Source organism: Mus musculus, chromosome 11 (genome assembly GCF_000001635.26).
Source record: "Mus musculus strain C57BL/6J chromosome 11, GRCm38.p6 C57BL/6J".
In the NCBI taxonomy this organism is placed as follows: domain Eukaryota; kingdom Metazoa; phylum Chordata; class Mammalia; order Rodentia; family Muridae; genus Mus; species Mus musculus.
This window is the reverse complement of record NC_000077.6, coordinates 98,623,268-98,682,146: the sequence shown is the minus strand read 5'-3', so window position 1 is coordinate 98,682,146 and position 58,879 is coordinate 98,623,268. Positions and strand designations below refer to the sequence as shown.

Genomic DNA, 58,879 nt, shown 5'->3' with positions numbered 1-58,879 from the left:
CAACGCCCGCCAGATGCTTCCAGCACCAGAAAGAAAAGGAGCTTGTGGACGTGTAGCTAGGCTGTTTGGCTTTCGATAAACTGAGCTCAACCCCCAGGGCATCCGAACTTCCTTGTCAAATTTTTGTATAATGCTGAGTATAAGGCATACCTTCTCTGCAGCCTGGGAATGTGGGGGTCGTGTGTATTTGTGTAGAATTAGTCAAATTTAATAATAGGAGTCCACGTTGTATACTGCTCAGGGCCAGTATATATAAGATTGTTGAAAAACCCAACATGCCCAGCGTGGTGGTGCATGCCTTTTATCCCAGCACTCAGGAAGCAGAGACGGGTGGGTTTCTGTGAGTTCGAGGCTCAGCATGGTTTACAGAGTGAGTTCCGGGACCACCAGGGCTACACGGAGAAACCCTTTCCCGAAAAAGTAAACAAACAAACAAACACCAGCTCAAGAATGTAATGTAGGGCTAGGTGTGGTACATAATTTTAATCTCAGTGGTACACAACTTTAATCTCAGCACTAGGGAGATCTTTGAGTTCAAGGCCAGCCTGGTCTACATAGCAAGCTCCAGGACAGCGGGAACTACACAAAAAGACCCTGTCTCCAAAAAAAGAAAAAAAAAAGAAAGTAATGTTGAGGGGGTGGTGAGATGGCTCAAGTGAGTAAAGGTGCTTGCCAAGTATGAAGACACGAGTTTGATCCCTGGGTCCCATGGTAGAAGGAGAGAACTGAGTCTCACGCTTTTCTCTGACCTCCATAAGCATGCTGAGGCTCGAGTTCCCCTCCCCCATAAATAAATGCTTTTTTTTTTTTTTTAAAGGTTTTTCTGTATTGCCCTGGATGTCTGGGAACTCACTCTGCTTCCCAAATGCTGGAATTACAAGCATTTGCCACCACTACTAAGCATAAATGCTTTTTTTTTTAATTAGATATTTTCTTCACTTACATTTCAAATGCTATCTCCAAAGCCCCCTATATCCTTCCCCCTTCCTGCTCCCCAACCCACCCACCACAGCTTCCTGGCCCTGGCATTCCTCTGTACTGGGGCATATGATCTTTGCAATATCAAGGGGCCTCTCCTCCTATTGATGGCCAAGTAGGCCATCCTCTGCTACATATTCAACTAGAGACACAAGCTGGGGGGTGGGGGTACTGGTTAGTTCATATCGTTGTTCCACCTATAGGGTTGCAGACCCCTTTCGCTCCTTGGGTACTTTCTCTAGCTCCTTCATTAGGGGCCCTGTGTTCCATCCAATAGCTGACTGTGAGCATCCACTTCTGTTTTTGCCAGGCATTGGGCTTTTTTTTTTTTTTAAAGAATGTAAATTTGGTGGTTTGACCTTGCTTGACCCATAAGGAGTGGCACTATTAGGTGTGGCCTTGTTGGAGAAAGAGCTTCACAGTGGGGGGGGGGGGGGCGGGGGCAGGGTTTGAAGTCTCCTAGTGCTCAAGCTCTGCTCAGAGTGGAAGAGAGTCTCCTCCTGGCTTGGCTGCCTTCTGATCAAGATGTCTTGGTGTCTTCGGCCCTTCATCTGCCTGTAAGATGCCATGCTTCCCACCATGATGATAATGGACTGAACCTCTGAAATGGAAAGCCAGCCCCAATAAATGTTTGCCTTTATAAGAGTTGCCTTGGTCATGGTGTCTCTTCACAGAAAAATAAAACCCCAACTAAGACAGTAATATACCCCATCAGGCACCATGCTGCACTCCAGTAATCCCAGCACTTAGGCCGAGGTCAGCCTAGGCTACTGTGTGAGAACTTGCTGCCCTCTCCAAAGCTCAAAACAACTGGGCTGGCAAGATGAGTCAGTAGGTAAAGGTGTTGCCACAAGCCTGTGGACACCTGAGTTCCATTCCTGGAAACCTGGTAAAGGTGGAAGGAGAGAACTGAATCCATAAAAGTTGCCTACTGACCTCCACAAGGGGGCAGTGGCATGTGACAACCACTCATTGTCATCATCACCATCACCATCATCACCATCACTGTCATTATCCTCATCACCACTACTACCATCTCAACCACCACCATCATCATCACCACCACCACCATCATCATCACCACCACCACCATCATCATCACCACCATCACCACCACTACCATCATCACCACCATCATCTTTTCTAAGTGGAAACAGCAAGGGATGTGTCACAGAGCCCTTTAGAGAAAGTTGACAGTCTGCACTCTGTTCTCCAGTGCACTGAGGGGATGAAGGGTGAGAGTGGTGGAGCCTCTGCTGCAGAGCAGGGCAGCGACCTGAGGAGACCTTTATATATCCAAACACCTGTGAGTGGGAGCAGGAGGATGCCCTTTGTGGTGGAGACATGAATAGAAGAAAACTAGACTGGGAAGCCTTCCTGTCTTTCCCACAAGCATCAGTTTTGAAGATACAGCGGTCAGTTTCTCAAAGCACAAAACAAATTTCCAGCACGGAAACTTATATAAACAAGATCCCAAGTGAGTCTCAGAGCTGGGACTGGCTCAGCTCCCACTCTAATAAGGACTCAGAAGACAGAGGATGCGTCTTGCCTATACTCTCTTCTGTATTTATAAATACTCAGGACATCTTGCTTCCTTTGTGTGTTTGCTTTAAGACAGGGTCTCACTAGGTGGCCCAGGCTGTCCTGTAACTCAATGAAACTTGCCCTTTGCCTCAGAGTTCTGGGGCGAAAGGGAGTTAGATCTTTATCTGCCTCACTACACCTGGCTATAGCTTCTCTCTCTCTCTCTCTCTCTCTCTCTCTCTCTCTCTCTCTCTCTCTCTCTCTCTGTCTCTCTCTGTCTGTCTCTGTCTCTGTCTCTGTCTCTGTCTCTCTCTCTCTCACATACACACACACACATTTGGTTTTTTGTTTGTTTGTTTGTTTGTTTGTTTAGAAATGAGGTTTTTCTATGTAGCCTTGGTTGTTCTGGAACTTGCTCAGTAGATAAGTCTGGCCTCGAACACAGAACCACCTGCCTCTGCCTTCCCAGCGCGGGGATTTAAAAAGTGGCCTTCCTGTGCCACCACTGCCTGGCTCTTTTTAAAATTATCATTATTTTATGTTATGTGCGTGGGTGTTTTGATTCCATGTATGTCTGTGTGAGAGTGTTGGATCCTTTGGAACTGGAGTTACAGGCAGTCGTCAGCTGCCATGTGAGTGTTGGGAGTTGAACTTGGGTCCTCTGGAAGAACCACTCTCCTCTTAACCACTGAGCCATCTCTCCAGTCCTGCATATCTTTTAAAAATTACGTTTATTTACTTATTTAGTTGAGGTGGGGGGCACTTTTACCACGATGTACGTGTGGAAGGCAGGAATTCTCTCTTTCCACCATGTGGCGTCTGGCAGTTGAAGTCAGGTCACGAGGCTTGGCGGCAGCAAGGGCCTTTACCTGCTGAGCCACCTTGTTGCTGTCCCTACTTGCCTTTTCAATTATTTTTATTCTATTGTGACAAATAACTCTCTGTGTTAAATAGCCACTTGCCAAACAGAAAGGTGTGCTCTAGTTTTGGGGCACACACCTGGACCTGTTCATCTAAGTGGTCCTCTCACCCCACCCCTCAGAGCTGGGGGGACACAAAACAGAGCACAGGGATGAACTTAGTAAAGCACCCACATGGGACATGGGGGACTGTGGTTGTGTGGGAACGGCCAAGGGAGAAAACAGACCAGCTTTGCTTTTCATCCTTCCAATCAAAGAAGTTACCCTTCTGGATGGTTGAGGTGTTAGCTCATCTCTCATTAAGTTTACATCACAAGGAGACAAGTCAGCAGAGAGCAAGCAGCCCAATAGCCCGGAAGGTTTCAGAAGATGCTGAGAATGTTGATGGGGAGGATGGCTAACTATGCAGCCTTTGACAACTGGTCATGAGTTCTTGCTGTGTGGAGGAACTGACCTAGGCGAGAAGGTGGGAAAGAGGGGGAGATTTTGATTCCTGGGGCCTGAAGTCTTGGAGATAGATTCTACTCTCTACTTATAAAAAAATGGCTTAAAACATGGTGTGTATGTGTGTGTGTGTGTGTGTGTGTGTGTGTGTGTGTGTGTGTGTGTGTGTGCTGGAGAGATGACTCAGAGATTAAGAGTACTGGTTGCTCTTCCAGGGTTCCTGGGTTCGAGCCTAGCACCCACATGATGGTTCACAACCATCTATACTCCAGTTCCCTCCAGGATCCAACCCTTTCTTCTTCTCTGAGAGCACGAGGCACACAAGTGGTGCACATATATACACATGCATGTAAGAGGGAAGAGATGATGGAGATGCCTGAGGGATCACGGTGAGAAGGTTCTGCCTGCTGCCATGGCCGATGAATGACTCCGATCCCTGGATCCTAACAGGATGGGAGGAGAAAACCAACTCTCAAAGGTTGTCCCCTGAACTGTGACAGCATACCATGGTGTACATGCTGCCCTCTGCCCCAGTAAATGTGAACAAACAAACAAGACTGGTGACAAAGGTTCAAAGCCAGCGTTGGGCAGAGGGTGATGAGATCCCAGACGTTTAATGAGATTATAATATACAGATGTTTAATGAGATTATAATATACAAGCCAAGCTCATCCACACTCATCCTGAGTTGAGGGTTGAAAACAAAACTGAAGCAGCGGCTCTCAGCCTTCCTAACACTGCGACCCTTTGATCCAGTTCCTCATGCTGTGGTGACCCCCAACCATAGAATTATTTTCATTGTAAATTCATAGCTCCAATTTTGCTCCTGTTAGAAGTCATAATGTAAATATTTGATATGAAGGATATCTGATATGCAACTCCTGTGAGTCATCTGACCTCCCACCGGGGTCGCGACTCACAGGTCAAACCACTGATTTAAAGGTTTAGGTCTTATTCTTGGGTGCCCCCTCCCTCTTCCTCTAATTTATTTATTTATTTATTTATTTATTTTGAGAAAGAACCTCACCTTCATTTTCTACTTAATCAACATGAAATCTATTGTCTTGTTTTCTGCTTGTATCTTAGTCCCCTAGACCTTCCTTTCCTCTCCCAAGCCCTCAGCCAGGGCTGGAGAACATGGGCGCTTTGGTGAGGTCAGGCAGCTTGGATGATCTTTCCAGTGTACAGCAGATGTTCTGGATTCTAACCCTCTGAGCACTGGGAGCATTTTCCAGCAGGCCTGAGGAACAGTGTGGGCAGTAACGTGTATGTATGGATCATGGCTGTTTCTTTACCTGGGACAATTCCCTTAAACAGAAAAACCAGAAGACAGCTTCTTCTAGGATTGACATAGTATTCTCCATTCATTCTTGTAAGACCAGTTTTTTTTTTTTTTTTTTTTTTTTGAGGCACACATGGGAAGGATCAGACTAGGAAATAAATGTGGTTTTGTTGTTTTCAAGACAAGGTTTCTCTGTGTTGCCCTGGCTGTCCTGGAGTTCACTCTGCAGACCAGGCTGGCCTCGAACTTAAGAGATTCACCTGCCTCTGCCTCACACCATAACCACCACCATCACCACCCCAAGCCTCCCCCCAACCCCTCTTAATGAAGTGACTCAAAGTAGTAAGGGTTTGAATGATTCTGTATCTTCAGGATTTAAGCATCAGGAGATGGGCTTAGTGGGTGCTGAGCTGGAGGACAGAAGGAGAGAGATAGATGGTGAGGCAGAAGGAACTTGGAGACTGATTTTTGAGCTGGCATTTCAGTTGTCCTCAGCCTGGAGGCTCTGTAGTGTCTTGCAGTGTTACAGATGGAGCACAGTAAGGCTGGGAAGGCTTTAGGGCAGCAGGCAAAGAAGGTGCATTAGGAATTCTTGCTTAGCAGTTGAAGGAGGGAGAGGCCAGCATAGAGGGCACAAAGGTGGGGGAGCGTGTCCGGATCCCACGTGTACTGGGGGCCTGATCTCTGGACTTCCAGGCCGCTTAGTCCCACCAGTGCTTCTGTTAGGATCAGTTCCTCCTCCCCGAGGGAGGAGAGCAGATCAGGTTGCAGGGGGAAAACACCCTCTTTATCTTGCAGGAAGTTCTTCTCCATGGTGCTTTCAACCTGCAAGGGACCAAAGTGACTGGAAATGGGGAACTGGAAAGCCTTTCTCCCTCCTACCAGAGCAGGCTGAGTACCCTAAGCACCTAGGGAGAGGGGAAGACTTTTCTCAAGGGGAAAGACTGGGGCCTGTGAGCACAGTAGGTCTGCATGTTCCCACAGGTTCTAGCTCTTCCTCTTACACCCCACCCTGCCCTGAACGCCCTCTGGCATCTGTCACTTTTTCTCACCAGCTTCAGTTGCACCGGTAGGATCTTTTTCTCCAAGGATTTTACTAGAAGCTTCTGTTGGGCTTCACTTAGCACTGGAGGGAAAAGCAGAGGAAAAAAAAAAGTGTTGCTGGTAAAGAGGGAACTGCAGACTCCAAATAGTGTTTGCACACTCTGATCAATTAATCCATGCATCCACGCATCTATCTGTCCATCCCACCCTCCATCTGTCCACAGATGAACACCTACTCTATAACATACACCTTTGCTAGCTATTAACTTAAAACAAGTTGTGATTTTTGACTGGGTAAAGTGACACACACCTTTAATCTCAGTATTCTGGAAGGCAGAGCTATATGGACTTTGTGAGTTCGAGGCCAGACTGTTCTACATAGTGAGTTCCAGGCCAACCAGGACTCCATAGTGAGACCTCATCTAAAAAACAACAGCCACCAAAATTCTAATCTTTTGAAGTAGTTTTGGGAGAAGTCATGGGCTTTCTGTTTGTTTTTGAGACAGAATCTCATTCTGTAGCCCAGGGTTAAGTTAGGCACTCTGTACCGAGTGTGGCCTCAGATCTACAGTCATCCTCCTGCCTCAGTTTCCTGAGTGCTGGGACTATAGGCATGAGCTAGCTACCACACTGTGATAGCCATAGCTGAGGGTTTCCTCTGCGCTTGGCATTTGACAGTAAGTCCCGTCACTGACCAACCACTATTTTTCTTTCTGAGACGGGGTCTCACTGTGTAGCTCTGCTCGGCCTGGAACTCACTCTGTAGACCAGGCTGGCCTGAAGTCACAGACATCCTCCTGCCTCTGTCCCTGCAGTGCTGGGATTAAAGGTGTGCCTCGGTCTGCCTAGCTTTCCCCCACTTGTATGTGTGTATATGTTGCGTGTACACTTGAACGTATGCACTTATGTGTTCAAGCACACACAGGTGCATGCCATGGAGGAAGCAGACAACTTTCAGGAGTCGGTCTTCCCACTGTGGGTCTGGGAATTGAATTCCCACTGTCAGGCTTGACAGCAAGCACCTTACTCAGTGAGCCATCTTTTTTTTTTTTTTTTTTGCCTTTTTTGGCTTTTTCGAGACAGGGTTTCTCTGTAAAGCTCTGGCTGTCCTGGAACAAACTTACTTTGTAGACCAGGCCGGCCTTGAACTCAGAAATCCGCCTGCCTCTGCTTCCCAAGTGCTGGGATTAAAGGCGTGGGCCACCACCGCCCAGCTCACTGAGTCATCTTATGACCCTTAAAAAAAGTAGCAAACATCACAGCTTATGTCCAAAGGACTCAGAGGTTTTGTCCTTGAGTGGGAAAATGTGTCGTGCAGAGGTCAGGAGAAAATACAGGCACAAGATCAGAAGAGTAGTGACTGTGAATTAAAGCTAACAGACAGGCAGCAATGTGGAAGTGATGGACTTAGCACCATGCAGAAGGATCGAAAGATGTAGCAAAAAATAAAAATAAAAATGGAAGCTGGGCATGGTGGTGCACGCCTTTAATCCCAGCACTCTGGAGGCAGAGGCAGGTGGATTTCTGAGTTCGAGGCCAGCCTGGTCTACAAAGTGAGTGCCAGGACAGCCAGGGCTACACAGAGAAACCCTGTCTCAAAAAACCAAAAAAATAAAAAATAAATAAAAAAAGGACCAAATGAAACCAATTTGGTGGTGATTTTTGTCTCTCCCTCTGAAATACCTGGATTGAACTCAGGGCCTTGTATATATATACATACACACACACATAGACATACACCATACACATACATATACACACATATATACATACACACACATATATACACACATTATATACACACACATATATACATACATATACACACATAGATATACATACACACAAATATATACACACATACATATACACACATATACACACATACATATATACACACATACAAATACACACACACATACACATATATACATACACACATATACATACACACATAAATATATAAATATACATATATACATACACATACATATATGTACATACACATACATATATACATACACATACATATGTATACATATATACATACACACACACATATATATATATACATATACACACACATACACACACACACACACACACACACACACACACATATACGTACATACACTATAAGCTACCTGGCATCCACTCATTCATTCATTTGGGAATCATTCACACGATTTACTCTTATAACAGAAAGAAACTCGTCTGACTCACTTCTCACTCACCTGTCAGAGCCCCGAGGAAGTAAAGGATGGCGTCCATAGCGTCCTTTGACAGCAGGACATCTTTGGGGAGTGCTTCCAGGGTCACTTCGTGTCCCTTGTCTAGAGCCCCTTCAAGCTGTGAGGAAAACAGGGTGACTAATACTTGCGGTAAAGGTCTAACCTAGCACTTGGCACACAGTAATCTGTGAGCCGAGGCTGACTCTCTCCCACTCCCTGTTTCTTTTGTGTGTGGTCAGGTCCTAGGAAGTGCTGGACTGGTAGGTAGTAGGCTCCTTGGTCCCTGGGTTTTGAGTTCTGGAAAGTACAAGCTGTTATCCAGCAGGGGGCGCCATAGGCTTATGGTACCCTCTGGCCATCAGAGGGCGCGCACCACTTCCGGGAACCCTGTACTGATGCTCTTCTTTCAGGGATAAAAGGGGGCAGTGGTAGTCCAGCAGCCGAAATGAACTTGGGCAGCCTTGGGAAGGACATCTGCTATTTATTCCGCAGCCTTTGGTCACTGTGCCATTGGCAGTTCCCCTCCCCATCTGCAGTGGCTGCCACCACCCACACTTCCCTCCCTCCATACTCCCTGTGCTCTGGACTCTCACCGTCTGCTCAAGGTCCTGGAGCTCTTTCTTCTTTCCTAGGAGATGGCTGAGGGAAGTGAGTAGTGAGCTTCGCCCCACTGGACTTAACTTCTCCACTTCCTGAGTCTCTCGCTGAACCTCTTCCTTTAATGTCTTGAAGTCTTCGTGCATCTCCCCTAGGGGCACAGTTAATGTGTCTGGCACCCTTTCAGCTGATGCCCTCTCACCCTGAACGTTCTGTAGGCTTCGTGACCCCTTCCTCAGGACCCGGTGCCCTGCTTCCAGCTTTTATCTGACTTTTCCTCTTTCCCAAGGGGTGTGGTTAAGAAGTTATGCTAAAGCCTTGTTAGGCAAGATGGAGCAAAGAGGTGGACTAGACCCCCTGCCTTCAACTAACACGACAGTTAATCTCACTACCGTTACCACCACAATCCTGCATCTCGGGATTCATCCTTTATCTGTGCACACTTGACTTCTGGTTTCAGCTACTCCACCCAGACATTTAGGGGAAGCCTGTTTCCCCTTGTTTTGAGTTAGTAGACAAACAATGGCTTTGACATAATGTCAAATTCGTCATAATTTGACGTAATGAAGTGGACATTGGGACTGTTTCAGAGAGCAGTGGGTCTGTATCCATGGACTGTGGCTGTGAGCAGCCTGTCTGTTTAGCGGCCGGAATCCTAAAAGTACATCTACTCTACGTTGGAGGGAATGGCTTCCTGAAAGTGGCTGTAATCCCAAGACCCAGGGCTCAGCCTGTGCCTTTCCCTTCCACTCTAATGCTTTTCTCCCTACCTGTGTAGCAAAGTCTTGAAAAAATTCACAAGGCTCCTTACCAACATCAGATGCCTGGATCACTGAGAAAATAAGAGGTAAATAGAACAATAAGAACACAATCCTTTAGAATGGCAGCCATCCCTAGGGGGAATGGGAGAGCACCTCCCCTCTGAGATCCCAGATGTCTTCAGAATCCTCTTGCTCCAGCCCCGAGACTGGAGGCAGGAATGAACCAGAAGAACTGACACAACGTGAAAAGGGCACTCAGGCTGAACTGGTATCACCCAGCAGCTGGGTGACTCAGCACCAGCTGCCCCAGTTACTGGCAGCAGATACACGCGGAACAGGTTGCAGCTACTGAGGCAGCTGACAACAAAGGTCTGGGGCAGCAGATCTCCTGTGCATTTTGTCTACAGATCTCTCCATCCTATTGTTTTTATTGGAACTGAACTTCTTATTCTTATCCTAACTTCTTAGTGGAAGTTCTGCTGTCGTTGATGGACAGCTCTTTGCTGAGAACTGTCCCACTGTCTTCCCGGTCAGTCCCATGGAGGAGGGAGGAAGACTAAGGTTTTGAACTTAAGTCAAGAAAGTTGTGAAACAAAAGGAACACTTACATATGAACTTCCCTTCTCCTGGCTTTTCTGAAAACACAAAAAGAACATCTGTCAGGACAAACTCTTTGCTGCCTTTCACTAAAGCCAGTGGCTAAGACAGTCTCATGACAGCACTATGAAAACATGGAGATTCTGTGAGCACACCCACCCATACAACTTTGGAACACACCCCGTCTCCAAATCGCTCTGTTTCTGGCTGTGCTTCAGCCCCTATCTCTTTGTTCCTCTGGGCTGTGTTTTTATCCCATACCTCTATCTGTCTGAGGACCCAGGAAACAGGAGCAGATGCTCTGTTGGTAGATTATAGGAGCTGCTGCTATTTTAGAGTGGGGGACCTTTACCTGATATCATCTGAGCAGGAGATGTGGGGAGCCTGTAAGCCGTGCACCTACCTCCAGGAGGGAAGGTTTGCATGCTGTCATTGCAAATGTGTGGAATGCCTGTAAGGGACAAGACAAGGCATCAGGAGGTCATCACCAGCTTGCCACACCCTTTTTTCTTCAGCCTCAAACCCCAAGCTCCTCAAATGCCCCATCTAATTTTTTACCTGACCTTCACTGTTGGAAGCTGTAAGCTCTTCCCTTCAATAGCACTGCCCCCCACACACCATCACCAAGCCAGTGCTGGTGTTAGGATCTGTCTTCTCCTTGGGCTTCTGGAGGCCAGAGGCTGTGCTCATTTGGCTTTTGGGTCACTCGCCACAGCTTCCCCAGTGCCACCATAGACACCTGGAACTCAGGTCTCCTTCATCTAGAGCAACCTTGGTTCTGTCTCCAGCAATGGGCAATATAAGATGCTGCTCCCCCCACCCCATCCCCTCACACGGCAAGAGAGGACCAGGATGCCACTGCACGGATGCAGCCATCCCTTATCTTGAGGAGAGAACATGTTGGTCTCTGCTCACCCCACTCATCTTTGCCGTTGACCATCAGTTGTCTCACTCGATAGGCCAGAACACAGCCCTTGGGGATGGTTACAGCCTCCTTGTGGTTCACGGATCCCTAGGATTACACAATGAGAGTCTGTGAGTTCTCTGAGATCCATTAGCAAGAGGAGCAGGATGCAGGTACAGGGCTAGGTCTGGCAGTCTTTGAGAACACAAGCAGTTGGAAACCCTTCAGTAGGATCTCCAGTTGACTTTCTCTGTGCTCTGAACTTATGGCCCTTGAAGCTTTCCCATTCATTTCTTTTAAAAAAATATATACATTCATTTATTTATTTTATGTATAAGAGTACACTGTCGTTGTCTTTAGACACACCAGAAGAGGGCATCGGACCCCATTACAGATGGTTGTAAGCCACCATGTGGTTGCTGAGAATTGAACTCAACTTCTGCAAGAGCGGTCAGTGCTCTTAACCACTAAGCCATCTCTCCAGCCCCCTTCCCATTCATTTCTAGTGATCACCCCCTAACAAGCTATGCCTGCTTCTGGATTGGACAGCAGAGGAACTGGACAGACCTGCTCTAGCACCTGCCTGTGGATCATCCTGCCCCACAACCCAGGTTCCTCCTTCCTCCACACCAGCTGCCCCATTCTTATCTCATTCAGGAAGTCTTCCCCTGGCTCCCAATCCCATACCTTTCCTCTTGAACATACTCACTAGATGTATGTATAGATTATAAGAGATGCACTTATTTCTACCGGGCTTTACCTGTGCGACTCATCTATAAGTAAGGACATTCTGAAAGCAGGAAACTGCCCTCTTCCTGGGATCTTACCAGGTAGTCCAGACTGACCTTGAACCCGTGACTCTCCTGCCTCTGCCTTCAGAGTGCTGGGATTACTAGTGTGCACCACCATACCAGGCAGGAGAGCGGGGCAGGGGTGAGGACAAATCCTGTATCACTTAACTTGCTCTGTGTTGTCAGTGGCCTATGGAGACCTGGTCTGCTGGGTACCACTGAGCAAAGGACAGTGCGGTGTGGTCTGTCTCTTTCTCTTTCTATCTATCTGTGTCTGTGTATAGCAAACCTGTAGTCCCAGTGGGGCAAAGAAGGGGAGAGAGAAGCAGCCCTCTGCCTTGCCGGCTCGCTCCAGAGTGACTTCCTGTAGGGTTTCCACCACCTCCATCACCACATAGAGGTTCTCCCCGCGTTCCCGCATCTCCTTCAGGAATGGGTGGTCTGCTGACAGTTTCCTAAGGCAAGAGATACAGTGAGACACCACCTTCAGCATTTCCTCTCCAGGGCCACCACCTGTGCTTTGTACTATTTTATTTTGAGACAGGGTCCCCTCTGTACAGCCATGGCTGTCATGTGTAGACCAGGGCTGCCCTTGAACTCACAGAGATCCACCTGTCTTTGCCTCTCAAGCACTGGGACCAAAGGTGTGCGCCATTATGCCCCTCAGTGTCTGCTTTTTTTATTTTTATTTTATTTTATTTTATTTATTTATTTTAGTGTCTTCTTTTTCAATCTGTCAATCCTAGACAGTATGGTGCCAGGGAAGGCATGAAGGCTCAGATCCGGCCACAATGCAAACTCAGACTTCTGCTTCCTGGTAGGGCAGCAGCTTTGAGTCTGAGTTGCCTCATCTATAAAACAGAGATGACGCCAACTACCTCCCAGGGTGCTGAGATAAACTGTGCAAACAGCTGGAGGCTCATCACCTGGCATCTCCACTTCCTCCTCCCCTTTGCTTCTGTATGAAAACACATCTCTGTCCTTACAGCATCTGCTTTTATTCCTGAGTTCTCCCTCAAGTCACTGCCCTATTTCTCTCCTTCACCTACTGGCAAATGTCTCAAATTGGGGTGAACCATACTCATGGTTTGTGTGTTCATCACCCCATTGGAATCTCACTCTGCTGAAATCACAGTGACCCCCTCCCCCACTCACTAAACTGAGTGATCCCCCTAAATGTGGATCACACTGGATCTTCTGCCCTTCTGTGCCTTCCTGCCTTATCTTGGCTCCCAATTGCACGCTGCTTCTGCTCCTGTCTTTCTGGCTCCTAAACCATGTACATACCACGGACTCCCTTTTCCAGCTGATTTAGAACCTTAATATTTTATGTCCTCTGAGATTTTGGTGTCTGTGTGTGTGTGTGTGAGAGAGAGAGAGACAGAAACAGAGAGACGGAGAGAGAGACAGAGACACAGAGAGAGACAGACAGACAGAGAGAGACAGAGAGAGAGAGACAGAGACAGACAGAGAGACAGAGAGAGAGGGGAGTGTGTGTGATGTATATGTGTGTGCATGAGCGTGTGGGGAGCATGCAGAAGAAAGCATCAGACCCCCTGGAGCTGGAGTTACTGGTGCTGTGAGCTCACTAATGTGTGATGTGAGACCTGGGAACTGAACTCGGGTCCTCTGCAAAAGCAGTAAATGCTCTTAGCCACTAAGCCACCTCTCTGGTCCCTGAGATTCTGTTTTTATGCCTCCTCTCTCTGAGCGTTCTCCAGCTTCCTCATCCCCTCCCCGCACCTGATTCCTAGCATCTTAGTCTGGATCTTGCTGACCCCCACGTGTGCGTCTTTACCCTGAGCTCTCTGAAGTTCCAGCCCCCTTTCCTGCTATCCATTGAACAGTACTCCAGCTCCGTTGTGAAAGGAGCTGACAACCGTCCCCACGTAACTACCTGTCACTAGCCTTCCTGTTTGTCACCTTTAATGTCTTGTAATGACACAACCTAGGTCAAGACTCAGAGTCAGTCATCTTTAACAAATCTGTCACCCTGCAATCAGCTGCTGAGTTTAACCCAGTTCATCATCCTTTGCAATAAGCCTGGTGCCCACTCCTCCCTGCATCCCGGCCACGCCTCCCTGCATCCCGGCCACGCCTCCCTGCATCCCGGCCACGCCTCCCAGCTCTTGTCCTTATTTTAATTCTCTGATGGATAGCGGGACAGTGTGTTTCTGTCCACCTTCCTCTCTCTAATGCACTTCTTCCATCTGGTCAAGTCAGTCACGGACACACATCAGAGCAGCATCAGGGAATCGGGCTCTCCCTGGCGCCTACTTGTTGGGCTCCTTTTCCTGTTTCTGGCTCCCACCTGCTCTGGGTCTACCCTCCATTTGTCCCTCCTTTGCATCTGTGTGCTGGCTAGTTCATGATTCCTATTGGTGTTGAGACATCTCACCTGTATGTCTCTGTAAGGCCCTTCTCCTTTCCCTGCATGACCAACTATACCCATCATTCAAGGCTAAACCCAAGACCACTGCTGCGTGAGATTTGCCTCACACCCCCAGCCAGAAAAAGCCCCCTTGCAAGTCCAGCCAAATGTTTGCCATGCACCCATTGCCTCTCGAATTGGATAGCTACTCTTTTTGTTCTTGGTTTTCAAGACAGGGTTTCTCTGTGTAACCCTGGCTGTCCAGGAGTTCACTTTGTAGACTAGGCTGGTCTCAAACTCAGAGATTCTCCTCCATCTGCCTCCCAAGGGTTGGGATAAAGGCATGGGCCACCACTGCCCAACTGGATAATTACTCTTGGGAATTGAACTCAGGGCCTCAGGAAGAGCAGCCAGTGCTCTTAACCTCTGAGCCATCTCTCCAGCCCCGGATAATTACTCCTACATGGTAGTTTTCACCCTCCTACACCTCAAGGTTCTTGGATGTAGACATTCTAGGTACACTAGCACGTAGTAGGGTGCTTTACACTCAGTGAAAACTGTAAATGTTTACTGGGTGACTTGTCAATTCCTTCCTCTTCCGGCCCCTCAAGTCCTCGCCTGCTTCTTTCAACCACTACTTAATTATTTAAAAGTCAGCCCAGACTCGTGCCAGAGCCTTGTATGAACACCGGTTCTGCCACACCCCTTGTCTGCTGGGGCAGTGTTCCCTAGGTGTATGGATGGAGCCAGTCTGAAGCTTGTTTTGTGGGAACAGAGCGCCGGACACAGTCTCTGTAAGGAACAGTTGCTACAAACTTCTGACTTTTTTCCATTGCATTTCAGTCTTAGGATTGAGAGAATGTTAGGACCTGTCCTCCATTCCCATCACGCTATAGAGAAGACAACTGAGGCTCCTCACCACTGTGCTTTCTGTCCACCCCAGGGAGTATTCTCTTCAGGGATTGGTAACGGCCAGGGTGAGGGGGTCTACCCTTCCACAGGTGACTCAAAGCATCATCCACACACTGCCTAACCTCATCCTGGCAGCCCCTCAGCCTCGTCCTCTCTCACCTCTCCTTGTGCAAGTTCTCCAGAGCCGTGGGAGCCACGCTGAGCGTCTGCACCTCCAGTGTGCTGCTCCGTGACAGACCCGCAGTCCCCTTTACCTTCACTGTCTTTGGCACATCCACATCTCCCTCTACTCGAGCATCCAGCATATTCTTAAAGCTAAAGTTGCCACTGTCTGTCGGATCTGTGGGAGGGAAAAGACAGAAGTAGCTGAGCTGAGAGGTACCCCCACTCATCAGCACCCCCAGAGAGAACTCTGGGCTTGGTGACCCCTAACCATATCAGTGGGGAGAGCTTGAGAATCTTCCCTGTGGTCAGGATGGCTGGCCCTGGCCTCACAGCTCTGGGTGAGAGGCTGACCTGAGGGGGAGCTGCCCGGCTCCAGCACATCCAGGAGAGTGTAGTCGGTGTGCACATAGCGGGCTCCCCAGAACAGTGTGCTCTTCCTCTTCCTCAGCACCAGGCAGAAGGGATGGAAGCGTTTGAAGTCGATGAGGCTGTCTAGGGGTGTCAGATCCCCTCGAGGGTTCAGCTGTCTAGCCAGGGCCCGGGTGACATTCTCAAACATAGTCATTGTCTCTGTGGAGAAAGAGATGGACAATGTCCAGGCAGCCGCTGGGGTCGTCAAGACCTGGTAAGGACTTTGTAAGAGGCTGTCACCAGGCTTCACTCCTAGAGTAGAGGGGAGACAATTAGAGCATCTGGATGTTGGATTTGGAAGGAGCCCACGGAGTCCTTCTTTTGTGATGGACAATCCCGAGCTCTAGAGTTCACATGGCTGACACAAGATGCCGGCTTTTCCCTTTGCCAAGGGCTCTTTTCTCATTCCATGTTCACTTCTTCACAGAACAGAGCCCAGTTAGAGTCTGTCATCAGCAAGGGAAGGGAAGTGTCCTGTCACACTAAGGGACAGTTGAAACTAGGACCTGTGGACACTAGGGAAAGAAGCAACCGCACTGGGCCCAGGAGCCTGGGCAGTCAGAGCTGGGCAGCTTCCCCAGTTGCCCTTTCCTTGGCAAGGCTACACTTGTTTGCACCCTCCATTTCCTTCCCACCCACCTCCTAGCAACACCAGTATAAGTGGGCAAATTTCCTAGTTCCTCTCTCCCAACTACTTCTTTGCCTTTGTTAGTTCTGCTTACGATATATCCCCTTTCCAATAGAAAGAATTCGTATTTGTCCTATAAGACTCAACTGAAGGACTGGAGAGATGGCTCAGCAGTTAAGAGCACAGACTGCTCTTCTGGAGGTCCTGAGTTCAAATCCCAGCAACCACGTGGTGGCTCACAACCATCCATAATGAGATCTGAGCTACAGTGTACTTATAATCAATCAATCAATCAATCAATCAATCAATCAATCTTTGGACTCTGAGCAAGCAGGACTGGAGTAAGAAGGAAAAAAAAAGACTCAACTCATGTCACCTGCTCACCCCTTTACTCCTTTGGGCATTTTGGTGACTCTGCCTGCATTCCCAAGGCATCTTGTATATCCACTTCTGAAACACCTGCTAATTCATCTTGTTACCATCCATCTGTTCACCTGACTGCCTTGCCTACTCAACTGTGACTTTCCTGAGGGCAGGAAATGGGCCTGAGTCACCTCTACAGCATCAGCACCATGTCTGGTAGAAACAAGGATAGAAAGAGTGAGCTTGGTCCTGGGAGACATGCTGGAGGGAGAGGGACCAAGAGGATGTGGGGCCTGCAAGGATCACAAGTTTGACAGTTTAGGACTCTGTCTTTGAAGTCGAGGTATCTCACCTGGGGATCCAGGAGACACACCCAGGTTTTCCTGGTGGGTGGAAGAGATCAGACACATCAGCTAGCCTCCATGGGCCTCACCTTTCTGTAGTACTTGACAGAGGCAGGGAAACAGGAAGGAGCACACAGAGATGTTGGGGCCATCCTGCCATCTACAATATACTTTCCAGCCCTTGTTCCTGGAAGGGTTGGGATGGCCTATGTCCCTCCAGAGACCAACTGAGTGTACCTAGAAGGACCTACCCTTCACCAGAGTGGCACTCAAAGGGCTGCCTCTCTTCTCTCTAAGGCCTACTATGAGTCCTACCCCCAGTAAAATGCAGGGAGATTTATGGCCATGATAAAGGATAAGAAATCCCATGCCCATTTGGCCCCAACCTTCCCCTGGTTCCCCAGAATGTCCCCCTGCCTCCTCAGCCATCATTGATCTTACCAGGGAAGGGTGATGCTGGATCCTGTCTGGCAGCTGGTGTGTGGTGAGGAACCAGAGCTCGTTCTGTCTATAGGGTGAGGGAATGACTGGCTGTCCTTTATCAGGACTGGCTGCTTTATGCCTCCATGGAGGCGGGGATGTAAGCTCCCACAGACCCCGCCTCCCACAATGACCCCACCCCTTTTTGTTCCACTTCCAGGAGAACAGCATCAACCTGTTTGAAGTGCCCCGCCTCAGGTCCTGTGGGGGTGGGTAAAAAGATGCCAGGCAGGTGTCTGTGTTGCTGGGGCTGAGACAGAAAGAAGGGGGACTGAAAGTTTGCTTATAGACTGGGGAGGAAGGGAGGCAGTGGGAATTGGCTGTGTGCGTGTGTGTATGCACTTATGCTTATTTGTGTGTGAGTGTGCATGTGAGTGTGTGTGTGTGTACTCATGCATGCGTGTAATTGTGTGCAGGGGTGATACAGGGTGGATCACTGCCCTGATGTCATCTGGAAGCACCTGCCATTCATCTGAGGCCTTGTGGAAATGATAAGTGATAAGAAATCCTGTATGTTCAGGGACTACAGGCAGCAGAGCAGCTGAAAATCTGCCCTTCAACTTTGTATGCATCAGCCTGCTGATTCTTACCTCTCTCTATGTGTATATGTGCCTTGGCTACACATGCATAACTTGGTACCAGTATGCACAGAAGTCTGAGGAGGCAGGATAGAGTGAGCTCATATGGCCTTCTATAATTTGGAAGCATCTCTAAGTATATGGAATATATGCTCACACACAGGCAGAGGTGGATCTCAGCGGTGAGATGACGGACAGCCCAGGATGTATGCTGTGGGCGTTCAGCTGTCTCCCTGTAGGTCATTCAGGAACTTTCTCTCTCTCTCTCTCTCTCTCTCTCTCTCTCTCTCTCTCTCTCTCTCTCTCTCTCTCTCTCTCTCTCTCATGTTAGTGCACTGCTGCTCTCTTCAGACATACCAGAAGAGGACTACATATTCTATTACTGATGGTTGTGAGCCACCATGTGGTTGCTGGGATTTGAATTCAGGACCTCTGGAGGAGCAGTCAGTGCTCTTAACCTCTGAGCCATCTCTCCAGCCCCCATTATCTTATTAAAGTTGCTCCTTGGAAATCACTTAAAAGAGGATTCTACACACACAGGCAGGTCTCTAAATTACAATTTATGTGATTTACTGCAAGGCCATATGAAGAAGCAGTTTCCTGGAGATTTCCTTAGGGACTGGTAGGAGTGAGGAAAGAGTCTCACACTCTGCAAAAATATCTTTAAAACTTTATTACTTTACTTTCTCAGAATCCTTCCACACTTTGTTCTGCCTCTCTGGTCCCCATCCTTCACCCCTTTTCTTTCCTCCATTCCCTTCCACTTCTCACCTGGCACAGCTATCAGCATCTTAGACAGACAGCTCTAGCTCCTGTTTGCTGTCAGGTGCCCATCCCCCTTAGGAAAGGTGGAGTTGGGTTCTTGGGTGTGTGGGATGGTTTTGTTATATGACAGTACAAGTGCAGAAGTGTGGTATTTGTGTTATACAAATCTGTTTTTCCTTTCCCCCTAGTTTTCTGTCTCTGTTTCTTTAAACCACTACAATGTAGGGCATCTGAAATCTTGTATATATAGTCCAGAGGTTGTGTGAACACCTTAATTAGCTCTGCAAAGGTGGCCCAACCAACCATTACCTCGGTCAGACATTTGGAAGTCTCTTCCTAGAGTGTGCCTTCCTCTGGCGTGTGATGACCAAGGTTTCTTGTCTCATTCGTCTTTGAAAGATCTGTGGAGCAGCAGCTGAGCACAGTCACACGGGAGTCTGTTTTTCCTGAAAGCCCCAAGTCTCCCGATCGGTTCTTTCCTCTGACCTGGCATCAGCTTCTCTTGGCGTCCTTCCTCCATGCAGATCTCTCTCCAGCCTGATGTCATTCTGCTTGTCCTGCCTCCACCTCATTTCTGTCTTATTGCCCCATTTCCCCAACCTGACTAATGGGATTCCAAGGACCGGGCTTAGAGGGCTCAAAGAAGGAAGGAGGAGGAAATGAGACTATGTTTAGGCGTGTCCCTGGGCTGTTGGACTTCACATGCAGATGCCCTGGCCTTTTTACATCCCAGAACTCCTCGAGGGAGTTTACTTATTATCAGAGCTGGTGTGTGTATGTGTGCGCATGCACATGTGAGTGTGTGTGAGTGTGTGTGCTCGAGAGAGTGTGTGTGTTGTGGATAGTTACACGAGTCATGATGCACTTGTGAAAGTCAGGACAACTTTGGAGTCAAGTACCTCCTTCCACCTTTATGTTGGATCCAGAAAGTGAACTCAGGTCATCTGGGCCACTCTTATGTTCAGGGGAATACAGGTAAGAATTTAAATTGTAAGAAAAAAAAATATGGCCGGGCGTGGTGGCACACGCCTTTAATCCCAGCACTTGGGAGGCAGAGGCAGGCGGATTTCTGAGTTCGAGGCCAACCTGGTCTACAAAGTGAGTTCCAGGACAGCCAGGGCTACACAGAGAAACCCTGTCTGGAAAAACAAACAAAAGAAAAAAAAAAAGAAAAAATATAAATTTGGCTAATCTGTGAGAATTCTTTGTGTGTGTGTGTTTTGAATCTATGTAGCCAAGGGTGACCTTGAACATACAATTCTTTTGCCTCTGTGTTTTGAGTTTTGGGGTTGCATTTGAGTTGGCTACAGCTGGCTCTGTAAGAACTTTTTTTAAAAAAAGATTTATTTGTTTATTTTATGTATATGAGTACACTGTAGCTGTCCTCAGACACACCAGAAGATGGCATCAGATCCCATCACTGGTGGTTGTGAGCAACCATGTGGCCACTGGGATCGGAACTCTGGACCATCAGAAGGGCAGCCAGCACTCCTACCCACTGAGCCACCTCGCCAGCCCTGTGTAAGAACTTTTAAATTCTTATTTTTCATTTATCTTCATTTTATGTGTGTGTTTACTTGCATGTATTTAAGTGTGACAAGAAGACAGTGTCAGAGCCCCTGCATCTGTAGTTATAGGTAGTTAGATGCCACCATGTGTATGCTGGGAGCTAAACCTTGGTCCTCTTCAGATTTTTTGTTTGTTTGTTTGTTCATTTATCTATATTTTTGTATATGCGTATACTGTCCCTGTCTTTAGACACACAAGAAGAGGGCATCAGATCCAACTACAGATGGTTGTGAGTCACCATGTAGTTGCTGAGAATTGAACTCAGGACCTCTGGAAGAGCAGCAGTCAGTGCTCTTAACCGCTGAGCTATCTCGCTGGCCGTTATTTATTTTGTTTGTTAGCTTTCCAAGGCAGGGTTTCTCTGAGTAGCCCTGGCTGTGCTGGAACTCACTCTGTAGAGAAGGCTGGCCTTGGCTTTAACTATATATATATATGTCTGCAGGTGTGTGTAGGTGCTTATGTAGGACAGGAGTGTGGAGTCCCCTGGAGCTGGAGTTAGATAGGTAGTAAGCTGCCTAACATGAACTGAGCCATCGTCCTGCTCCTGTAAGAATTCCTGATGTCAGGCTAGAGACCTGAGGGAGGGAGAGGACGATAAAATAAAAACCAAACAAACCCAGAAAACTTTTGAAGTGAATTAAAGTGACTTAACTCTAAACTGAAATATGTTGTGGGAGTGGTGCTGCAGTTGGTTGTAGGTTTTGATCTTTATCTCCCCCTGGTGGTCAGTCTATGTAAGTGCTAGCAGATGCTCATCCCTGATTCTCTGACTCTGTATGCAAATGTGAGTGCGTGTGCGTGTGCGTGTGTGTGTGTGTGTGTATGCGTGCACACATAGAACATGGAAATGAGAAAAGGAGGAAGAACCCAGCTTCATGCTCTTTAGCAATCTTAATGCCTCTTTATGCCACAGAGCTCTCTGAGAACCAAAGCAGACGCCAAGACAAAGCTGTCTTTCCTTAACTTGCTTTTCCTTTTATTGCTGCTGACTTTTCCCTTTGGAAGGGGTCAGGATAAAGAAAGGAAGGTGGACAGAGAGAGTCTGGATGGGAGTCGCTGATCCTGGCAAGAATGGGAACTCTGGTGTCTGGAAGTCAGGGGACAGAGCAGAGTGTGTTGTGGGTTGCTGGGCAGCTGAGGGCAGCTGAGGGCAGCGACTCCTCACACAGACACATTCCCAGACTCTCTTAAGCAAAAGAAGGAAAAGAGGTTGGAGGGAAAGGCTAGGGCAAGAGGAAGCTGCTTTGTAGCTCACACTGGAGGCTCAGGTTCCTGGCTTGCTTCTGCACCTCTCCTCTCCTCCCCTCTTCCTTTTCTCTCCCCTCCCCATGTCTCTCCCCTCTTCTCCTCTCCTCCCCTCTCCCCTAATATATAGTGTTGGCTGGTCTTAAACTCACAACTCCCCTGCCTCAGCCACTTGGGTGCTGGGATTATAGTACCCCACCATACCTGTTTGCTGTTTTCCCTCTTTTCTTTCCTCTCCCTTATCCTCTCCCCTTCCCAACTCTTACCCATCTGACATGCGGATAGAAACACAGAGACTACTGTTAGCCTCAGTACTAACTCCTAGAAGCCTCTTCTGTCAGCTGGCCCCAGGACCTTCTTGAGCACCTGAGGATGTGGTGGTGACAGGTGTCAGAGCTCCTTGTCCACCATGTGGCTGGTGTTAGAGGCACAGCCTCCTCAGCTGGGATGTCTAGACCTGCCTTTTAGGACATAGCTTCCAGATCCTTGCTGAAGAGACTGGGTCCCAGGTAAGGAAAGCTTGGAATCCAAACTCCCCAAGGCCTAGCACCAGGCTGCACTTTCCCTAACCACAGTTGCAACAAGATAAAACATCTGAAGGGTGGTTATGGTTGACCCGTGCACAAAACATAGAGATATACTAGGGACCGCAGACCTATGACAAGGCTCTTGGCTTTGGGTATTGTCTTAGTTAGGGTTTTACTGCTATGAACAGACACCATGACCAAGGCAAGTCTTATTAAAAAAAAAAACATTTAATTGAGGCTGGCTTACAGTTTCAGAGGTTCAGCCCATTATCATCAAGGTGGGAGCATGGCAGCATCCAGGTAGGCATGGCATGTCGCAGGCAGAGCTGAGAGTTCCACGTCTTCATTCAAAGGCTGCTACTGGAAGACTGACTTCCAGGTAACTAGGGTGAGGATCTTATGCCCACACCCACAGTGATACACCCATTCCAACCAGTTCACACCTATTCCAACAAGGTCACACCTCCAGATGGTGCCACTCCCTGGTCCAAGGATTTATAAACCATCACAGGTATAGAGAAGCTTGTCTGTTGTGTGCGTGTGTGCATGTGCTCGCGTGTGTATATGTCTGTGTGTGTGTGTGTGTGTGTGTGTGTGTGTGTATGTGTATGTCTGTGTGTGTGTGTCCTGTTTGGGTTTGTTTGTTTGCTCTTTTTAACTGTTTTTACACAGGGTCTCATGTAGCTTAGTCTGGCCTCTAACTGTCCATGTAGCTGAGGCTAGCCTTGAACTACTGATCCTCCTTCCTCAGCCTCGTGAATTCTGGGATTACAGCCATTTGCCTTCACAACTAGCCGTTTGCATACATGTAAAGGCCAGGAAAAAAATCCTGTCAGGGTTTAGTTACCAACTCCTCATCCAGAGGTCCTTGACCATGCAGAATGCAGATGGAAGGACCTTGCTACTACTTGGAAGAAATTTTGGCCTAGCATGACCTCCATCTGCACAGGAGAGAAAGCAAAACAAAACAAAACAAGTAACAGTAACAACTGTTTGCACTAATGCGAGAGTCAACGATTTCAGAAATTTTTTTTTTTTTGATTTCAGAAATCTTAAAGTTCAGCTCCACCCTCATCCTTGATGCCCCTCTCCTGGCTGTGAGCGATGGGAGTGAGCAAAGCTGGGCAAGGATTAGATCCCAAAGCCCTAAGTTCAGTACGGAAGCCTGTTAGGAGCCTGCGGGGTGGCCCTGAAGTCCCCATGCTTTGTGAGTGTTGGAGGACTCATCTGAGACAAATAGATGACCTCAAATTCAATTTTGTCCTCTTGTAATGTCAGGTTTACTCTGTAACATCAGGGCCCACACTGGTCTGTCAGGTCTCTCACTCCAGGGGGTGGCCAACAGCTGCTCCTCCTCTCAGTCCTATAGAGGTGAGAGGAGAGGAGGGTGTGCTCTTCCTTCAGGAAGTGGGGCTCCTCAAATGGAGTTGCTAAAGAGCTGTGTGTGTGTGTGTGTGTGTGCGCGCGCGCGCGCGTGTGCGTGTGCGAGTGTGTGTGTGTGTGTGTGTGTGTGAAGGGAATGTTCCTCTTTTTGTGTTGGAAAATGAGTATGGAGGAGTGAAGGTAGATGTGTTTGTACATTTGTCTTTCCTTGGAGGAGCAGACAACAAAGTGTGAACCTTTCTTCGTCTTCCCTGTGGCTTGGTACTAGGGATGGCTTCCCGAGCATGCGACCTGTGTCCTGGCAACAGGCGCTGTGCTTGCACTGACACTGAACTGAGGGCACATTGAATAATAATAAAAAAAATTTACTAATTTATTTGATATTTTTATTTATTTATTTTTGAGACAACATAGCCCTTGTTATCCTGGAACCAGCCTGTAGACAAGGCTGGTCTTGAACTCACTGCCTCTGCCTCCTGACTGCTGGGATTAAAGGTGAATGCCACCATCTTGGAGTGTTTCAGACAGAGCACAGTAAGGCCGGGAAGGCTTTAGGGCAGCAGGCAGAGAAGTTGCATTAGGAATCCCTGCTTAGCAGGTGAAGGAGGGAGAGGCCAGCATAGAGGGCACAGAGGTTGTGACAAGTGTCTGGATTCCACGTGTACTGGGGCCCTGATCTCTGGACTTCCAGGCCGCTTAGTCCCACCAGTGCTTCTGTTAGAATCTGGTCCTCCTCCCCGAGGGAGGAGAGCAGATCAGGTCGCAGGGGGAAAACATCCTCTTTATCTTGCAGGAAGTTCTGTTCCAAGATGCTCTCAACCTGCAGGGGACCAAGGTGACTGGATAAGGGGAACTGGAAAGCTTTCTCCCTCCTAGCAGAGCAGGCTGAGTACCCTAAGCACCTAGGGAGAGGGGAAGACTTTTCTCTAGGGATAAGGCTGGGGCCTGTGAGCACAGTAGGTCTGCATGTTCCCACAGGTTCTAGCGCTCCCCCCCTGCCCTAAACCCCCCCTGGCATCTGTCATGTTTTCTCACCAGCTTCAGTTGCACCGGTAGGACCTTGTTCTCCAAGGATTTTACTAGAATCTTCAGTTGTTCTTCACTTAGCTCTGGAGGGAAAAGCAGAGAAAGAAAAAACCAAAACAACAACAAACAAACAAACAAACAAAAGATTTGTTGCTGGTACAGATGGAACTACAGATTCTAAATAGTGTTAGTACACTCTAATCAATTAATCCATGTATCCACGCATCTATCTGTCCATTTGTCCGTCCATCCATCCATCCAGCCATCCATCTATCCATCCATCCATCCATCCCACCCTCCATCTATCCACAGATGAACACCTGCTCTATAACATACACCTTTGCTGGTCATTAACTTAAAAAAAAAAGTTGTGGTTTTTGACTGGGTAAAGTGACACACACCTTTAATCTCAGCATTTTGGAAGGCAGAGCTATATCGACCTTGTGAGTTTGAGGCCAGATTGTTCTACATAGTGAGTTCCAGGCCAACCAGGGCTACACAGTGAGACCTCATCTAAAAAACAACAGCCACCAAAATTCTAATCTTTCGAAGTAGTTTTGGGAGAAGTCATGTGCTTTTTGTTTGTTTTTGAGACAGTTTTGCATTCTGTAGTCCAGGGTTAAGTTAGGCATTCTGTACCCAGTGTGGCCTGAGACGTTTTTCTTTTCAGTGGAAAAAATTGTCAGGCAGAGGGGAGGAGGAAACACAGGCACAAGATCAGAAGAGTAGTGACTGTGAAATTAAAGCTAACAGGCTGGCAGCAATGTGGAAGTGATGGACTTAGCACCATACAGAAGGTTTGAAAAATGTAAAAAAATAAAAATAAAAATGGACTAACAGGGGCTGGAGAGATGACTCAGCAGGTAAGAATACTAACTACTCTTCCAAAGGTCCTGAGTTCAAATCCCAGCAACCACATGGTGGCTCACAATGACCCATAATGAGATCTGACACCTGCTTCTGGTGCATCTGAAGGCAGCTACATTGTAGTTATTTAGAATAATAAATAAATCTTTGAACCGCAGCAAGCAGGGACTGAGCGAAGACAGTTGACCTGAGCAAGCTGGGCTGACCGGATTGAGCAGAGGCCGTAAATTCAACTCCCAACAACCAGATGACTGCTCACAACCATCTATCTGTACAGCTACAGTGTGTACTCATATACATAAAATAGAGAAATAAATCTTTTTAAAAATAGGCCAACTTAAACCCTAGGAAGGAAACCAATTTGGTGCTGATTTTTTTCTCTCTCTCAAATACCTGGATTAAACTCAGGTCCTTGTGTATGTACACACACACACACATATGTATATGTATACATATACAAATACATATATACATACACATACATATACACACACTCATATATATACACACATATTTATATATACACACACATATACACACATATACATATATATATATATATATATATATACACATACACATAAGTATATGTACAAACACATAGGTATATATACATACACATAAGTATATGTACATACACACATGTATACATATATACACACACATATACACACAAACATATATACACACACACATATATGTATATATACACATATGTATACATACATACACACTATAAGGCACCTGGCATCCACTCATTCATTCATTTGGGAATCATTCACATGATTTACACTTATAACAGAAAGAAACTCGTCTGACTCACTTCTCACTCACCTGTCAGAGCCCCGAGGAAGTAGAGGATGGCGTCCATAGCGTCCTTTAACAGCAGGACATCTTTGGGGAGTGCTTCAAGGGTCACTTCGTGTCCCTTGTCTAGAGCCCCTTCAAGCTGTGAGGAAAACAGGGTGACTAATACTTGCGGTAAAGGTCTAACCTAGCACTTGGCACACAGTAATCTGTGAGCCGAGGCTGACTCTCTCCCACTCCCTGTTTCTTTTGTGTGTGGTCAGGTCCTACAAAGCGCTGGACTGGTAGGCTCCTTGGTCCCTGGGTTTTGAGCACTGGAAAGTGTAAGCTGTTATCCAGCAGGGGGCGCCATAGGCTTATGGTACCCTCTGGCCATCAGAGGGCACACACCACTTCCGGGAACCCTGTACTGATGCTCTTCTTTCAGAGATAAAGGGGCCAGTGGTAGCCTAGCAGCCAAGGTGCACTTGGGCAGCCTTGGGAAGGACATCTGCTATTTATTCCGCAGCGTTTGGTCACTGTGCCATTGGCAGTTCCCCTCCCCATCTGCAGTGGCCGCCACCACCCACACTTCCCTTCCTCCATACTCCCTGTGCTCTGGGCTCTCACCATCTGCTCAAGGTCCTGGAGCTCTTTCTTCTTTCCTAGGAGATGGCTGAGGGAAGTGAGTAGGGAGCTTCGCCCCACTGGACTCAACTTCTCCACTTCTTGAGTCTCTTGCTGAACCTCTTTCTTTAATGTCTTGAAGTCTTCGTGCATCTCCCCTAGGGGCAGAGTTTATGGGGCAGGCACCCTTTACCTGGTGCCCTCTCACACTGAATATATATATATATGTAGGTTTTTGACCCCTTCCTCAGGACCTGGTACCCTGTTTCCAGCTTTTATCTGACTTTTCCTCTTTACCAAGGGGTGTGGTTATGAAGTCATGCTAAAGCCTTGTTATGAAAGATGGAGCAAAGAGGTGGACTAGACTCCCAACCTTCAACTAACACGACAGTTAATCGCACTACCGTTACAACTACCACCACCCTGTATCCCAGGATTCATTCTTTATCTGTGCACAGTAGTTGACTTCTAGTCTCAATGATTCCACCCAGACATTTAGGGGAAGCCTGTTTCTCCTTCTCTTGTTTGTGGACAAACGATAGTCTTGATAACTTAGTGAAGTGGACACTGGGACTATTTCAGAGAGCAGTGGTTCTGTATCAAGGGACAGTGGCTGTGAACTGCAGCCTGTCTGTTTAGTGGCCTGAATTCAAAAAGTACATCTACTCTGTGTTGGGGGAAATGGCTTCCTGGAAGAGGCTGTAATCCCAGGACCAAGGGCTTCTCTCTTCTCTAACTCTCTGTGTCTGTCTCTGTATCTCTGTGTATCTCTTTTTCTCTCTCTGACTTTCCCTTCCTTTCCCTTCCACTCTAATGCTTCTCTCCCTACTTGTGTAGCAAAGTCTTGAAAAAATTCACAAAGCTCCTTTCCAACATCAGAATCTTGGATCACTGAGAAAATAAGAGGAAAATAGACAGAAAAGTACCAATCCTAGCCGGGCAGTGGTGTTGCACGCCTTTAATCCCAGCACTTGGAAGGCAGAGGCAGGCAGATTTCTGAGTTCGAGGCTACATAGTGAGTTCCAGGACAGTCAGGGCTACAAAGAGAAACCTTGTTTCGAAAAAAAAAAAAAATGTTCAGAATCCTCTTGCTCCAGTCCCGGGAGGCAGGAATGGACAAGAACTAATATAGGGGCTGGAGAGATGGCTCAGTAGTTAAAAGCACTGACTGCTCTTCCAGAGGTCCTAAGTTCAATACCCAGCAACCTCATGGTGGCTCACAACATCTGTAATGGGATCTGATGCCCTCTTCTGGTGTGTCTGAAGATAGCTACTGTGTACTTATATAAATAAAATAAATCTTTTTTTTGTTTGTTTTTGTTTTTGTTTTTTTTCCGAGACAGGGTTTCCCGGTGTAGCCCTGGCTGTCCTGGAACTCACTCAATAGACCAGGCTGGCCTCATATTCAGAAATCTGCCTGTTTCTGCCTCTCAAGTGCTGGGATTAAAGGCATGAGCCACTATTTCCTGGCAAATAAAATAAATCTTAAAAAAAAAAAAAGAACTGACACAACGAGAAAAGGGCACTCAGGTTGAACTGGTATCACCCAGCAGCTGGGTGTCTCAAGGCCAGCTGCCCCAGTTTCTGGCAGCAGATACACGCGGAACAGGTTGCAGCTACTGAGGCCGCTGACAGCAAAGTCTGGGGCAGCAGATCTCCTGTGCATTTTGTCTACAGATCTCTCCATTCTATTGTTTTTATTGGAACTTCTTATTCTTATCCTAACTTCTTTTTTTTTTTTTTAAAGATTTATTTATTTATTATATGTAAGTACACTGTAGCTGTCTTCAGACACTCCAGAAGAGGGAGTCAGATCTTGTTACAGATGGTTGTGAGCCACCATGTGGTTGCTGGGATTTGAACTTCAGACCTTCGGAGAGCAGTCAGGTGCTCTTACCCACTGAGCCATCTCACCAGCCCTTATCCTAACTTTTTATTGGGAGTTCTGCTGTAGTTGAGGCACAGCTGTTTGCTGAGATCTGTCCCGCTATCTTCCTGGCCATTCCCAAGATGCAGGTGGGAGGAAAACTAAGGTTTTGAACTTAAGTCAAAAGGAACACTTAGACATGAGTTTCCCTTCTCCTGGCTTTTCTGAAAACACAAAAAGAACATCTGTCACGACAAACTCTTTGCTGCCCTTCCCTAAAGCCATGGCTAAGACAGTCTCATGGTAGCATTATGAAAACATTGAGATTCTGTGAGTACACCCACCCATACGACTTTGGAACACATCCCGTCTCCAAATCTCTATGTTTCTGGCTGTGTAATGGCCCCTGTCTCTTTGTTCCTTTATGTCCCATAACTCTATCTGTCTGAGGACCCAGGAAACAAGAGCAGATGTTTTTGTTGGTAGATTATAGGAGCTGCTGCTCCTATTTTAGGGTGGGAGACTTTACCAGATATCATCTGGACAGTACTGCCTTGTCTCTGAAGCACACACAGGGGGTTAAAGGTTGGCATGTTGTCAGTACAAATGTATGGAATGCCTATAAGGAACAAGAGAAGGCATTAGGAGGTCATTACCAGCTTGCCACACCCTTTTTTCTTCAGCCTAAAACCCCAAACTCCTCAAATGCCCCATCTAATTCTTTACCTGAACTTCACTGTTGGAAGTTGTAAGCTCTTCCCTTCAATAGCATCCCCCACACACCCCTGCCCCAATCACCAATCCAGGTCTGCTGTCAGGATCTGTCTCCTCCTTGGGCTTCCTGAGGTCGGAGGCTGTGCTCATTTGGCTTTAGGGTCACTCCCCACATCCTCCCCAGTGCCATAGACACCTGAAACCCAGGTCTCCTCCTTCACCTGGAGCAACCTTGGTTCTGTCTCCAGCAATGGGCAATATAAGATGCTGCTCCCCCCACCCCATCCCCTCACACAGCAAGAGAGGCCCAGGATGCCACTGCACACATGCAGCCATCCCTTATCTTGAGGTCAGCACATGCTGGTTTCTGCTCACCCCACTCATCTTTCCCATAGATGATCAGTTGTCTCACTCGATAGGCCAGAACACAGCCCTTGGGGATGGTTACAGCCTCCTTGTGGTTCACGGATCCCTAGGATTACACAATGAGAGTCTGTGAGTTCTCTGAGATCCATTAGGAGGAGGAGCAGGATGCAGGTACAGGGCTGGGTCGGATAGTCTTTGAGGACACAAGGGGTTGGAAAGCCTTCAGTAGGATGTCCAGTATTCTTTCTCTGTGTTCTGAACTTATGGCCCTTGAAGCCTTCCCATTCATTTCTTTTTTAAAAATTATATACATTCATTTGTTTATTTTATGTATGAGTACACTGTCTTTTTCTTTAGACACACCAGAAGAGGGCATTGGATCGAATGACAGATGGTTGTAAGCCACCATATGGTTGCTTAGAATTGAACTCAGGACCTCTGGAAGAATGGTCGTCAGTGGTATTAACCACTAAGTCATCTCTCCAGCCCCCTTCCCATTCATGTCTAGTGATCACCCACTGCTTCTGGACTGGACAGCAGAGGAACTGGACAGACCTGCTCTAGCACCTGCCTGTGGATCATCCTGCCCCACATCCCAGGTTCTTCCTTCCTCCACATCAGCTGCCCCATTCTTATCTCATTCAGGAAGTCTTCCCCTGGCTCCCAATCCCATACCTTTCCTCTTGAACATACTCACTAGATGTATGTATAGATTATAAGAGATGCACTTATTTCTACCGGGCTTTACCTGTGCGACTCATCTATAAGGAAGGACATTCTGAAAGCAGGAAACTGCCCTCTTCCTGGGATCTTACCAGGTAGCCCAGACTGACCTTGAACCCGTGACTCTCCTGCCTCTGCCTTTAGAGCGCTGGGATTACTAGTGTGCACCACCATACCAGAGAGGAGAGCAGGGGAGGGGTGAGGACAAATCCTGTATCACTGAACTTGCTCTGTGTTGTCTGTGGCCTATGGAGACCTGGCCTGCTGGGTACCACTGAGCAAAGGACAGTGTGTGTGGTCTGTCTCTCTCCATCTCTGTGTCTTTCTATCGATGTCTGTGTATAGCAAACCTGTAGTCCCAGTGAGGGAAGGTTGAGAGAGAATTTGGAAATTGCGTTGCTAGCTCGCTTCAGAGTGACTTCCTGCTTGGCTTTCACCACCTCCATCACCACATACAGGTTTTGCTTGTATTCCCGCATCTCCTTCAGGAACGGGTGGTCTGCTGACAGTTTCCTAAGGCAGGAGAAGCAGGAAGACACCACCCACAGCATTTCTTACCAGGGCCACCACCTGTGCTTTGTATTATTTTATTTTTGAGACAGGTTCCCGTTGTACCGCCTTGGCTGGCCTGTGAACCCAGGGCTGGCCTTGAACTCACAGAGACCCACCTGCCTTTGTCTCTCAAGCACTGGGACTAAAGGTATGTGCCACTATGCCCCTTAGTGCCTGGTTTTTAAATTTGTCAATCGTAGACAGTACAGTGCCAGGGAAGGAATGAGGGCTCAGATCAGCCCACAATGCAAAATCAGACTTCGGCTTCCTGGCAGGGCAGCAGCTTTGAATCTGAGTTGCCTCTTCTATAAGACAGAGATGATGCCAACTACCTCCCAGGTATAAACTGCCATAAACTGTGCAAACAGCTGGAGGCTCATCACCTGGCATCTCCACTTCCTCCTCCCCTTTGCTTCCGTATGAAAACACATCTCTGTCCTTACAGCATCTGCTTTTGTTCCTGAGTTCTCCCTCAAAACACTGCCCTATTTCTCTCCTTCACCTACTGCAAATGTCTCAAAGAGTGAGCCATACTGACTATCTCACTCTGCTGAAATCACAGTGACCCACACTCACTAAACTGGGTGATTCCCCCTAAATGTGGACCATTGTGGATCTTTAGTCCTTCTGTGCCTTCCTGCTTCCAATTACATGCACTACTCTCATTTTTTTTTTTTTTTTGTGAAATTGCCATATAGATTTCCAAAGTTGTACAATTTATTCTCCCACCTTGCTCTAAATCCTTGTGAGCATGTGCTATCCCTTGAGGTTTGGTCTTAGCCATCCTGAGAGGTACAGGATGGAACTACAGAGAGGTTTTGACTGACTTTTCACTGATGACTAAAGACTCAAATATTTCCTTAAGTGCTTCTCTGCTCTTCTAGATTCCCTTGCTGAGAGTTCTCCGTTTAGCTCTCAACCCCATTTTTAGATTATATTGTTTTGGGTATTAACACCTAACTTCTTGGTTTCTTCTTAAACTCTGTGCATTAGCCCTCTGTAAGATGTAGGGTTGGTGAAGATACTTTCCAATCTGTACACTGCCTTTTTGTCCTATTGACAGCATTCTTTGCCTTATAGAAACTTTTACTTTCATGAAGTTCCATTTATCAAATATTGATCCTGGCAGCCCCTCAGCCCTGTCCTCTCTCACCTCTCCATGTGCAAGTTCTCCAGAGCCGTGGGAGCCACACTGAGCATCTGTACCTCCAGCGTGCTGCTTTGTGACAGGCCCACAGTCCCCTTTACCTTCATCATTGTTGGCACCTCCACATCTCCCTCTACTCTGACATCCAGCATATTCTTAAAGCTAAAATTGCCAAGGAGTGTTGGATCTGTGGTAAGGAAAAGATAGAAGCAGTAAACTGGGAGCACCCCCCACCCCGACTCATCAGCACAGCACTGCTAGAGAGAACTCTGGGCTTGGTGACACCTAACCATATCAGAGAGAAGAGCTTGATAATCTTCCTTGTGGTCAGGATGGCTGGCCCTGGCCCCACAGCATCCTTCAGAGCCCAGCTCTGGGTGAGAGGCTGACCTGAGGGGGAGCTGCCCGGCTCCAGCACATCCAGGAGAGTGTAGTCGGTGCGCACATAGCGGGCTCCCCAGAACAGTGTGCTCTTCCTCTTCCTCAGCACCAGGCAGAAGGGATGGAAGCGTTTGAAGTCGATGAGGCTGTCTAGGGGTGTCAGATCCCCTCGAGGGTTCAGCTGTCTAGCCAGGGCCCGGGTGACATCCTCAAACATAGACATTGTCTCTGTGGAGAAAGAGTTGGACAATGTCCAGGCAGCCGCTGGGGTCGTCAAGACCTGGTAAGGACTTTGTAAGAGGCTGTCACCAGGCTTCACTCCTAGAGTAGAGGGGAGACAATTAGAGCATCTGGATGTTGGATCTGGAAGGAGCCCCAGAGTCCTACTTTTGTGATGGACAATCCCAAGCTCTAGAGTTCACATGGCTGACACAAGATGCCAGCCTTCCCCTTTGGTAAGGGCTCTTTTCTCATTCCATGTTCATTTCTTCTCAGCTGAGAAGGCAGGGGACATTCTGGGGAATCAGGGGGAAGGTCTGAGAGACCTTCCTAGAGCCACAGAGTCCAGCTAGAGCCTGTCATCAGCAGTGGAAGTGAAGTATCCTCTCACACTAAGGGACAGTTGAAACTAGGACCTGGGGACACCAGGGAAAGGAAGCAACCACACTGGGCCCAGGGGCCTGGGCAGTCAGAGCTGGGCAGCTTCCCCAGTTGCCCTTTCCTTGGCAAAGGTACACTTGTTTGTACCCTACACTTCCCTCCCACCCACCTCCTAGCAGCCTAGCTATAGTGGGCCAGTTTCCCAGTTCCTTTCTCTTGCTCACTTCTTTTTTGCCTTTGTTGGTTCTGTTTACGATATATCCCCTTTCCAATGAAAAGAATTCGTATTCATCCTTTAAGACTCAACTCAAAGCCAGGCATGGTGGCACACACCTTTAATCCCAGCACTCGGGAGGCAGAGGCAGGCAGATTTCTGAGTTCGAGGCTAGCCTGGTCTACAAAGTGAGTTCCAGAACAGCCAGGGCTATACAGAGAAACTCTGTCTCAAAAACCCAAAAACAAACAAACAAACAAACAAACAAAAAAGACTCAACTCAAGGGCTGGAGTGGTTAAGAGCATTGACTGCTCTTGTGGAGGTCCTGAGTTTTAATTCCTATAACCACATGATCACTCAGAAGAAGAAGAAGAAGAAGAAGAAGAAGAGGAGGAGGAGGAGGAGGAGGAGGAGGAGGAGGAGGAGGAGGAGGAGGAGGAGGAAGAAGAAGAAGAAGAAGAAGAAGAAGAAGAAGAAGAAGAAGAAGAAGAAGAAGAAGAAGAAGAAGGGGAAGGGAAGGGGAAGGGGAAGGGGAAGGGGGAGAGGGGAAAAGAAGGGGAAAAGGGAATAAAGGTGAAGAAGGGGAAGGTGTAGAAAGGGAAGAAGGAGAAGAAGGGGAAGGGGAGGGGGAGGGGAAGGGGAAAGGGGGAGGGGGAAAGAAAGTGGGGGAAAAGAGGGGAAGAAAGGGGAAAAGGGGGAAAAGGGGAAAAAGGGGAGAAGGGGAAGGAGGTGGAAGAAAGGGGAAGGGAGAAGAAGGGGGAAGGAGGAAGGGGAAGAAGAAGAAGAGGAGGAGGAGGAGGAGGAGGAGGAAAAAGACTCAAGTCACCTGCTCACCACATTACTCCTTTGGACATTTTGGTGACTCTGCTTGTATTCTCAAGGCTCCTTGTATATTTACTTCTGAAACACCTGCTTATTCATCTTGTTACCATCTGTCAACCTGAGTGCCTCATCTACTCAACTGTAACTTCCCAGAGGGGAGGAAATGGACCTTAATCACCTCTACAGCATCAGCACCAGCACCAGGCACCATGTCTGGTAGAAAGAAGGATAGAAAGAGAGAGCTTGGTCTTGGGAAACACGCGAGGGTGAAAGGGACAAAACAGATGTGGGACCAGCAAGTACTGCAAGTTTGACATCTTAGGACTCTGTCTTTGAAGTCCAGGTATCTCACCTGAGCATCCAGGAGACACATCCAGATTTTCCTGGTGGGTGGAAAAGATCAGACACATCAGCTAGCCTCCATGGGTCTCACCTTTCTGTAGTACTTGACAGAGGAAGGGAAAGAGGAGCAACACACACAGATGTTGGGGCCATTCTGTCATCTACAATATACTTTCCAGCCGTTGTTCCTGGAAGGGCTGGGATGGCCTAAGTCTCTCCAGAGACCAATTGAGTGTATCTAGAAGGACCTACCCTTCACCAGAGTGGCACTCAAAGGGCTGCCTCTTTTCTCTCTAAGGTCTACTATGAGTCCTACACCCATTGAAATCCAGGGGAACTTTATGGCCATGATAAAGGATAAGAAATCCCATGCCCATTTGGCTCCAACCTTCCCCTTGCTCCCCAGAGTGTCCCCCTGCCTTCTGAGCCATCATTGATCTTACCAGGGAAGGGTGATGCTGGGTCCTGTCTGGCAGCAGATGTGTGGTAAGGAACCAGAGCTCGTTCTGTCTATAGGGTGAGAGAATGACTGACTGTCCCTTATCAGGACTGGGTGCTTTATATTTCTGTGGAGGCTGGGATGTAGACTCCCACAGACTCCACCAGTATCAGTCTGTTTGAAGTGCCCCACCTCAGGCACTGGGCCCTGGCCTGAGACGAGAAGAGGGTTTGGGTAGGGAGTTGCCAGACAGGTGTCTTTGTAGATGGTCCTGAGACAGAAAGAAGTGGTGAGTGAAAATTTTCTTGTGGACTTTTGGGAACAAGGGACAGTTAACAGGGACAGGGTTGGGGAGATCACCTGGAAGAGAATGGAGAGGGGGAGACAAGAGACCCAAAGAATGGATAGCAAGTCACAAAGTCTTATCAAGCTGACAAATATTTATTGTTCCCACACAGGTTATATACTCCTAGAAGCAGGATATAGGATAAGGGGGGTGGAGTGGGGTCGCTTTATCTCTGGGGAATGCCCCTGTTCCCAAGAACAGGCTATAGGCTGGGTAAAATGTTCAGTTGGAAGAACAGAACAGAATGGGTTCTAGGCACATGTTCTCAAGATCTATAGCTATTTGTTCTCAACTGGGTTAGTGCTTTTCCACAGAGGCCAAGACTTTCTGCCAGAAAGCACTTATGGCTGACAAGGCAGTTAATGTTCAAACAAGGTTGCTCCAAACTACGGAGGGAGTGGAAATTGGGTGTTTGTTTGAGTGTCTGTACGCATGCATGCATGTGAATGGTGTGGTGTCATTGTGGCCCATTTGGAAACATCTGCCATTCATCTGAGACCTTGTGGAAATGATAAGTGATAAGAAATCCTATATGTTTAGGGACTGCAGGTAGCAGAGGAGCTGATAATCTGCCCTTTATCTTTGTATACATCAGCCTGCTGATTCTTACCTCTCTCTATGTGTATATGTGCATTGGCTACACATGCATAGCTTGGTACCAGTATACACAGAAGTCTGAGGAAGCAGGATAGAGTGAGCTCATATTGTCTTCTGTAGCTGCCAGGGGCCACAGGTTACTGGGTTCCTGAAAGGAAAGCTGGGGTTTGGATGGGAAAGGCAGCAAGAGAACAAGACAAGTTCTGATCAAGGCCCAATGCTTACTTAAGAGTCTGTGCTAGTAGTGTGTGTGTGTGTGTGTGTGTGTGTGTGTGTGTTTGTGTAAGCATCCTCCACCATGCCAGTATCTCATTGCTTTGTCAGGATCACATCAGGAAAAGAGGTTCAGCCTCTCAGCAGGTAGTGGCATCTTGGAGAAAACCACAGATGTGGCAGGACAGCAGATGTTGGAAGACTCCACCCTAGGTGGCCTAGCAACTGTAGCAAACCAGGTCTGAGCCATCTCACTCAATTCTGGGGGTAGGGAACAATTCCTCCCTTTTTATTTATTAAAAATTAGCTGGACTGGGGCATAAAATTTACTTATGCTCCATGGTCCTGCCTGGAAATTATGGTGGCTGGAGGCCGTGCCTGTCTTAGGACTGAATCTAATTGGATATTTTCTAACCCATCTCAGAGAATACATGCAGCTTGTTTGTATCTATTTGCACAAACATGTCCTCTCAGTGTTTATTATGAGAAAACACGGCCTCTTGGCACATGCCTCTGTCTTAGGTTGAAAGAAGCCATAGACCAGTGGCCTGTCTTTGGCTGCTGGCCCTCATTGCACACCTTTTCCCCAATTAGACCAAAGCCACAATATGGAGTCAATGCATTTCTTCATAACAATGAATCACTGCCATATCTGAGCTTTGCTGAAGGCGAGCCTGTAAGGAGGTAACCGACCTGCTTGAAATACAAAGTCCAAAGTTGAAAGGAACAGGATTAAGGGTGTCTGTGGGAATGTTCCAGGCACTAAATTCAGTTACAAATTTGCAATGAGCAGACCCAAGTCTGGCCTCCTGGAGTGGGGGCGGTGGCTTTGAGAATCAACAAAAAACTGTTACTCCTCATGTAAATAATGGAGGCTATGCTCCAAGTTAACTCTGCTGGCTGGTAAAGATTTTTAGGTATTTTCATGATAGGAGTCTCCAATAATGGATTTATTTCTAGACCAGTCCATGATTGAGTCAGAATAACTGGTCACAGTAAAGCAAAGAGGAGAGAGTCTTTATAACTCCTCCTTTTATTTAATTTTTCTAAGTCAGTTTCCACATTCTCTATGTTTTCTTTTTCACAAAGTCTAAAAGCTTGAAGCAAGGCAGCTTAGCTTGTCTAATCTGGAACATAGGCAAGCAAAGGTGGGTCAAGATCATATGCCCAACACACCTTTCCTGTCCACATTGTCAGGGCACTCAGCAAGCTCACAGGTAAGCCTGTCACACGAATCATTTTGGCAGCTAGCATGCTCCTGCAGCATTCTGTGGAAAAAACACAAACATGTCCTCTTCCCATATTAAATACCTGACCTGGATCATACCATATACCAATAAGTGAATCCTTCCATCTCACCTAGCCATGAGTATGCCTAGTTATAGGATACTATACGGCACTCAGGAAGGAGTTGTTTGGCATCCAAATTTTAAATTTTAAAAATAAAAAGTGTGATTTAAATAATGTGCATGGAGATATAATTCCCCTCCCCCTTTTAAGAAGATGCTGTTTTATATGCCCACAATCCCTTGTCCTTGAGAAGTATTAAAAATTCCAGTAACATTGGTAACATTAAAATGTTGACAAAACATCTCAAATGCTTGACTGTAATCTTCATTTCCAATATCTGTCTTCATCTGATTTGGAACTAGAAATCCTGAAAAGGTATCAATAGTCACATGTGCATATTTTATTTTTCTAAAATCAGAAGTATGAATATCCATTTGCAGTAATTGATTAAGTATAAATCCTAGAGAATTAATGCCATTATGTGGAACAGGTAGAAGCTGAGGACACTGAGAACAAGTCTTTACAATTTGACCTGCACATTTTCTAAAAATACCAAATTATTGTCTCAAGCCATTACTATTTTGATGATGTAAAGAATGAGATTATATGGCCAATTGTTCTTGTGTAAGGCCTATAATCTGCCTGGGATATGAATCTAGGGTGGCATTGCCTAAAGAGCTCTTGTCCAGGCAATCTAGGATAGTTCTTAAATGTCCAAAGTCAGTCCTTTAAAGAAACAATATGTTTTCTTAACTTGAGTTGTATGATTGCAGTTTTGAGAATTAGCAGTAGCTAAAAAAGGAACTATTTTAAGCAATTTTAAGCAATGAGCTCTCTCTCTCTCTCTCTCTCTCTCTCTATATATATATATATATATATATATATATATACATATATATATATATATATAGGCTTTCAGTATAAAAATTAAAGCTTGATTTTTCAACATTTCAAAACACTGGCTACAGCACCCAGTTCAATCATCTGTACTGAAGCAGGAGGAAACTCAAAAGAATAAACATGTGATCCAATCACATAGACTTCTCTCCCACAGAAGGGATGTTTATAAATACAGTAGATGTATTCTTTATGGGATGCATACATGCATAAATTTACAGAAAATACAAAAGCATGCTTAGAAGCAATTTTTAACAACTTCTCTTTTGGATAATGATTATCAATTTTACTTAAAAAGTTCACTAAGCAATAGGCAAAATATCAATATTCTGCAATAACCAATTTAATTGCTGTTCAAAACAAGGAACAGATGCCTTGTCAGGTTTTTAAGACTTTTTTTTTTAAATACCTTCATGATTTTATCTTACAATTCTATTTTAACACCACCACAGCTTCATAATAGGGTGTTAAAACTTTACATGGAGATGATGAAACATGATTTCACATCAATGTTCTCTTTTGCCAAAGAATCGCTGTGGGCACACTGAGTAACAATAACTAGGATATGCAGCTAATGTTTGATTACCATTGATAACAATTGATTACAGAAGCTTCCTCTACTTTCTGCAAAGCCTTTTGTTTTTCACCAGTTACTTTGCATCTCTCTTGATAACATCCAGCAGAGTGTGCTGCAGGGTTGCTGGGCAGCTGAGGGCAGCTGAGGGCAGGGACTCCTCACTCAGACACATTCCCAGACTCTCTTGAGCAAGAGGAGAAAATGAGGTTGGAGGGAGAGGCTAGGGCAAGAGGAAGCTGCTTTGTAGCTCACACTGGAGGCTCAGGTTCCTGGCTTGCTTCTGCACCTCTCCTCTCCTCCCCTCTACCTTTTCTCTCCCCACCCCATATCTCTCCCCTCCTCTTTTCTCCTCCCCTCTACCCTAATATATAGTGTTGGCTGACCTTAAACTCCTGACTCCTCTGCCTCAGCTACTTGGGTGCTGGCATTATAGTACCCCACCATACCTGTTAGCTGTTTTCCCTCTTTTCCTTCCTCTCCCTTATCCTCTCCCCTTCCCCACCCTTCCCCATCTGACATGCTGATAGAAACACAGAGACAACTGTTAGCCTCAGTACCAACTCCTAGAAGCCTCTTCTATCAGCTGGCCCCAGGACCTTCTTGAGCACCTGAGCATGGAGGTGACAGGTGTCAGAGCTCTTTGTCCACCATGTGGCTGGTGTTAGAGAAACAGCCTCCACAGCTGGGATGGCTATACCTGCCTGTTAGGACATAGCTTCCAGATCCTTGCTGAGGAGACTGGGTCCCAGTTAAGGAAAGCTTGGAACCCAAACTCTCCCAGGCCTAGCCCCAGGCTGCACTTTCCCTATGCACAGTTGCAACAAGATAAAACATCTGAAGAGTGGCTATGGTTGCCCCATGCAGAAAACATGGAGATATACTAGGAACCACAGAGCTCTTAGCTTTGGGTATAGAGAAGCTTGTCTGGTGTGTGTGCATGCATGTGTGTGTGTGTGTGTGTGTTTGTGTGTGTGTATGTATGTGCTGTTTGGGTTTGTTTGTTGCTTGTTTAACTTTTTACACAGAGTCTCATGTAGCTTAGTCTGGACACAAACTGTCCATGTAGCTGAGGCTAGCCTTGAACTACTGATCCTACTTCCTCAGCATCGTGAGTTCTGGGATCACAGCCATTTGCCATCACAACTAACCGTTTGCATACATGTAAAGGCCAGCAAAAAAAAAAAATCCCATCAGGGCTTAGTTACCAACTCTTCATCCAGAGGTCCATGAGCATGCAGAATGCAGATGGAAGGACATTGCTGTGGGACTGCGAAAGTCAGTCTGTGCTCTGTTAGAGCAAGGCTTACTCTGGAGACCCAGTAGAAAACCCTACAAGGGATGGAACAGTGAACTATGCCTCCAGACACAGACGGCTGACACCTCGAGCCCTCAACTCCATCATTCTGTGGGCATCAGTCATGTAGGCTGTCTAGACTCCACCCTCTCAGTTACCTGGCAATAGCCAGGTCTGTTCCTTCCACAGTTACCCTGAAACAGCAAGGTAGCCCATCTCACTATAAAAGGGGCTGCTTGGCCTCTCCTCTCCCTCTCTCTCTTGCTTCTCTGGCTTCTCTTGCTTACTCTCTCCCCATCCCTTCTCCCCCTCTCCCATGGCCGGTCTCTACTTCTCTACCTTTCTCTTTCTCTGTTTTTTTTTTTTTTTAACAATAAAGCTCTAAAACCATGGTCTGTCTCTGCTCATGAAGACCCGCAGTGCTAGAATGATGGAATAGACCTTCCCCTAAAGAGCCACTTCTAATCTCCTATAAGAATGTTTCCCAGCGTTTCCAGCTGTCAAGCTTGAACAGACTCTCCCTCTCCTGGAAACTGAGCTGCCCCCTGTGACCCCCACCCATTCTCAGCTCTTCCGTGGTGTCCAGTGATGTCCTGCAATGCCCAAGACCTAGAATCTGTTGTTCCTGGCTTCCTTGAAGCCCATTGACCACAGACTGCTCCCTCTCAAGCCCCGAAGCCTGGGGTTCTGTGGCTTTCCACAGTCAAATGCCCACACTGGCAGCATGGAGAGCGCACGAGGCACTCCCTGTGTCTTCCTGCCCAGAGCCCTGAAGCTCTGGCAGGACTTGGGTCTTCTGTCACACACCCTTTATTCCCCCACGTCCAGTGCCCCACACCTCGCTACTACTTGGAAGACATTTTGGCTTAGCATGGCCTCCATCTGCATAAGAGAGAAAGCAAAACAAACAAATGGACAATAACAGCAACAACTCTTTGCACTTAGAGAGTCATCTATTTCAGAGGTGACCAGCAGCAAAAATCTTAAAATTCAGCTCCAATCACATCCTTGATGCCCCTCTCCAGGCTGTGAGCGCTGGGAGTGAGCAAAGCTGGGCAAGGATTAGATCCCAAAGCCCTAAGTTCAGTACAGAAGCCTGTTAGGAGCCTGCGGGGTGGCCCTGAAGTCACCATGCTTTGTGAGTGTTGGAGGACTCATCTGAGACAGCTAGATGACCTCAAATTCAATGTTGTCCTCTTGTAATCTCAGGCTTACTCTGCAACTCCAGGGCCCACACGGCTCTGTCGGGGCTCTCACTGCAGGGGTGTGGCCAACAGCTGCTCCTCCTCTCAGTCCTACAGAGGTGAGATGAGAGGAGGGTGTGCTCTTCCTTCAGGAAGTGGGGCTTGTCAGATAGAGTTGCTAAAGAGCTGTATGCGCGCACGTGTGTGTGTGTGTGTGTGTGTGTGTGTGTGTGTGTGTGTGTGTGGTGTATCCATGTGCATGGATGTTCATGTGTGTCTGTGTGTGAAACAGGGGCTATGCTTGCAGTGATGCTGAACTGAGGGCATCTTGAGTAATAATAAATAATTTATTAATTTATTTGATATTGTTATTTATTTATTTTGAGACAACATAGCCCTGGTTATCATGGAACCAGCCTGTACTGTAGACCAGGCTGGTCTTGAACTCACTGTCTCTGCCTCCTGAGTGCTGGGATTAAAGGTGTGCACCACCATACCTGGCTCTAACAATTTTGTTTTAGATTTATTTATTTTACTCATATGAATGTTTTGTCTGTCTGTCTGTATATATATATATTTATACACACACATGCCCATGTAGGCCGAAAACTACAGTTATGGATGGTTTTGTGTCACATGTGGGTGTTGAGAAACTGAATCCAGGTTTTTCTACAAGAACAAATGCTCTTAGCTGCTGATCCTTCTCTCATCCCTTAAATAATACTTCACGAAATTTTTGTTTTTGTTTTTCGACACAGGGTTTTTCGTATACCATGGCTGTCCTGGAACTCACTCTGTGGAACAGGCTGGCTTTGAACTCAGAAATCTACCTGTCTCTTCCTCCCAAATCCTGGGATTAAAGGCGTGTGCCACCACTGTCCGGCTTTTTTTTTTTTTTTTCTTTCTTTTCTTTTGAGAAAGGACCTCATCTTCATTTTCTACTTAACCAACGTGAAATCTCATTGTCTTGTTTTATGCTTGTATCTTAGTCCCCTAGACCTTCCTTTCCTCTCCCAAGCCCTCAGCCAGGGCTGGAGAACATGGGCGCTTTGGTGAGGGCAGGCAGCTTGGATGATCTTCCCAGTGTACAGCAGATGTTCTGAATTCTAACCCTCTGAGCTCTGGAAGCATTTTTCAGGGGGGGGGGGCCTGTGTGAGCAGTAATGTGTATGTATGGATCATGTCTGTTTCTTTACCTGGGACAAATGACAGATTCTCCTTACAGAAAAACCAGAAGACAGCTTGTCCTAGGATTGACATAATGTTTTCCATTTATTCTTTTAAGGCCATATTTTTTTTTCAGAGGATCACATGGGAATGATTTGACTAGGAAATAAATGTGGTTGTTGTTGTTTTCAAGACAGGGTTGTCTTGGGTAGCCCTGGGTGTCCTGGAACGCATTCTGTAGCCCAGGCTGAACTTGAACTTAAGAGATTCTTCTGCCTCTGCCTCATGAGTGCTGGGATTAAAGTTGTGTACCATCATCATGACCACACCAACCACCATTACCACCACCTCAGGCCTTACCTCTACCTTCTTAATGAAGTGACTCAAAGTAATAAGGGTTTGAATGATTCTGTATTGAAAGTCCCCCAAAACGGAAAGGACCCTCACTCAAGTCCCGGATGACGCACCGCCCAAGAACTCACGAGAGACCAGTCTTGATGCAAACGGCAAGAGGTTTAATCGGGAAAGGCCAGTGCACTGGGGACAACTTGTATCACACGCAGGGGTAGAGGAGTCGACCCGAGCTCAAGGGGTCAGGGGTTTATAAAGGCAGAAACCGCAAACACCTGGCATGGGGCTATAGCATTTGGCAAGCATAAGGGTTCAAGGAGTATTCTGTACAAACATTTCCTGAAACAATGGAGCAAGTTAAACTTCTACTTTGTGGCCAGTACATCCTGGAACAATGGGACTAGTTTAACTTTTTTTTAAAATTATTTATTTATTATATGTAAGTACACTGTAGGTGTCTTCAGACACTCCAGAAGAGGGCGCCAGATATTGTTATGGATGGTTGTGAGCCACCATGTGGTTGCTGGGATTTGAACTCAGGATCTCTGGAATTTGAACTCAGGATCTCTGGAAGAGCAGTCAGTGCTCTTAACCGCTGAGCCATCTCTCCAGCCCCGAGTTTAACTTTTACTCCCTGCCATTAGTGAGGTCTATTTTGGACACAAGTCTAGGGGCTTACATAATGTTTTACTCTCTCTCTCGGGATCTTTCAGTAACTTCAGGATTTAAGCATCAGGAGATGGGCTTAGTGGGTGCTGAGCTGGAGGACAGAAGGAGAGAGACATATCGAGAGGCAAGATGAGCAGGCATTTCAGTTATCCTCAGACTGGAGGCTCTGTAGTGTCTTGGAGTGTTAAGATAGAGCACAATAAGTAAGTGCATTAGATTTCCTGCTTAGCAGGTGAAGGAGGGAGAGGCCAGCATAGAGGGCACAAAGGTTGTGGCGAGTGTCTGGATCCCACGCGTACTGGGGGCCTGATCTCTGGACTTCCAGGCCGCTTAGTCCCACCAGTGCTTCCGTTAGGGTCAGTTCCTCCTCCCCGAGGGAGGAGAGCAGATCAGGTTGCAGGGGGAAAACACCCTCTTTATCTTGCAGGAAGTTCTGCTCCAAGGTGCTTTCAACCTGCAAGGGACCAAGGTAACAGGAAGTAAGAAACTAGAAAGCCTTTCTCCCTCCTACCAGAGCAGGTTGAGGACCCTAAGCCTCTAAGGAGAGGAGAAGACCTCTCTAGGGATAAGGCTGGGTCCTGTGAGCACAGTAGGTCTGCATGTTCCCACAAGTTCTAGCGCCCATCCCTGCCCCACCCTAAACTCCCCCTGTAATCTGTCACTTTTTCTCACCAGCTTCAGTTGCACTGGTAAGATCTTTTTCTCCAAGGATTTTACTAGAATCTTCAGTTGTTCTTCAGTTAGCTCTGGAGGGAAAAGCAGAGAAAGAAAGAAAAAAACCAAACAAACCAAAGAACCAAAACCAAAAAAACGATGTGTTGCTGGTACAGAGGGAACTACAGACTACAAATAGTGTTAGCACACTCTGATCAATTAATCCATGCATCCACGCATCCATCCATCTATCTATTCATTCATATGCTCATTTGTCCATTCATCCATCCCACCGTCCATCTGTCCACAGCTGAACACCTGCTCTATAACATACACCTTTGCTGGTCATTAACTTTTAAAAAAGCTGTATTTTTTGACTGGGTAAAGTGACACACACCTTTAATCTCAGCATTTTGGAAGGCAGAGTTATATGAACCTTTGTGAGTTCGAGGCCAGAGTGCTCTACTCAGTGAGTTCCAGGCCAGCCAGGGCTACATAGTGAGTCCTCATCTAAAAAACAACAGCCAAACAAATTCTAATCTTTCAAAGCAGTTTTGAGAGAAGCCATGGCCTTTCTGTTTGTTTTTGAGACAGAATCTCATTCTGTAGCCCAGGGTTAAGTTAGGCACTCTGTACCCAGTGTGGCCTGAGACGTTTTTCTTTTTGTGTGGGAAAATGTGTCATGCAAAGGTCAGGAGGAAATACAAGCACAAGATCAGAAGAGTAGTGACTCTGAAATTAAAGCTAACAGGCAGCCAGCACTGTTGAAGTGATGGACCTGACCCCATGTAGAAGGTTTGAAAAATGTAAAAAAACAGGGGCTGGAGAGATGGCTCAGCAGGTAAGAGTACTGAGTGCTCTTCCAAAGTTCCTGAGTTCAAATCCCAGCAACCACATGGTGGCTCACAATGACCCATAATGAGATCTGACGCCCTCTTCTGGTGCATCTGAAGACAGCTACATTGTAGTTATTTATAATAAATTAATCTTTGGGCCGCAGCAAGCAGGAACTGAGCAAGCAGGGTTGACCTGAGCAAGCTCGGCCGACTTGATTAAGCAGAGGTCCTAAATTCAATTCCCAACAACCAGATGACTACTCACAACCATCTATCTGTACAGCTACAGTGTGTACTCATATACATAAAATAAATAAATAAATAAATACATCTCTTTAAAAATGGACCAACTTAAACCCTAGAAATGAAACAAATTTGGTGGTGAATTTTTTTCTCTCTCAATTTCCTGGATTAAACTCAGGTCCTTGTGTATGTATACACACACACACACGAAAGCACACACACACACACACACACACACACACACACACGTATATGTATATATATACATATATACATACACATACATATATACACACACATATACATACACATACATATGTATACACACATACACATATATATGTACACATATATACATACACACCTATATGTACATACACATACATATTCACACACACACACATATATATATATACATACACATACATATGTATACATACACATATATACATACACGTACATATATATATACACATGTATACATACACACACACTATTGCATATAAGCCATCTGGAATCCACTCATTCATTCATTTGGGAATCATTCACACGATTTACTCTTATAACAGAAAGAAACTCGTCTGACTCACTTCTCACTCACCTGTCAGAGCCCCGAGGAAGTAGAGGATGGCATCCATAGCGTCCTTTGACAGCAGGACATCTTTGGGGAGTGCTTCCAGGGTCACTTTCTGACCCTTGTCTAAAGCCCCTTCAAGCTGTGAGGAAAACTGGGTGACTAATACTTGCGGTGAAGGTCTAACCTAGCACTTGGCACACAGTAATCTGTGAGCCGAGGCTGACTCTCTCCCACTCCCTGTTTCTTTTGTGTGTGGTCAGGTCCTAGGAAGTGCTGGACTGGTAGGTAGTAGGCTCCTTGGTCCCTGGGTTTTGAGTTCTGGAAAGTACAAGCTGTTATCCAGCAGGGGGCGCCATAGGCTTATGGTACCCTCTGGCCATCAGAGGGCGCGCCCCACTTCCGGGAACCCTGTACTGATGTTCTTCTTTCAGGGATAAAGGGGGCAGTGGTAGTCCAGCAGCCAAGGTGCACTTGGGAAGGACATCTGCTATTTATTCTGCAGCCTTTGGTCACCGTGCCATTGCCAGTTCCCCTCCCCATCTGCAGTGGCTGCCACCACCCACACTTCCCTCCCTCCATACTCCCTGTGCTCTGGGCTCTCACCTTCTGCTCAAGGTCCTGGAGCTCTTTCTTCTTTCCTAGGAGATGGCTGAGGGAAGTGAGTAGGGAGCTTCGACCCACTGGACTCAACTTCTCCACTTCTTGAGTCTCTCGCTGAACCTCTTCCTTTAATGTCTTGAAGTCTTCGTGCATCTCCCCTAGGAGCACAGTTAATGTGTCAGGCACCCTTCCAGCTGGTGCCCTCTCACCCTGAACATAGGTTCTGTAGGCTTCAGGACCCCTTCCTCAGGATCCGATGCCCTGATTCCAGCTTTTATCTGACTTTTCCTCTTTCCCAAGGGGTGTGGTTATGAAGTTATGCTAAAGCTTTGCTATGAAAGATGGAGCAGAGAGGTGGACTAGACTCCCAGCCTTCAACTATCATGACAGTTATTCCCACTACTGTTACCACTACCACCACACTGTATCCCAGGATTCATCCTTTATCAAGTGCACAGTTGACTTCTAGTTTCAACTACTACATCCAGACATTTAGGAGAAGCCTGTTTTTTTTTTTTTTTGTTTGTTTGGTTGTTTTTTTTTTTAAGACAGGGTTTCTCTGTGTAGTCCTGGCTGTCCTGGAACTCACTTTGTAGACCAGGTTGGCCTCAAACTCAGAAATCTGCCTGCCTCTGCCTCCCAAGTGCTGGTGGGATTAAAGGTGTGAGCCACCACTGCCCAGCTTGCTGTTTGTTTGTTTATTTATTTATTTATTTATTTATTTATTTATTTATATTATTTATATTATTTTATTTTTTTATTTTATTTTATTTTTCCCTTCTATTGTTTGTGGACAAACGATGTTTTTGATAACTTAATGAAGTGGACACTGGGACTACTTCAGAGAGCAGTGGGTCTGTATCCAGGGACTGTGGCTGTGAACTGCAACCTGTCTGTTTAGTTGCCTGAATTCTAAAAGTACATCTACTTTGCCTTGGAGGGAATAGCTTCCTGGAAAGGCTGTAATCCCAGGACCCAGGACTTCTTGATTTTCTCCTCTCTCTGTCTCTCTGTGTATGACTCTCTCGGTCTCTCTCTGTCTCTCTGTGCCTGTCTCTCTCTTTCTCTGACTTTCCCTTTCTTTCCCTTCCACTCTAATGCTTCTCTTCCTGCTTGTGCAGCAAAGTCTTGAAAAAAATTACAAAGCTCCTTACCAAAATCAGAATCTTGGATCACTGAGAAATTAAGAGGCAAATAGACAGATAAGAACAAATCCTAGCTGGGCAGTGGTGTTGCAAGCCTTTAATCCCAGCACTTGGGAGGCAGAGACAGGCAGATTTCTGAGTTTGAGGCCAGCCTGGTCTACAGAGTGAGTTCCAGGACAGCCAGGGCTACATAGAGAAACCCTATCTTGAAAAAACAATTCTTCAGAACGGCAGCCATTGCTATGAAGCATGAGAGAGCACCGCCCCTCTGAGATCCCAGATGTCTTCAGAGTCCTCTTGCTCCAGTCCCGGGAGATTGGAATGGAGCAGAACTAATACGGGGGCTAGAGAGATGGCTCAGCAGTTAAGAGCTCTGACTGCTCTTCCAGGGGTCCTGAGTTCAATTCCCAGCAACCTCATGGTTGCTCAAAACCATTTGTAATGGGATCTGATGCTGTCTTCTGGTGTGTCTGAAGATAGCTATAGTGTAGTTATATAAATAAAATACATCTTTTTAAAAAAAAGAAAAACTGATACAATGTGAAAAGGGCACTCAGGCTGAACTGGTATCACTCAGCAGCTGGGTGTCTCAAGGCCATCTGCCCCAGTTATTGTCAGCAGATACATGTGGAACAGGTTGCAGCTACTGATGACAGCAAAGGTCTGGGGCAGCAGATCTCTTGCACATCTTGTCTAAAGATCTCTCCATTCCATTGTTTTTATTGGAACTTCTTATTCTATTCCTAACTTCTTACTGGAAATTCTGCTGTAGTTGAGGGACAGCTGTTTGCTGAGATCTGTCCCACCATCTTCCCGGTCAGTCCCATAAGGAGGGAGGAAAAATAAGGTTTTGAACTTAAGTTAAAATGAACACTTACCAATGAGCTTCTCTTCTTCTGGCTCTTCTGAAAACACAAAAACAACATCTGTCATGACAAACTCTTTGCTGCCTTTCCCTAAAGCCATAGGCTAAGACAGCCTCATGGTAGCATTATGAAAATACGGATATTCTGCGAGTATACACACCCCTTACAACTTTGGAACACATCCCATCTCCAAATCTCTCTCTGTTTCTGGTTGTGCTTTGGCCCTGTCTCTTTGTTCCCTCTGGGCAGTGTTAATATCCCATACCTCTATCTGTCTGAGGACCCAGGAAACAAAAGCAGATGCTCTTGTTGGTAGATTATAGGAGCTGCTGCTATTTTAGGGTGGGGGCCTTTACCAGATATCATCTGGGTAGGAGATATGAAGGCACTGCAAGGTACACGCCTGATCTTAGGGAAGGTTTGCATGCTGTCATTGCAAATGTACGGAATATCTGTAAGGGAGAAGAGACAAGACAAGGCATCAGGAGGTCATCACCAGCTTCCCCACACCCTTCCTTCTTCAGCCTCAAACCCCAAGCTCCTCAAATGCCCCAACTAATTTTTGACCCAACCTTCACTGTTGGAAGCTGTAAGCTCTTCCCTACAATAGCAATCACCCAATCACCAATTCAGTGCTGGTGTTAGGATCTGTTTTTTCCTTGGGCTTCTGGAGGTCAGAGGCTGTGCTCATTTAGATTTTGGGTCACTCCCCACAGCTTCCCCAGTGCCATAGACACCTGAAATTCAGGTCCTTCATCGAGAGCAACCTTTGTTCTGTCTCCAGCAGTGGGCAATATAAGATGCTGTTCCCCCCACCCCATCCCCTCACACGGCAAGAGGACCAGGATGCCACTATACAGATGCAGCCATCTCTTATCTTGAGGCGAGAACATGTTGGTCTTTTCTCACCCCAAAGATTGAACAAAAAGACTCTCAGTAGTCTCACTCGATAGGCCAGGACACAGCCCTTGGGGATGGTTACAGCCTTGTTGTTGTTCAAGGATCCCTAGGATTACACAAGGAGATTCTGTGAATTCTCTGAGAACCATTAGCAGGAGGGGCAGGATTCAAGTACACGGCTGGGTCTGACAGTATTTGAGGACACAAGCAGTAGGAAAGCCTTCAGAAGGATCTCTAGTTGTCTCTCTCTGTGCTCTGAACTTATGGCCCTTGAAGCCTTCCCATTTATATCTATCTATCTATCTATCTATCTATCTATCTATCTATCTATCTATCTATCTATCTATGTACATATATATATACATATATATGAATATATCTATGCATTCATTTATTTATTTTATGTATATGAGTATACTATTGTAGTCTTTAGACCCACCAGAAGATGGGATTGGATCCCATTACAGATGGTTGTGAGCCACCATGTGGTTGCTGAGAATTGAACTCAGGACCTCTGGAAAAGCAGTCAGTGCTCTTAACCACTAAGCCATCTCTCCAGCCTCCTTCCCATTCATTTCTAGTGATCACCCGCTGCGTCTGGACTGGACAGCAGAGGAACTGGACAGACCTGCTCTAGCACCTGCCTGTGGATCATCCTGCCCCACATCCCAGGTTCTTCCTTCCTCCACATCAGCTGCCCCATTCTTATCTCATTCGGGAAGTCTTCCTCTGGCTCCCAATCCCATACCTTTCCTCTTGAACATACTCACTAGATGTATGTATAGATTATAAGAGATGCACTTATTTCCACTGGGCTTTACCTGTGCGACTCATCTATAAGTAAGGACATTCTGAAAGCAGGAAACTGCCCTCTTCCTGGGATCTTACCAGGTAGTCCACACTGACCTTGAACCTGTGACTCTCCTGCCTCTGCCTTCTGAGTGCTGGGATTACTAGTGTGCACCACCATACCAGAGAGGAGAGCAGGGGAGGGGTGAGGACAAATCCTGTATCACTGAACTTGCTCTGTGTTGTCTGTGGCCTATGGAGACCTGGCCTGCTGGGTACCACTGAGCAAAGGACAGTGTGTGTGGTCTGTCTCTCTCCATCCCTGTCTATTTCTATCTGTGTCTGTGTATAGCAAACCTGTAGTCCCAGTAGAGCCAAGCTGGGGAGAGAGAAGATGGCATTTGCGTTGCCAGTTTGCTCCACAGTAACTTCCTGCTTGGCTTCTACTGCCTCCATCACCACATACAGGTTCTTCTCATGATACCTCATCTCGTTCAGGAACGAGTGGTCTGCTGACAGTTTCCTAAGACAGGAGAAACAGGAAGACACCACCCTCAACATTTCTTCACCAAGGCCACCTCTGTGCTTTGTATTATTTTATTTTTGAGACAAAGTTCCCGCTGCACAGCCGTGGCTGTCATGTGTAGAGCAGGCTGGCCTTGAACTCACAGAGATCCACTTGTCTTTGTCTCTCAAGCACTGGGGCTAAAGGTGTGCACCATTATGCCCGCAGTGTCTGCTTTTTTAATCTGTCAATCCTAGACAGTACGGTGCCAGGGAAGGCATGAGGGCTTAGATCAGTCTTGTGCTTCCTGGTAGGGCAGCAGCTTTGAGTCTGAGTTGCCTCATCTATAAAGCAGAGATGATGCCAACTATTTTCCAGGATGCTGAGATAAACTGTGCAAACAGCTGGAGGCTCATCACCTGGCATCTCCACTTCCTCCTACGCTTTCCTCCATATGAAAACACATCTCTGTCCTCACAGTATCTGCTTTTGTTCCTGAGTTCTCCCTCAAAACACTGCCCTATTTCTCTTCTTCATCTACTGCAAATGTCTCAAAGGGTGAGCCATACTCACGGTCTGAGTCTTTATCACCCCATCGGAATCTCACTCCGCTGAAATCACAGTGACCCTGCACTCACTAAACTGGGTGACGCCCCCTTAACATGGACCACACTGGATCTTCTCTCCTTCCATGCCTTTCTGTCTTATCTTGGCTTCCAATTGCATGAATTACTCTCAGTTTTTTAGAAATTGACAAATAGATTTCCAAAGTGGCTGTACAAGTTCATACTCCCACCTTTCCCGAAATCCTTGTGAACATGTGTTATCTTGTGAGATTTGATCTTAGCCATCCTGATAGGTACAGGATGGAACTACAGAGAGGTTTTGACTGACTTTTCGCTGATGACTAAAGACTCAAATATTTCCTTAAGTGTTTCTCTGCTCTTCTAGATTCCCTTGCTGAGCATTCTCAGTCTAGCTCTGAACCCCATTTTTTAATTATGTTGTTTGGATGTTTATTTTTAACTTCTTGGTTTCTTTGTAAATTCAGTTTATTAGCCCTCTCTCAGATGTAGGGTTGGTGAAGATACTTTCCAATCTCTACACTGCCTTTTTGTCCTTTTTACAGCATTCTTTGCCTTACAGAAACTTTTACTTTCATGAAGTTCCATTTATCAGTTATTGATCCTGACAGCCCCTCAGCCCTGTCCTCTCTCACCTCTCCTTCTTCAAGTTCTCCAGAGCCGAGGGAGCCACGCTGAGTGTCTGCACCTCCAGTGTGCTGCTTTGTGACAGACCCGCAGTCCCCTTTACCTTCACTGTCTTTGGCACTTCCACAAGTCCCTGTACTTGGACATCCAGCATATTCTTAAAGCTAAAGTTGCCACTGTCTGTCAGATCTGTGGGAGGGAAAAGACAGAAGCAGCTGAGCTGAGAGGTACCCCCACTCATCAGCACCCCCAGAGAGAACTCTGGGCTTGGTGACCCCTAACCATATCAGTGGGGAGAGCTTGAGAATCTTCCCTGTGGTCAGGATGGCTGGCCCCAGCCCCACAGCATCCTTCAGAGCCCAGCTCTGGGTGAGAGGCTGACCTGAGGGGGAGCTGCCCGGCTCCAGCAAATCCAGGAGAGTGTAGTCGGTGCGCACATAGCGGGCTCCCCAGAACAATGTGCTCTTCCTCTTCCTCAGCACCAGGCAGAAGGGACGAAAGTGTTTGAAGTCGATGAGGCTGTCTAGGGGTGTCAGATCCCCTCGAGGGTTCAGCTCTCTAACCAGGGCCCGGGTGACATCCTCAAACACAGGCATTGTCTCTGTGGAGAAAGAGATGGACAATGTCCAGGCAGCCGCTGGGGTCGTCAAGACCTGGTAAGGACTTTGTAAGAGGCTGTCACCAGGCTTCACTCCTAGAGTAGAGGGGAGACAATTAGAGCATCTGGATGTTGGATCTGGAAGGAGCCCCAGAGTCCTTCTTTTGTGATGGACAATCCCGAGCTCTAGAGTTCACATGGCTGACACAAGATGCCGGCTTTTCCCTTTGCCAAGGGCTCTTTTCTCATTCCATGTTCACTTCTTCACAGAACAGAGCCCAGTTAGAGTCTGTCATCAGCAAGGGAAGGGAAGTGTCCTGTCACACTAAGGGACAGTTGAAACTAGGACCTGCGGACACTAGGGAAAGAAGCAACCGCACTGGGCCCAGGAGCCTGGGCAGTCAGAACTGGGCAGATTCCCCAGTTGCCCTTTCCTTGGCAAGGCTCTACTTGCTTGTACCCTACACTTCCTTCCCACCCACCTCCTAGCAACAGGAGTATAAGTGGGCTTGTTTCCCAGTTCCTCTCTCTCACTTACTTCTTTGTCTTTGTTAGTTCTGTTTACGATATATCCCCTTTCCAATAAAACTAATTTGTATTTGTCCTTTATGATTCAAGTCAAGGGCTGGAGAGATTGCTCAGTGGTTAAGAGTGCTGGCTGCTCTTCTGGAGGTCCAGAGTTCTAATCCCAGCAACCACATGGTGGCTCACAACCATCCATAATGAGATCTGACGCCCTCTTCAGCTGTGTCAGAAGATAGCTACAGTGTACTTCCATATAATAAATAAATAAATAAATAAATAAATAAATAAATAAATAAATAAACAAACAAATCTTTGTGCTGTAAGCAAGCAGGGCTAGAGAAAGAAGAAAAAAAGGAAGAGGAGGGAGAGGAGGAGGAAGAAAAATATTCAACACAAGTTGTTAGCTCACTCCTTTACTCTTTTGGACATTTTGGCGACTCTGCTTGGATTCCCAAGGCACCTTGTATATCAACTTCTGAAACACCTGCTAATTCATCTTGTTACCATCTGTTAACCTGACTTCTTTGCCTACTTATCTATGACTTCCCAGAGTGCAGAAAATGGGCCTTAGTCACCTCTACAGCATCAACACTAGACCCCATGTCTGGCAGAAAGAAGGATAGAAAGAGTGAGCATGGTCCTGGGAGACACACTGTGAGGAGAGGGACCAAGAGGATGTGGGCCCTGCAAGCACCACAAGTTTGGCATCTTTGGTCTCTGTCTTTCAAGTTGAGGTATCATACCTGGACATTCAGGAAACACACTCAGATATTCCTGGTGAGTGGAAGAGGTCAGTCACATCAGCTAGCCTCCATAGGCCTCACCCTTCTGTAGTACTTGACAGAGGCAGGGAAACAGGAGGAGCACACATAGATATTGGGCCATCCTGCCATCTACAATATACTTTCCAGCCCTTGTTCCTGGAAGGGTTGCAATGGCCCAAGTCCCTCCAGGGACAAACTGAGTGTACTTAGATGCCACATTCACTCCAGTAGTGACCTATGTGACAGGCTCAAAGGCCTGGACCCAGTCCCGAGGAGAAAAATTCACAGAAACTTAGTCTCCCGGAACCGTGACATCCCATAGCACATATGCTCCAATTTTGTCTTTGTGTTAGTCTGAGTATGGATCTGTCTGATTTCTTTCAGTATTGTTTTATTATAGTAGTCTCCAAGCAATGACTTGCCAAATATCTAAGCAAAATTGAACTTTGCTTCCTGGCCTTCACCAATGCTCTAGGTAGTCCTTGAGCCAACTCTGGGCTTGGAATTCAATAAGAATGTCGCCTATTCAGTGAAATTCAAAATTGCCTCTAGTATTGTAAGGGAGACAGTGCAAGAAATCAGGCATTACTATCTACTACATAGAGTTAGAAATCTCAGGGCAAGATTAGCAAAGTAAGTTTAGAATTCTTTTTTTTTTTCTTGTTCTTTTTTGTTTGTTTGTTTGTTTGTGTTTGTTTTTGAGACAGGGTTTCTCTGTGTAACCCCGGCTGTCCTGGAACCCACTCAGTAGACCAGGCTGGCCTCAAATTCAGAAATCCATCTGCCTCTGCCTCCCAAGTGCTGGGATTAAAGACATGTGCCACCAAGCCGGGCAATTTTAGAATTCTTATTATAGTTATGTATGGCAGACTACATTACTTATTAGTAGAAAGTCCCCCCACAAAATCACTAAGAATAATAGCCAAGCTACTCCCATATGCAAGAATTTACAATTATCCACGAAGAAGGAAGGTTGTGGTCTAAGAAGGAACTAGAGTAAATTCTTAGAACGATAGATAGCTGAGTTACACCCATACACAGGAATTTACAATGGCCTACGGGGAAGGTGGACTATACGATAGAGTAGAATTGGAACTATGGCAAGGGCATGAAGTCCTTGCTCCTGGCTTCTAAGATTAAGCAGACCTTAGGTGGGGCTGCTTTTGATCCCAGTTGTTAACATTGATTTTTCTTTAATCCCAATTGGTTCCTGTTAGCTTTTTGTATGTATTCCTCTGTTTAGAGTAAAAGTCACTTATAAGACTGGTTCTTGCTTTGAGACAAATTACATCCAGATACAGCACTCCCTCGTGTCTGTGTCTGTTTGTCACCCCCTTCTTGCCAACTCCTTGCCCACCTGTAAAGAACCTCAATTTCTCCCACGGATTGAGGGGGACTAACAGAGGCTGGACCCTGGCACCTAGAAGTACCTACCCTTCATCAGAGAGGAACTCAAAAGTTGCCACTCTTCTCTCTGAGGCCTACTATAAGTCCTACCCCCAGTGAAATCCAAGAGGACTTTATGGCCATGATAAAGGATAAGAAATCCCATGCCCATTTGGCCCCAACCTTCCCTTGGCTCCCCAGAATGTCCTCATGCCTTCTGAGCTGTCATTGATCTTACCAGGGAAGGGTGATGCTAGGTCCTGTTCAGCAGCAGGTGTTTGGTGAGAAATCAGAGCTCTTTCGGTCTATAGGTTGAGGAAATGACTGACTGTCCCTTACCAGGACTGGCTGCTTTATGCATCCATCAAGGCTGGGATGTAGATTCCCACAGACCCCACCTCTCTTGATGATCTCACCCCTTTTTGTTCCAGGAGATCCGCCAGCATCAACCTGTTAGAAGTGCCTCACCTCAGGCCCTGGCCCCTGGCCTGCTAAGAGATGAGGGGGTGAGTAGGGAGTTTCCAGGCAGGTATCTGTGTCCCTGGAGCTGAAACAGAAAGAAGTAGAGTCTGAAAGTTTGCTTGTGAACTCTGGGGAGCAAGGGAGGCAGTGGGAATTGGCGGTGTGTGTGTGTGTACTCAGGCATGCATGTGAATGCTGTGAATGTGTACAGGAGTGATACGGGGTGGATCACTGCTCTGGTGTCATTGTGGCCCATCTGAAAGCGAATGCAATTCATCTGAGGCCTTGTGGAAATGATAAGTGATAAGAAATCCTCTATGCTCAGGGACTACAGGCAGCAAAGGAGCTGAGAATCTGCCCTTCAACTTTGTATGCATCAGCCTGCTGATTCTTACCTCTCTCTATGTGTATATGAGCATTGGCTACACATGCATGCATAGCTTGGTACCAGTATACACAGAAGTTTGAGGAGGCAGGATAGAGTGAGCTCAAATGACCTTCTGTAGCTGCCAGGGGCCATGGGTTACTGGGATCCTGAAAGGAAAGATGGCGCCATTTCGTGACACCGCGGGACCGAGCATCTGTAGGAGCAGAGCCAGAGGGAAGCGGGTGGGCCTGACGGAGCGTTAGGATTTGAGCTTGGGCCTTTTGAACCCAGGATCTCGAAATGCATCGTGATTCCTGTTTGGATTGTAAGGTTTATGTAGGTAATCTTGGAAATAATGGAAACAAGACTGAATTAGAATGGGCTTTTGGCTATTATGGACCACTCAGAAGTGTGTGGGTTGCTCGAAACCCTCCTGGCTTTGCTTTCGTCGAATTTGAGGATCCCCGAGATGCTGCTGATGCTGTCCGGGAACTAGATGGAAGAACACTGTGTGGCTGCCGTGTAAGAGTGGAACTGTCGAATGGTGAAAAGAGAAGTCGGAATCGTGGGCTGCCTCCCTCTTGGGGTCGTCGTCCTCGAGATGATGACCGCAGGAGGAGTCCTCCACCTCGGTGCAGATCCCCAAGAAGGAAAAGCTTTTCCCGAAGCCGGAGCAGGTCACTTTCTAGAGATAGGAGAAGAGAAAGGTCTCTGTCTCGTGAGAGAAATCACAAGCCGTCTCGATCCTTCTCTAGGTCTCATAGCCGATCTAGGTCAAATGAAAGGAAATAGAAGACCAGTTTGCAAAAGTGGTGTACAGGAAATAACTTCATCTGACAGGAGTATGTACAGGAAATTAAAGTTTTGTTTGAGACTTCATAAGCTTGGTGCATTTTTAAGATGGTTTAGCTGTTTAAATTTGTTTTGTCTCTTGGAACAGTGACACACAAAACAATGTAATTCTCTATGGTTTTCAGATGGATCATAAGAGGCACGTGATATCAAGAATTGTTACTTTACAATGTTCCCTTAAGCAAGATTTAATTTTCTTTGAATTTTAGTTTTTCATAGACTGAAATAAACCTAGTTCCTACCCAGTTTTAAGTGTGATGTACTAATGATATAAAGCAACTGGCGGAAATTGAAAGAAGCTGTAGTCCTCTAGTAGCTGAGACACTGTGGCACTGTGGGTGGAATGATAAAGCGGTGTTTAAGAGCTGCTGTGAACACAAGCCAACAGATAAGGGTAAGAACCACACTGAAGATTTGCAAAGGGGCTCCTTCCTGGTTTCTCTATGGGGATGCAGAGCTATTGTAACATCTTTATTTGGAAATGTAAAACTCAGATGCCAGTGTCCTTTCAGTTTAAGGGTACATTGTAGAGCTCAACTTTTCAGTTACTGTGCAAGATTGTTTTTTCATGCTGTCATTTGTAATATGTTTGTGAGAATCTTTGGGATTAAAGTTTTGGTTACAAAAAAAAAAAAAAGAAAAAGAAAAAGAAAAAAGAAAGGAAAGATGGGGTTTGGATGAGAAAGGCAAGAGATATAACGAAGGAAAGACATACAAGAATGTCCAGACTGGCCCAGCGCCTCCCTATCTCCCGCCCTTCTGACCTAAGTTAATGTTAACCAGATGCTCTGCTGTTACCTCGATCTGCATGAACAGTCTGCTGATGTTTAAATAAACCAATCATATGAAACCGTGCCAATTCCTCCCTGCTGATGTTCAAATGAACCAATCATGTGAAACCATGCCAATTCCTCCCTTGTTTAAATGAACCAATCATGTGAAACTGCGCCAATTCCTCCCCCAGCCCCAGACCCTTTTCTATAAAAACCCCTAGCTTTCAAGCCTCATGGTCAAATCCACTGTCTCCTGAGTGAGATAAGTTTCGACCTGGAGCTTCGCCATTAAACTACCTCATGTATTTACATCGAGAAGGTCTTTTCGTGATTCTTTGGGTGCACGCTGGATCGGGAATTGAGTGGTTTTCCCCACTAGGTTCTTTCATTTGGAGGTGCCACTGAGATCTGTGTGACACCCAGGAACCCCGAAAGACCCCTTGGAGGTACGTTTGTTTGTGTGAGTCTTACATGTTGTCTGTTGTCTAAGTGGGAGAGGGAATACATTTGGACCCAAGAGCATCAGTTGGCTTTTGAGACTCTGAAAAAGGCCTTGCTACAAGCCCCTGCCCTAGCACTGCCGGATGTAAATAAGCCGTTCACCTTGTATATCGACAAGAGAAACAGGGTAGCCCGTAGAGTCCTTACTCAAACCCTAGGGCCTGGAAGCACCCAGTAGCTTATCTATCAAAGAAACTGGACCCTGTGGCTAGTGGATGGCCTTCATGCCTATGAGCGATAGCAGCCACCTCGGTGCTGGTAAAAGATGCTGATAAGCTGACTATGGGCCAGAATGTTACTGTGGTGGCCCCACACTCTCGAGAGCATTATCAGGCAACCGCCAGATTGCTGGATGACCAACGCCCGAATACTCACTGTCAAAGCTTGCTGCTGACTGAGTGAGTGACTTTCGCTCCCCCTGCTGTTCTCAACCCCGCTACCTTACTACCTGA

General features: G+C 46.7%; 3 protein-coding genes and 1 pseudogene across 9 annotated transcripts; 1 reads left to right on the top strand and 3 right to left on the bottom strand.

The window, feature by feature from the left end:
- Positions 1-4,438: 4,438 nt before the first annotated feature.
- Gsdma (gasdermin A) lies at positions 4,439-17,810 on the bottom strand. 2 transcript variants are annotated; one of them, NM_021347.4, is made up of 12 exons: positions 17,709-17,796; positions 15,873-16,091; positions 15,516-15,696; positions 12,363-12,528; positions 11,294-11,390; positions 10,782-10,829; positions 10,390-10,416; positions 9,832-9,852; positions 9,017-9,171; positions 8,427-8,541; positions 6,201-6,274; positions 4,439-5,973 (listed from the first exon to the last, which is right to left on the bottom strand). In NM_021347.4, exons 2-12 carry the CDS (start codon positions 16,084-16,086, stop codon positions 5,731-5,733), a joined length of 1,341 nt encoding a protein of 446 aa, NP_067322.1. In that variant the 5' UTR covers positions 16,087-16,091; positions 17,709-17,796; the 3' UTR covers positions 4,439-5,730. The 2 variants fall into 2 exon arrangements, with proteins under 2 accessions (NP_067322.1, XP_006533913.1); XM_006533850.1 differs by having other exon boundaries at positions 5,492-5,973; positions 10,731-10,829; positions 17,709-17,810.
- Positions 17,811-24,182: 6,372 nt separating this feature from the next.
- Positions 24,183-35,404, bottom strand: Gsdma2 (gasdermin A2). 4 transcript variants are annotated; one of them, NM_029727.3, is made up of 11 exons: positions 35,293-35,388; positions 34,860-34,890; positions 32,880-33,098; positions 32,496-32,676; positions 31,141-31,303; positions 30,077-30,173; positions 29,517-29,606; positions 27,124-27,278; positions 26,542-26,656; positions 24,850-24,923; positions 24,183-24,634 (listed from the first exon to the last, which is right to left on the bottom strand). In NM_029727.3, exons 3-11 carry the CDS (start codon positions 33,091-33,093, stop codon positions 24,392-24,394), a joined length of 1,332 nt encoding a protein of 443 aa, NP_084003.2. In that variant the 5' UTR covers positions 33,094-33,098; positions 34,860-34,890; positions 35,293-35,388; the 3' UTR covers positions 24,183-24,391. The 4 variants fall into 4 exon arrangements, with proteins under 4 accessions (NP_084003.2, NP_001350149.1, NP_001350150.1 ...); XM_006534455.3 differs by having other exon boundaries at positions 24,199-24,634; positions 34,860-34,944; positions 35,293-35,404; NM_001363220.1 differs by lacking the exon at positions 34,860-34,890.
- A 7,941-nt stretch (positions 35,405-43,345) lies between these two features.
- Gsdma3 (gasdermin A3) lies at positions 43,346-55,798 on the bottom strand. Of its 3 annotated transcripts, none has more exons than NM_001007461.2 (11): positions 55,711-55,798; positions 52,582-52,800; positions 52,208-52,388; positions 50,841-51,006; positions 49,704-49,800; positions 49,151-49,246; positions 48,807-48,833; positions 46,787-46,941; positions 46,208-46,322; positions 44,546-44,619; positions 43,346-44,327 (listed from the first exon to the last, which is right to left on the bottom strand). In NM_001007461.2, the coding sequence occupies exons 2-11, from the start codon at positions 52,793-52,795 to the stop codon at positions 44,058-44,060; spliced, it is 1,395 nt and encodes a 464-aa protein (NP_001007462.1). In that variant the 5' UTR covers positions 52,796-52,800; positions 55,711-55,798; the 3' UTR covers positions 43,346-44,057. The 3 variants fall into 3 exon arrangements, with proteins under 3 accessions (NP_001007462.1, XP_006533737.1, XP_017170133.1); XM_006533674.3 differs by having other exon boundaries at positions 43,845-44,327; positions 52,582-52,893; positions 55,711-55,720; XM_017314644.2 differs by lacking the exon at positions 55,711-55,798 and adding an exon at positions 47,938-47,958 and having other exon boundaries at positions 43,845-44,327; positions 48,807-48,828; positions 49,194-49,246; positions 52,582-52,951.
- Srsf3-ps (serine and arginine rich splicing factor 3, pseudogene) lies at positions 56,485-57,779 on the top strand (annotated as a pseudogene).

Bases quoted from the DNA above. Each gene is read 5' to 3' on its own strand.
- Gsdma2 (XM_006534455.3), bottom strand. From the start codon at position 34,917: ATGTGTCTGATCTTTTCCACCCACCAGGAAAATCTGGATGTGTCTCCT. The intron at 31,304-32,495 runs GTGAGAGAGGAC...CTCCTGCCTTAG, and splicing joins GAGAACTTGCACATGGAGAG to GAAACTGTCAGCAGACCACC. The intron at 30,174-31,140 runs GTTTGCTATACA...GTGTAATCCTAG, and splicing joins TTCCCTCACTGGGACTACAG to GGATCCGTGAACCACAAGGA.
- Gsdma3 (NM_001007461.2), bottom strand. From the start codon at position 52,795: ATGCCTGTGTTTGAGGATGTCACCCGGGCCCTGGTTAGAGAGCTGAAC. The intron at 49,801-50,840 runs GTTTGCTATACA...GTGTAATCCTAG, and splicing joins TGGCTCTACTGGGACTACAG to GGATCCTTGAACAACAACAA. The intron at 46,942-48,806 runs GTAAGTGTTCAT...CTGTGCTCCTAG, and splicing joins AGAAGAAGAGAAGCTCATTG to GGGAGATGCACGAAGACTTC.
- Gsdma (XM_006533850.1), bottom strand. From the start codon at position 16,086: ATGACTATGTTTGAGAATGTCACCCGGGCCCTGGCTAGACAGCTGAAC. The intron at 10,830-11,293 runs GTGAGCAGAGAC...TGTCCCTTACAG, and splicing joins CAACGGCAAAGATGAGTGGG to GCATTCCACACATTTGCAAT. The intron at 5,974-6,200 runs GTGAGAAAAAGT...GGTCCCTTGCAG, and splicing joins TACCGGTGCAACTGAAGCTG to GTTGAAAGCACCATGGAGAA.